This window comes from Henckelia pumila, chromosome 2 (genome assembly GCF_033568475.1).
Source record: "Henckelia pumila isolate YLH828 chromosome 2, ASM3356847v2, whole genome shotgun sequence".
Taxonomy (NCBI): domain Eukaryota; kingdom Viridiplantae; phylum Streptophyta; class Magnoliopsida; order Lamiales; family Gesneriaceae; genus Henckelia; species Henckelia pumila.
This window is the reverse complement of record NC_133121.1, coordinates 117,240,307-117,312,395: the sequence shown is the minus strand read 5'-3', so window position 1 is coordinate 117,312,395 and position 72,089 is coordinate 117,240,307. Positions and strand designations below refer to the sequence as shown.

The 72,089-nt window shown below is 35.2% G+C and overlaps 3 protein-coding genes, 2 long non-coding RNA genes and 1 other non-coding gene across 9 annotated transcripts in view; 2 read left to right on the top strand and 4 right to left on the bottom strand.

Moving 5' to 3' along the window:
- LOC140885321 (uncharacterized) overlaps positions 1 to 5,078 on the top strand; it is a 12,524-nt gene extending 7,446 nt beyond the window's left edge. For both annotated transcript variants that reach the window (XR_012150871.1, XR_012150870.1), the window contains exon 4: positions 4,811 to 5,078. This is a non-coding gene — a long non-coding RNA (uncharacterized lncRNA). The remainder of the gene's footprint in view (positions 1 to 4,810) is intronic.
- A 20,312-nt stretch (positions 5,079 to 25,390) lies between these two features.
- Positions 25,391 to 25,501, bottom strand: LOC140885796 (small nucleolar RNA R71). Its single transcript, XR_012151212.1, has one exon. It is a non-coding gene; the product is annotated as a small nucleolar RNA R71 (small nucleolar RNA).
- A 21,171-nt stretch (positions 25,502 to 46,672) lies between these two features.
- Positions 46,673 to 47,812, top strand: LOC140885262 (transcription factor MYB105-like). The gene is made up of 3 exons (XM_073292208.1): positions 46,673 to 46,907; positions 47,030 to 47,383; positions 47,541 to 47,812. Exons 1-3 carry the CDS (start codon positions 46,718 to 46,720, stop codon positions 47,738 to 47,740), a joined length of 744 nt encoding a protein of 247 aa, XP_073148309.1. The 5' UTR covers positions 46,673 to 46,717; the 3' UTR covers positions 47,741 to 47,812.
- Positions 47,813 to 49,972: 2,160 nt separating this feature from the next.
- LOC140883784 (cyclic dof factor 1-like) lies at positions 49,973 to 52,277 on the bottom strand. Its single transcript, XM_073290371.1, has 2 exons — positions 52,018 to 52,277; positions 49,973 to 51,467 (listed from the first exon to the last, which is right to left on the bottom strand). The coding sequence occupies exons 1-2, from the start codon at positions 52,144 to 52,146 to the stop codon at positions 50,346 to 50,348; spliced, it is 1,251 nt and encodes a 416-aa protein (XP_073146472.1). The 5' UTR covers positions 52,147 to 52,277; the 3' UTR covers positions 49,973 to 50,345.
- Positions 52,278 to 58,771: 6,494 nt separating this feature from the next.
- On the bottom strand, positions 58,772 to 63,996 carry LOC140882005 (uncharacterized). Of its 3 annotated transcripts, XR_012150117.1 has the most exons (4): positions 63,901 to 63,996; positions 63,668 to 63,814; positions 62,338 to 63,584; positions 58,772 to 59,333 (listed from the first exon to the last, which is right to left on the bottom strand). It is a non-coding gene; the product is annotated as an uncharacterized lncRNA (long non-coding RNA). The 3 variants fall into 3 exon arrangements; XR_012150115.1 differs by having other exon boundaries at positions 62,338 to 63,814; XR_012150116.1 differs by lacking the exon at positions 58,772 to 59,333 and adding an exon at positions 59,354 to 59,669 and having other exon boundaries at positions 62,338 to 63,814.
- A 120-nt stretch (positions 63,997 to 64,116) lies between these two features.
- On the bottom strand, positions 64,117 to 64,749 carry LOC140878235 (E3 ubiquitin-protein ligase MPSR1-like). The gene has a single exon (XM_073281840.1). It carries the CDS (start codon positions 64,747 to 64,749, stop codon positions 64,117 to 64,119), a length of 633 nt encoding a protein of 210 aa, XP_073137941.1.
- Positions 64,750 to 72,089: the final 7,340 nt, after the last annotated feature.

The window sequence follows — 72,089 nt, the reverse complement described above, 5'->3', positions numbered from 1 at the left end:
ATCAGTTGAGAGCTGAGATTTTGGCAGAGGCGCACACATCTCCGTACTCCATTCACCCCGGAAGTACGAAGATGTACAAAGACTTGCAGCTATTGTATTGGTGGCCCGGGATGAAGAGTGACATCGGGAGAGTGGTGTCAGAGTGCTTGACTTTTCAGCAAGTCAAGGCAGAGCATCAGCGTCCAGCAGGACTTCTTAGACCTCTTCCCATTCCGGAATGGAAATGGGAGAATATTACGATGGACTTTGTGGTTGGCTTACCGAGGAGTGCCAGAGGTTGTACAGCGATTTGGGTGATTGTGGATAGACTCACCAAGTCAGCTCATTTCTTGCCGGTGAGGACTACTTATACTTTGACACAGTATGCAGAGCTTTACATTAGAGAGATTGTTAGACTGCATGGCATACCAGTGTCTATTGTGTCAGACAGAGATTCGAGATTCACATCTGCGTTTTGGAAGAGTCTGCACACGGCTATGGGGACTAGGCTTCTGTTCAGTACAGCATTTCATCCCCAGACAGATGGCAGTCTGAGAGAGTGATCCAGGTTCTCGAGGATCTTCTGAGAGCTTGTGTCATTGATTTTCGGGGCTCTTGGGAGACTAGACTGCCATTAGTGGAGTTTACCTATAACAACAGTTTCCAGTCGTCTATAGGTATGACTCCTTATGCAGCATTGTATGGGAGGAGATGTAGATCTCTTGTGCATTGGGATGAGGTTGGTGAGCGGATTTTACTGGGTCCAGAGATTGTGCAGCAGACAGCTGATATTGTGACTCAGATTCGAGATAGGATGAGGACAGCTCAGAGTCGGCAGAAGAGTTATGCAGATGTCAGACGACGAGATTTGGAGTTCGCTGTAGGTGATCACGTATTCCTGAAGGTGTCACCTATGAAGGGAGTAGTGCGTTTTGGCCGGAGAGGCAAGCTTAATCCGAGGTATATAGGGCCATTCGAGATCTTGGAGAGAGTTGGCACGTTGGCCTACCGTTTAGCTCTACCACCAGGGTTAGCGGCAGTGCACAACGTTTTTCATGTATCCATGCTTCGGAGATATGTCTCCAACCCGTCGCATGTGTTGGATTTCGAGCCCTTACAGTTGCCACCAGATCTAGTGTATGAGGAGAGGCCAGTGCGGATCTTGGCAAGGGAGGAGCGGAGGCTTAGGACGCGGGTCATACCGATGGTAAGAGTCCAGTGGCTGAATCACTCGGAGGAGGAAGCTACTTGGGAGACCGAGGCAGACATGAGGACTCGCTACCCGGAGTTGTTCGGGTAAGTACATTAATTTCGAGGACGAAATTCAATTTAAGGGGGGAAGAATTGTAACACCCGGTATTTTAAATACGTAAATCCGCATGCATAATTAGGATATTTAAATAATTTAAATTTGTGATTTATGGGTTAAATAATTATGTGAATTATTTGTGCATGATTTAATTTATTTTCAAGCACTTAACCCATAATTAGTGATTTTTATGATTTATGACATTTTAATTATTTGATCGCGTAGACGGGACCGTGGACGGACGAGATGACAACTTTCTATCCACATTATTTTATGAGTCTTATTTGAGCCCAAAAATATTATTTTGAGATTTATTTCCTTAAAATTTTTAGTATTTAATTTTATATAATTTTAGGAGTCCATTTTTATCCAAATTTAGCCATTTTAATGACTTTTAATTATTTTTAAAATTCCCTTAATTTGTAATTTCGAGATTTTTATGTTTTAATTTAAGTTATTAGATTTTTTTTAAATTTTATTTAGAGTGTTTAAAACTTTTAATTATTCTAAAACCTATTTTAATTAAATTAAAAACCTAGACTAATTTAAAAACCTAATTCTACCCTACCCAACCCCACGCCAATCTCTATCACACCAGACGACATCTCACCCTCCTCCATCATCTTCTTCATCGATTCAAGACATCTCCAAGACTCCATAGCCATTTTTCTTCGAAGCTTCAAGTTTGCTCGTCGTCCCGTCGCCCCGTCGTCCCGAAGCCCGTCGTGCACGTTTTAGCTCTATCAAATCGGTGTTAAGGCATGATTTTCTTCTCTTTTCAATTCTATATCAGTGTATGTATGTGTGTGGGTGTGTATTATCGAGACCTATCATTTTTGACAGCAAGTTTCCAAACTCTTTCTCTTATGCACTCGGTTTTGGTTTTGTGATGTTCATGCTCACGTTTTTACTATCCATGGCTTGAAGGGGGCTGCTGGCTAGGTCCTACGGGGTCCCTAGAGTGTCTAGATGGGTCGGCTTTGGCTGGGTTGGGGCTAGGAGTCACGGTCGATCGAGTTTCAGAAGGGAAGCCATGGGTGCGCAGGTTAGGGTTGTCTTGGAAGAGGGTTCGGTGTTGGGGAAGGAGGTAGCATGGGGTTCGGGCCAGGGCATGGTTCGAACCGGCAGGACCCTGGGGAGGTCCTGCCGGCGGGGCTCCGGCCACGGTGGTCGGAGCTGGGCTGCAGCAGGCCGTGAAGGCCTGCTGCTCGTGCGGCCGCGGCAAGGGGGAAGGGGGAGTATTAGGGTTTCGGGTTTTTGGGTTGTTGGTGGATCCGGGTCGGATCATGTGGTCCGGGTCGGGTCTAAAATAATATGGGTTAAGTTAGTTGGGTCCGGGTCCGGGTTATTTTAATTGGGCTCAGGTATTTTTATTTTAAAGTTTTTAAGTTAATTAGGAGTTAAATGAGCTAATTAAATTCCCAAAAATTTAATTAGTACCATTTAATTTATTTGGGTTCCATTAAATTATTTTGGGTTAATTTAATTATTTTTGGGCTTTTATTAATTTTTATTTAAATTTTTAAGTTGGCCAGAAATTTTTATGGGCATCGGAGCCCATGAAAGTTATTGGGCCTGTTATTGGGCTTTTTGAGCCCATTGGGCCAGGGACAGTGTTATTGGGCCTAATTTAGTCTTAATGGGCTTTGGTTGATTTATTGGGCCTAGAAAAATTGTTAATGGGCTTAAGTACACTAATGGGCCAAGTCTTAAGTTAATGGGCTTGCATGTCTAGGGCCAGCAGTTGAATCAAACCATGAGAAATTGCATGTGTCCTGAGTTTATATTTAATTATTTTATGCATGAAAAGTTATTCAAATATTTATATGATATTAGAAAATAAATTAAATATAAATGAAGGACACACAATTTATTTAAGTACATGCATTCATGAAATCAATTTTTATGCTATGATTGAAGTTCTATGGTTGAGCAAATAAAATATTTTAGGTGGAAATTGAAGTAGTGTGGCCATTTATGTATGGGCAGTTCCTGCCATTTATGTATGGGTGGTTCGCCACCAGCCTCGTACGATGGTTTCTTAGACTGATCAGTCGCACTATAAGTATGGGTCACACTTACGGATAGGACCATTCGATGTTAAGAAAATAAGTGCTCAACAACTCAAGTATGTATGAAATTATGTATGTTACGTATAATTCAGTGATTTCTTTAAGCAACATTTATGTTATTATTTTTGAGGCATGCTCATGCATTTATAGGTTAAGTATTATGTATGAAAGTGTATTAAATTATTTTAAACCTTTGCTAGTATGCATGTTGGGCCTCTAGGCTCACTACACTGATATGGTGCAGGTGAGTACGTAGAGGAGCAGGTTACCCCTACCGGTGGTGAGGACGTATGAGCGGAGCTGCAGTGGCCCCGTGACCGTAGTCTGCATCGTGCTAGTGTTCTATGCATGAATATTTTAAACACTATTTTAATTGAAGATTTTATTCCAGTGTTGAGATTTAAGTATTATTTTCACGCAACTTTTTAGTGTATGCACTGTTGATTAAATTGTTTTGAATTATTTTAAGTATTGCATGATTCAGACGTTTTAGTAATTATTTTTATGTTGCATAATTATTTATTAAATTTTAAATCTCTTTTATGGTTGTACATATATGTATGGGCATATATTTATATATATATATATATATAAATATTTTACTTAGTATTTATTTTAAAATTAAAAGAAAAAGAAAATTTTTTAAATTTTCCGCATTTTTTTGAAATTTATAAGTCTAGGATGTTTCAGCTGCCTTAGTTTCATCATCGTCATTTTAGTTGCGGGAGTTGTGTTGGAACTAGTTAGTTGCATTAACTCTAGTATTTTGTTGGAGAAGAGATTCGAATCTGAAATCATGTGACTGTCTTTCCTCTGATTTGAATTGATCTCTCGTTTGCTGCCTTGGTTACTTCATCGTTGTTTTAGTTGCGGGAGTTGTGTTGCAACTAGTTGGTTATGTTAACTCTAGTATTTCGTTGGAGAAGAGATTCGAATCTGAAATTATGTGACTTTCTTTCATATGATTTGAATTGATCTCTCGTTTGTTGCCTTGGTTACTTCATCGTTGTTTTAGTTGCGGGAGTTGTGTTGGAACTCCTTGGTTGTGTTAACTCTAGTATTTCTTTGGAACTAATTGGTTGCTGTCTTGGTTTCTTCCTAGGTCGAGCACAGGCGCTAACATTTTTTTCCGATCAATTCAAATCATAGGAAAGAAAGTCGCATAATTTCAGATTCAAATATCTTCTCCAACGAAATACTAGAGTTAACGTAACCAACTAGTTGTTGCCTTGGTTACTTCATCGTTGTTTTAGTTGCGGGAGTTGTGTTGGAACTAGTTGGTTGTGTTAACTGTAGTATTTCTTTGGAACTAGTTGGTTGCTGTCTTGGTTTCTTCCTAGGTCGAGCCCAGACGCTAACATTTTTTTTTCTTCCCTTCCTTTTCATTTTCCTTTTCCTTTCTGTTTTCAGAGCTTCTCTATGCTTAAATGCTTATCTTGTAATTTTGAAGGTTTTATGGAAACTAAGCCGCAACAAAGTTGAAAAAGGGATTCGACATTTCAGATCTAATGTCAATGCAAAGCAATGCGAAGGGAGATGATTTTGCTTGATTGAATCATAAGTTGTATTTATTCCAATTGGATCAGTATCAAGTCATGCTTGATGCTTTAGACAGTAGATTATGTATTTTGTTTCTGGCCCTGATGCTTGCCATATCCCGTATTTTCAGTCTCTTATTCAGTTTAAAATTAGCTGGAATTGACAAGGAGTCTATGTATGAAAACCAAATATTTTGCATTGCATTAACATCTTTCATATATTGAAATGGTTAGATATTCTCCTACAATCATGTAAAAAATTTAGAATTTGTAAATAAATATCTTTTGCATTGAATAATGGCGTTCCAGTCATTGGTGAGCGGGAGAGGAATGAGGGAGAAGATAGCGGAAGCATGGGAAGTGCAGAAGTAGCGCAGGAGTAAAAATAAAAGAGCCTGCTATTGAGAAACTTAGTGTGTGGGATAAAAATGGAAGAGACTGTTGTTCAGTAGGTGGTTTTGGATTTGTTGCAATTGCAAGAATCTGTTTTTATAAAAATTAGTTAGTTGTTGCTCAATACAGTGTCTTAAGATTTGCAATGAGAGTTTTAGTTTAAAAAAATAATTTATTATATTTTTTAATAAAACAGTTGGACAATGAAACAGTGGAGAATTTCCAATTCTTGTTGTGAAAGTTTACTTTTCAGATTGATTTTCAGCCTATAAATATCCAATAAAATGAAAGAAAATGAGATACACAAAAAACTCCAAAAACTCTCCAATACGAGCAATTTAAGGCTATCGACTTTGAGTCTTTTACCCAAATTCGAGCAGCAGCAAAATAGTATTATAGGACTTTATTCTGCCCAAAGAAGTTGATCGAATGTGTAGTAGCCCGTGCCCTAATTGAGTAATTAAAGGATTAATTCTAATTAATTGAATTAGGTGTCGGACGGATCGAAAGCTCCGAACAGGATCGGAAGCTCCGATGAGCGATCGGAGGCACCGATGTTATTACGTCAGGCATGACGTGTGGTTGGATCGGAAGCTCCGATCACCCCTATCCGGAGTCAACAAGTGATATTTTGACACGTGGCAGATCAGGATCTTCGGAAGCTCCGATGGCAGGATCGGACGTTCCGATCGAGGTTCGGACGTTCCGATCATTGTCTATAAATAGAAAGCCGAGACTTCACTTTCATTTGCCAATTCCGAGTTCTCCTTTCCTTTCTAGTCCTTTTGGAGCTGTTCTAGTCTTCTTAGGCTTGGTCCGGAGGTCGGAGAGGCGTTCGGTAGTCGTAGCGGAGTTGTGCCCAAGTTCTGGAGGCATCGACATCAAAGGGCTAACGACGGACGAAGGTATAGCTTTTGCTTTCTATAAATATTTAGGAGTATGCAATAGCTTAGTTAAGGCTTTTAGAACACTTTGATGATAGTAGTATCATTTGGCAGTGTAGAGCAGACTATAGGCGTGGACCTAGAGTTGGTAGAGCTTGCACTGTATTGAGGTACGAAAGTACTATTCGAGATATCCTGACTGAGTATGCATGTATTATGTGACTGCATGATTTATATGCCATGATATTATGCTGCATTCATTTGCATCTTGCTGTATCTCCTTCGAGATGTCTGTTAGTAGGGTTGTACCCTATCCTGTTAGTGGAAGGACTTCCATCGATTTGGGTCCGGCGTATCCACGGTTATCTCGGTATGGGAGCCACCTCCTGAAGCGACGGCACAGCGTGCTACATACCAGGGCCCGGTCTGTCTCTGTTATCTGATCCTTGACCTCGAGTCTATAGGGAGTTCACTTTGCATGCATGTATACTCATACTCTCGCACTGAGCGTTTTATGCTCACGTCTCGTACTCTGTATTTTCTGGACACCCTATTCCATGGGGCAGGTTTGCGATTGGACGAGGAGGGTGGATCCAGGAGGGGCTAGTCAGTGGTTGGCCAGCTGGAGCTTCGTCTAGGTTTTATTACTGTTGTTTGGGTTTATACAGCTATTCGATTTGGTTGTATATTATTGGATAATTACAGATTCCTTTACTTGGGATTGTATAATGTTATTGGTTTCCGCAGTTTTATTCTGATATCTGTTTTATTAAGTTAATTGCATGCCTAAGTTCTGTTTAGTAGGTGATCCGGGTAAGGGCCACTACAGAATGGCTGAGAATCAACAGAAGAATTGTCCAGCCAAGAATGTAAGCGTACGTAATCAAAAAGGCAAGTGTATCTTGTTCCTCGTGGGACTTCGATGTGTAGCTATCCATTTGTTTTTCCTTTGATATATATATGATTACTGGAAAATTACATACAATGTTCACTTTGATGCATGTACATCTTGAAAAATGCAAAAATATTTTTTTTTTTTGTTTCTTTTGTACCAAACAAATTTATTTGGTTATTGTAAAATTTTTATGTAAAGAGGAATCAATATATATCCAAATACCATAATTGATTTCATTTTGATTCTTTATAAGATTTCACCAAAATCACTAGTGCACGCCGCAGCTGCTCATTCACGACCCCGCCACATTCGAAAGTTCTGTTCTTGGCGCTCAACCCACCTTCGTCCTCTATTTCACGATTTAAAAAGAATTTCTGCCAAGAAAGATACTTCACCTAAGATATCCTTCTTTGTAATTTCAGAAGTAATTTAGTTAAATGATGTCGTAATCAATTCGCAAAATTGTTTAATTAGCTTGGAACCACCTTGAAGAAATTTACTCATCACCGTTGAAAGTAAACCTTCATATTTTGACTACTGTTTTGGATATGCCTAGAATGTTAATTATTGGTCTTGCTTCATTGATCACTTTCTTTGAATTTAACATTGAAATATTTAGTGGACCTGGTATTAATTTGATTTTTGCTTCAGTTAGAAATTTTTGCAAATAGAGTATTGGAAAATTGTGAGTTATGACACTTTTTTTTAACATTTGACGCATGTTGTGAGTAAATTCTTAGAACATTGTTTTTTGGACAATTATATCTCTTTATTTACTTTGAATCATTTTTCTTTAATTATAGACTTGATGGGAGACAACATTGAAGAGGTTGAAATTGCAAATTCAGAATATGCGATTCCTGAAAATGTTGAGATATTATCTACCAACTCTATTGTAGATCAATTGGAGAGTAAACTACTCACTGGTCAAGTAGTCAAAAGCGTCAAAGATGCGTATTTACTCTATTGCAATTATGCGCATGCTAAAGAGTTCAGCGTTAAAAAAGGTGACGAGGGACATAATGATCATAATTGATCTCTTTCACTTTTTTTTCCTAATTTTGGCAGGGACATGATAATTATGCGCATGCTAAAGGGTTCAGCGTTAAAAAAGGTGACGAGGGACATAATGATCATAATTGATCTCTTTCACTTTTTTTTTCCTAATTTTGGCAGGGACGTGATGATCATAACCATAGGTAGCTCAGTATAAGAGTTGCATGTTGTCTCGACTTCTCAAGGTAGATCGTTTGCTTTTTTTTTTTTTTTTTTGAATCTGAAGTAATAAAGTTAAGGTGCTGCCTTAGTTTCATCATCGTCATTTTAGTTGCGGGAGTTGTGTTGGAACTAGTTAGTTGCATTAACTCTAGTATTTTGTTGGAGAAGAGATTCGAATCTGAAATCATGTGACTGTCTTTCCTATGATTTGAATTGATCTCTCGTTTGCTGCCTTGGTTACTTCATCGATGTTTTAGTTGCGGGAGTTGTGTTGCAACTAGTTGGTTATGTTAACTCTAGTATTTCGTTGGAGAAGAGATTCGAATCTGAAATTATGTGACTTTCTTTCATATGATTTGAATTGATCTCTCGTTTGTTGCCTTGGTTACTTCATCGTTGTTTTAGTTGCGGGAGTTGTGTTGGAACTAGTTGGTTGCTGTCTTGGTTTCTTCCTAGGTCGAGCCCAGGCGCTAACATTTTTTTTCCGATCAATTCAAATCATAAGAAAGAAAGTTGCATAATTTCATATTCGAATATCTTCTCCAACGAAATACTAGAGTTAACGTAACCAACTAGTTGTTTCCTTGGTTACTTCATCGTTGTTTTAGTTGCGGGAGTTGTGTTGGAACTAGTTGGTTGTGTTAACTGTAGTATTTCTTTGGAACTAGTTGGTTGCTGTCTTGGTTTCTTCCTAGGTCGAGCCCAGGCGCTAACATTTTTTTTTCTTCCCTTCCTTTTCATTTTCCTTTTCCTTTCTGTTTTCAGAGCTTCTCTATGCTTAAATGCTTATCTTGTAATTTTGAAGGTTTTATGGAAACTAAGCCGCAACAAAGTTGAAAAAGGGATTCGACATTTCAGATCTAATGTCAATGCAAAGCAATGCGAAGGGAGATGATTTTGCTTGATTGAATCATAAGTTGTATTTATTCCAATTGGATCAGTATCAAGTCATGCTTGATGCTTTAGACAGTAGATTATGTATTTTGTTTCTGGCCCTGATGCTTGCCATATCCCGTATTTTCAGTTTCTTATTCAGTTTAAAATTAGCTGGCATTGACAAGGAGTCTATGTATGAAAAACAAATATTTTGCATTGCATCTACATCTTTCATATATTGAAATGGTTAGATATTCTCCTACAATCATGTAAAAAGTTTAAATTTTGTAAGTAAATATCTTTGCATTGAATAATGGCGTTCCAGTCATTGGTGAGCGGGAGAGGAATGAGGGAGAAGATAGCGGAAGCATGGGAAGTGCAGAAGTAGCGCAGGAGTAAAAATAAAAGAGTCTGCTATTGAGAAACTTAGTGTGTGGGATAAAAATGGAAGAGACTGTTGTTCAGTAGGTGGTTGTGGATTTGTTGCAATTGCAAGAATCTGTTTTTATAAAAATTAGTTAGTTGTTGCTCAATACAGTGTCTTAAGATTTGCAATGAGAGTTTTAGTTTAAAAAGATAATTTATTATATTTTTTAATAAAACAGTTGAACAATGAAACAGTGGACAATTTCCAAAGTTGTGAAAGTTTACTTTTCATAAAATTTAGTGACAAATCTTCGAATAAATTCCAATACACATTTATGATCATCTAAAATCTTCGAATAAATGTCAAATTAATACACATTCACGATAGTCTAAAATATTCGAATAAATACCAAATCAATACAAATTTACGATCGTATAAAATCTTCGAACAAATAGCAAATCTACAACCTAGGAGAAAATACAATGAAGCCTTCAACTTCCTAAACATCGAGATTCAATCGTATCTCTTGAACCAAAAATGCATGAGTATGGTTCTCACTTTCCTCACATTGCACTCGAAACAAACAATTTCACTACTCCTCCTGCATCAACAATTAAAAAATATAAGGTACAAGTCGAATTAATATTTTTATCTTAAGAATTGCAAATAAGTCTACACAATACAATACAAACTTTGTATCATAATATACCGAACAAATCTTAATAATGTGCCTAACAAATTTTAATTAATGGTAACATTATCAATATATATTAAGACGAGAAAAAAAAAACACATGAAACTTTTTCATTTCTATGATTCAGAAAACATTGTCCATTAAAATGTTTGTTGCGGATTTGGTTCCTAGATATTCGTTTTCTTATTCGAAAGATTGACAAGCGAGGTTTCGATTAGCAAGACAAACCAATAAATAGATTCAAGCCCTCATATTACAGAACTTCCGAACAAACAATCATGACATGAGTTAAAAAGCCCTTACCTACATGATTTCATAAACTAAAAATCAAGAAATGTAACAAACCTTCAAGTTCACAAGGGTTGAAGTCTAAAACAGTGACAAGTTTCAAATTAATACGTTTGCTACGGATTTGGTTACCACATATTCATTTTCTTTTTCGAAATATTGACAAGCAAGATATCGATTAGCAAGGCATACTAATAATTTAGATTCATCGCCTCACATTATAGAACATCCGAGCAAACAATTAGGGCATCAGTTAAACTGTAAAATAAGAGGATAAAACAAGCCTTAAACACTAGCTTTTTGGAAAATTAACCAGAACTTCATAAAAAACAAGTGGAAAAACAATTGACGCCCACAAAAAAATCTTAATCTCTTCAATCTGCAAGTGAAGAATATCGTTCAAAAAAAAAAAATTTGCACCTCTTCGATGGAATGAGTTAAACTGTAAATAAGGGGATAAACAAGCCTTAAACACTAATTCATTCGGAAAATTACCGTTCAAATTAAAAATCAGTTGGCCCCCAAAAAATATCTGCATCAAAGAATACGGTAAAAAAAAAAGTCTGCACCTCTTCGATCTTTCAAACCAATACTATGTAAGAGGCTTTTTTGCACAACCTAAAAGAATATGGTTAGAAAAATACCGACTAATAATGGAGCCCTTGAATATCGATCTGTACCTCTTCGATTTGAGACACTAATCTTCCTCTTTAGATCTGCTATTTCTACTGCCTTCTTTTACAAAGTAGAGTGGATTGAATAAAAATCAAAAAAATCCGTGAACCCGTTTTTTTCATCGTCGTGATTTTTCTTCCAAAAAATTGAAAAAGAATGTTAGGTAAATTTGAGAGAATGAGAGATGAATCGATTAAAAGATTCTCAGATCTAACCAACGAATATACCATGGTTGAGAATGAGAGATGAATCGATTAAAAGATTCTCAGATCTAACCAACGAATATACCATGGTTAACCATGGTCAAGGTGAATGAGTTTTTTTAATTTAAAAAATCCCCGTTTGATTAAAAGTGAGCCAAAATTTGAGAATTTTTATTTTTTAAAAAAATTTAATATTCAACGCCACATGTCGTTTGATAACTAGCCCAGGACAGTACCCTAAGGCCACATCGACTCATCCGTGATAGCTAAGGAAAGCAAAGAAACCCCAATCAGTGCAGACTCACTTAATTTCTTCCATAATTAATTAATTACATCAAATGTTTACTGGTTCTTTAATCTTTAGCATCAGCAAAAAAAGTCTGTCACTCCACTAAATTATATCAACTCATTATTTTGTGCATATTGTCCCTTCACGTGCCCCCGTAATTTCCAGTTATCGACGATGGGATCGATGTTATAATTTGAATTGCAAGTTTTGTTATTCATGACTAGTAAACTAATACACATGTTGCGTATTTATACATTTTATTTCTCGTAAAGACATAAAACAAAAGCATTGGTAAAAAATAAAAATAAAATCTAAGCTAATTTAGAAAAATATATACCAAAATTATAAAAGGAAAACTGAAAAACAACCAAATTTGGTGATTAAAAAAAATTTTTAAAAAAAAAAGAAAGAAAGAAAGAGAATATGGCACTGCACACCTACCGTAACAAGTCTCACGCTGCTCAATACATAGGAATAGATATAAGATGGGAAAATTAGCGTTTTAGTTCTGTATGTTGCCTTCTTTTTGGTTTTGGTCTTGTATGTTGGCTTGTTTTGGAAAAGATTCTGTAACTCGGTTTTTGTTTTTGGATTTAGTCCTATATGTTGGCTTATTTTGGTTTTGGTCTCATAAGTTGGTTTGTTTTTTGGTTTTTGTCCTGTAAGTTATCATGTTTTGAAATTTAGAATTTGATATCTATTATTTTTATAAAAAAATATTTTTTATTCTTTCATATTTTATTTATTTATTGGTTTGAGATAATTACAACTAACTAATAAAAAAAATATTTTTTACGCTTAAATTTTATTTAATCTAAATAATTTAATAAAATCTAAAATATGTTAATTTAATGTATTAAATGTAACATACTTTTGTTCTTTTAAAAAGTAACAAACAAACATTCATTTGTATCGTTCTCACTGTAACTTCAATTTTTTTATTTATTTGGCACTAAGTGTCGCCCACTTAGCACCTATTAATGATCATATGGCATAAATAAGTTCCAACCTAAATTAACAAAATTAACTAAAAAACTAAAAATATATTTAAAACATACTTTCGTTATTTTAAAAAGTAACACACTAATATTTTTTTATCGTTTCAACTATGGTTGACTATTTTTGTTCCGCTTTTCTCGAAAGCAAAGCTTTTTAGGTATGTTTCACGTTTATCACGCTTAATCGTCGCTTAAGCGTGCTTTTTAGAACACTGCAAATAAACAAAATCTTGCTGCTCCCTCCAGTTTCGGCGACGGAGAAAAAATACAAAAAAAAAAACCAAGTTATTGTACCTTTTAGAAAATAATTATTATGCTAAAAAATAATTAGAAGGTCAACATCTAAATTTTAAACTTAATTAATTAATTTATAAAATCATAAAAAATATTTATTATAAAAACTTAAGTGGTGAAGTTGGAAAGTCAACATTTAAATTCTAAATTTAATTTATTATTTTAAAATAAAAAACATAGACGCTTATTCTAACTTAACCGGGCTTAATTTGGTCAAAATCATATCTTTTCAATGACCAAAATAAAAAACAATTCAACTATTAGAATCAAATTAAAAAAAATCCAAATTAATGTGTTTTTTTTTTCAAAACATGACTTTGTATAAGACCAAAACCAAAAAAATAAGCCAACTTATAGGACCAGAACCAAACAATCAACATATAGGACTAAATCCAAAGAAAAAACAGAATTACAGGATCTTTTCCAAAACAAGCCAATATACGGGACCAAAACCTAAAAGAAGATAAGATACAGGACTAAAACGCTAATTTTCCCGATATAAGATACAGTTTAATTTATATAATTAATGTCCTAAATTGAAAGCTTGGAAAAACTTGATCGTCTAAAATGAAAGGTAGTTAATGTATAAGAAAGTTAGCGTTCGGATCGGAGGTGTGCTCTTGCGATATTCTTCTCTCGATCAATCGAGCTCGGTTAAATACATGACTCCTAAGCAAATCTCTTTCAAAAATCACTATTTTTGTGTGCACGATATCACGACTAAAAAGTTATTTTCACAGCATGAATACAAACAGTCTAAATCAATATTATAAATCACATTTTATTATGTTTAATTTGTCTCAAATATGTGTTTGCATGTGTTATATTTGACAATATTTTTTCAACTCTTTTATTATTATCTCCCGTTGATAACCTCTTGAAAAACGTGTAATTTTTGTTTTAATGAATTAAAATTGGAAGTTTGTATACAATATCTATTTTTTCGATAAATATTTTCACTTTATGTGGAAAAACCGGTTTATGTAATCGGGATCGGAGAATATATATATATATATATGTAATCGGGATATGTGGGTAGATGCCACCCACAAGGTAGTGCTATGGGTGGCGTGGCGGATTTTGATTGGTTAAAATCAGTGGGGCCCACATGAAACCCACTGAAAATTTAGTACATTCTTCTCTCTCAACAATAAATGAAAACGTCTGCAGTTGGGTTTGATCTTGGTCCTTGTGACCAAAGACATTGAGAATATATTTTTATCTGAAAACTCATGAAAAACAATATAAAATTATATTTTCGAACAAAATTTTCTCATTTTGAGTCATTACATAACATAAGCTATACCAACTGGAACCGCTGGCTCATTGTAATACGTAACGACTAACGAGTGATTCCACGCTGTTACAGCACCATTTTGCCTATAATCTCATTTTTTTTCGCAAGGATGATCTCTTTTTTGATATTGAAAATAAAATACATGAAGATTAATTAAATTAATATATATGTAACCAAAAGCCATGCATGTACAGTCATTCTTGGTTTCTACTTTCTACGTACGTACGCACTGTTAAATAATTAATTTGAATGATTATTCAACCAACAGTTCGAAACATGATCTTATAATTTACAAATTTGATGGTATACTTTTATTTTTGAAATTGATTTGAAAGAAGAGTGAATTGTCCTAAAATCTCTAATATCCTTTCTAACTTTATTAGAATTCTCTAGGCAAAAGATTTTTTACTATAACTCCCTAGGACTACCAAACTTGAATATTTTAATATTTAATTCTTGTGCTGGATTTATGCTAATCTATGCTTGAAATCTATAGGTTCTATGCTTAGCTTGTAAAGGTTTTATGCTTGAATCTGGAGATTTTGTGCTCATTTACAGTATAAAGAATTATGCGAAAAAATGGGATTTTGTGCTCATTTGCAGTATAAAGAATTATGCGAAAAAATGGTATCAGAGCTTTAGGATAATTATTCAAACATAATATTATTCGTTAATTCATGATTTTTTTTTGTTGAGGAGAAGATTTTACAAAAAGATGACTTCAAACGAAGGTTTGAATCAAGAGGATTTTATTCATACGAAATCCTATAAACAAGTTAATCTATTCACAATAGATTACTTACAACAGGTTGCGACTAATGCTCTCAAATTTGAAGAGATAAAAAAAATGATTTCTAACTCTAAATTTTTAGAGATTACCCCAGATTCCTCTAAACTCTCCGGAGATCTTAGAGAAATTCAAAAGGCGGTACAATATTATAGCAATCAGTTGTATGAAATACCTCGGCAAATTGAAGAAATCCTTAAGAAACAAGAAGAAATTCTTGGAACTCTAAAGGATCTTCAAAATAAAATCCTAAACCTAGAACATACTTCTGGTTCTAGAAAAAAAAATACAGGAGGAAGGTTATTACTCTCGTTTGGTACCGAACCTTTGTTACATCAGAAAGGTAAAACCAAAATGGTTCAAAAACCTTTAACTAATGATGAAATGATGATTAATCTTATAAAAACAGTATCAGAGAAAAACACTATCTGATTACTAATTTAGAAAGATTAAATTTCGAGGATCTACAAGATCTTGCGGATTCTTTTGCGAATCTCAAAGTTGTAGATCTAAAAATGAATTCCCCTGAGGGTGAACAACCCATGGAAAATCCCCCAAGATATGTGGTAAAAATAGAAGAACCACATAGTGAGTTCCATGTGGGAGAAAATTCACATCCAGCAGGAACCAGATCAAGAAGGAGTAAAATACCACTACATCAAACTCCTTATGGAAAAACTGTTTTAGACCCGATACATCCTTATGGGGTTATGTTAAACCTTGATGTTTTGGACTTCAAAAACAGAGAAGATCTTATAGATGATTGGACGTCAGCTATGAGAATTGCAGCAGGGACATTAGATCTCAATAAAGAAGGATTCATTAAACTTCTAAAAATGAATCTAATGAGATCTGTCAAGATCGCATGGGAGATGACTATGCCAGATACGAAGGAATCAATCTTAGCAGGAGAATCCCTCAGCGAGATTGGAGAAAGAATGCCCACCCTATTTAAAGCACAATTCATAGGGGTAGACTATTTCAATAATCGAGATACAGAGAAAAAGAGAAGATATACTGAAGCTCTGTATAGCCTCGAGTTACATGATATATGTTTAGTTGATGAATACATTTTGTTATTCACTAAATACAGATGGAATTCGGGAGTCGAGGAAAATGTAGCTATTCAGCTATTTTTTGCAAAAATGCCAAGTCCGTGCAGAGAAATGCTGATTAAAGAATACATTCCAAATAATCTTGATACATTGGCAAGACGCGCGTCCTTTCTGAAAGGAAAATTGGCAGAATGGTGCCATATGACAGCATTACAAAAGAACTACAAGAAAATAAGGGGTATAGATAAGCGTACACCTTTGTGTTGTAGAGAAAATGATCTTCCAACGATCATTGGAAATAGAACACAGGGATTTAAAAGGAAAAAATTCAGAAATAATCCCTATAATAAAAGAATGAAGAGTTCTTGGAAACCAAGAACATTTTGGTCCAAACAAAAAGTCAGATCCTATAGATCAGGTAGAAGAAGTGGACCTACAAGAACGTCCCCAGCAACAGGCTCATCACAAAGCAGGGGAAAAACACCATGAAGAAGAACTTTCAGAAGAACTCATACAAGGGCAAGTGAAAGTTTCAAGAATTGCAACTGCTGGACATGTGGAGCAAAATGACATATATCTACAAATTGTCCAGAAAACGAGAAAAAAGGAGTCAAAATCTTTGAAGCAACACCAGATATGGATGATGCGGTTTTTTTTCAAGATCTAGTTTAAGTATATCAATTTGAGGATATCCACTCAGATGAAAGCATATACGAAGAAGAGATATTATTTAGTCAAGAAGTTTCTGAGGATGAATCAGAATCAGAATCAGAGTAAAGAGGAGGTGTTTCGACATGAAACACATGAAAGTTTGGCTGGGTTCTTTAGTCAAACCACGATATCTCATAATATGGTTCAAAGGATTATGAGAGAAAATCCAACACTACAGAAGTACAAAGGATTTTCGGCAGGACAAGTTGAAAGAGTTTTAGGAAACCTAGGGCTAAGACAAAGAAGACATAATTTGATTTATAAGGTATCCAAAAGGGAAATGGCGATTCCTACGGAATTAACCAGTAATCAAATTGAGATGCAGTTGATTCCTTTTGAAGAAATTCGAGAGGAATTACAGAAATTAAAAGCAGAAGTAGCAAAGACAATATTTTGGATTTATATTGGAGCAATCCAGATTATGATCAAAGCTACTTTTAAAGAAAGAATAGATTCACCCATAGATATCGTAGTATGCGATAAAAGAATGAGGAATATACAAGATGCGGTTCTAGGAACTATCTCAGGAAATTTATGCGCAGGAAAAATTGTGGGAGTTATTTATACAAAAATAGCCTACAATTTAGCTGATAGAGATTTTAGTCGAGCCTTGACGTTGCATCAAAACTTCAAGGAAAAAAGACTAATGAAGGAAGGTAATAGGCCATATTCTATTACATATCAAATTTCATATGCTCTTTCTAATACTCACCATTCTGAATTATTTATAAGAAATGAGTTCATTGAAATTCCAGAGATATTTGGGAAAGTTGCTCATGCAATATACCCGAAAAGAATCGAGTTTCCTTTAATTCAGTAAACAGACATTCAAATTCAAGACAAACCTATTCTATACAGAGACCTTAAAATAGAACCCCGAAGCTTATCTTTTCAAGGAGACCGAATGACACGTAGGAGATGGGACAAATCTCCTATTCAAGAAATTACACCAGAAAAAAGGAGTTTTCTATAATAGGAAAACTTAGATCTCCAGAAGGATGGAAAGAAGTGAAAATAGTATTCGAAATTACAAGTCATCGGAATCAGTTCCCTTGTAACTCGATTTACTATTTGGAACAACAAAAAAAAGGAACTTACCAAGGAGTGATAAATATTGGAGAATTGGAAGTTCAAATCTGTGGAATTCCAGGAAAAGAGATGGATCAGCTCATTCTTGGTTTAGAATTTCTGGAGGACCATAAACCATGGAAACACCTTGAAAATGGAATAGAGTTTATGGCAAAAGAGAAGACTTGGAGGATTCAATAAAAATCCTACGAGATGGAAAACCAAGAGAATTGGATAAGGGACAATCCCTTAAACAGATTCGAAAACTCTGTTTACAAACAGAGGAAGAAGCAACTATTGAAATTATTAAGTCATGAACATGATTTACTAGGACGCATCGAAGAAGTAGAAAGAAGTAATCATACTCTACCTTCTGAAGCCTTAGGAAAACTTGTAGTGACCCGCAATTAATCGAGGTAATTAAGAAATTAATTACTAAAATGTACCTAAATATTCCAAGGTAGATCGGACAATCCGAAGAGGAGTTCGGAGGATCCGAAGTGGATCGGAAGCTCCGATCGAGATCGCAAGCTCCGTCGGCGAGATCGGAAGCTCCGATCGGACTCAGTGTACACATCATCGCTTACGTCAGCAAGGTGACATCATGGCTGACGTAATATCGGGCGATCGGAAGCTCCGAAGAGGGGTTCGGAGGTTCTGATCATGATCGGAGGGTCCGAACCGGGTTCGGAGGCTCCGAACTGTGTCTATAAATAAGGGATCCAAAATTCATTTTTCTTCGCACCAATTCCTTTCTTCTCTCTGATTCCTAAGCCTTCTAACTCAGATCTAGGGAGATCTAGGCGTCCTATCGGTAATCCGGAAGTAGCTTAATGATCTAGGCGTCGTCGCAGAGCTATGGCCTAGTTTTGAGGCTATCGACAGCAAAAGGCTAACGACGGACGCAGGTATAGCTTTGGCATCCTAAAAATATTTAGGAGTACGCTTTAGCTTAGTTAAGGCTTTTAGAGCTTTATTGTTGATGCATGGATATTTGCATTGTAGTAGCAGTAGACTGGACTAGTAGGCTTGGAGTATATGCCAGTGGAGCTAGGTTTGTCCAGCAGTATTAGAGGTACGTAAGTACTGACCGAGATAGCCGGCATGATATATTTGCATGTATGTTGCATGAGCATGTGCTATATTTTATCATGTTTTATCGCCTTAGCACATGCATGATTTTACGTATGACTGCATCCGAAGAGATGTGAGTCATTGACAGTCTCCATAGGGAACTATGATCTCATTTTGGACTCGAGTCAGGTATGACAGTTTCCATATGGGGCTTGTATCCTGTTTTGGATTCGGGTCAGGATAGGGTTGGCTCAGCCCTGATATGGAGTATACGAGTACCCCGCGGAGTCGCTCTCTAGCCGATACTATATATTCTCGGCGCCATGAGCAAGTGTTTTCACTTGAGTTTTAAATCATCTGTGTGCGCATATTTGTATTTATATCATTGCTTCGTATTGAGCGTTCTAGCTCACGCCCCTGTGTTTGGGTATTCGTTATGTACCTTGTGGCGGGGCAGGTTTGAGGCTGGACGGTCCAGGCGGCTCTCAGTAGGATTGAGCTTGGGAGGGTGTGAGGTTGTAGAGGGTAGAGATTTATTTACCCTGAACCTTCGATTTGGTTGTATAACAGTACTTATACACTTGTGATATCGTCGATTGTATTCTGCCGATTGGATTTGTTGTATCTTAATTATCCGCACTTTACGCTTTAAGATTTTATTGCGTGCGCTTTTACTGTAACTCTGATTAGGTAGTGGATCCGGGTTGGGTCACTACATTTTTGGTATCAGAGCGCATTGCACTGGAAATATTGTAAAGCGGATTAAGTAATTATCTGTTCTTATGCAACAGATGGCAGATTACGATGAGAGCCACGATAGTGGAGGCGGCGGTCGTTGGGGCGATCCAGATGATCATAGACGTCGTCGTGGTCAGCCAGAGGAGTGCAAACGAGTGAGTATGCGCAGATTCAATGAGGTTAGCCCAAAGCCTTTGACTGGAGGTGAGACAGCTGAAGAGGCGGAGGATTGGCTTGAGAGGATGGAGCAGTGCTTCCAGGAGTTTCGTTGCACGGCTGAGGATAGGATGAAGATTCTTGACTTTATGCTTGAGGGCAGAGCGAGGAAGTGGTGGAGATCTACTTCCGCACCGTTCATAGCAGCTAGAGGTGCAGCTACTTGGGTTGAGTTTCGTACTACTTATCAGAGACTGTATTTTCCTCCAACTCTTCGTCAGGCAAAAGCCAGTGAGTTGTTGAGTTTGCGACAGGGGACGATGACGATCGAGGAGTACCAACAAAAGTTCTTTGATCTGCTACCTTTTGTCCTCATGTTGCTGATAGTTCTATGGCGAAGTTTGATAATTTCCTTCAAGGGTTGAACCCTGATATTCATCGGATGGTTGCTGTGGGTGGCGATGGGACTTACGAGGATTTGGTGGACCGTTGTCGCCAGGCCGAGGACAGTATTCGGAAGAACAGGGGACTTTACTCTTCTTCTTCCAGGTCAGCGAGTGCTAGTGCTTTGGGCCCTAGGGGGCAGTCCTTCAAGAAGCCAGGAGGTACTTCTTCTTCTTCCTCTGGATCTGGTGGAGTGCATAACTTTGGTGTTCAAAGGCCGAACCGTTGTCGTCAGTGCAAACGCAGACATCCGCCAGGGCAGTGCAGTCGATCGACCAGTGCATGTTTCCAGTTTGGCCAGGAGGGTCACATGAAGAGAGATTGTCCTATGCTGATTGGGCAGTGAGTGGTTCCGGAGGTTCTCAGGCATCTGTTCAGCCACCTCAGTACCAGCAGCCACCTTTCCAGCAGCAGTATTCGCAGCCGCGCCAGCAACCGCAGCAGTCTCAGAGACAACCTACTCAGACTCCTTCTCGGGGTCATTCTTCTTTGAGGCCACGTGCCAATGGTCAGGTCTTTGCGCTTAATCAGGAACAGGCAGAGGCTGACAGTGATCGGATGATTGCAGGTACCTGTAGTTTGTGTGGTTTTCCTGCATTTGTTTTGATTGATACCGGTGCATTGCATTCTTTTGTCTCAGCACGTTTTGCTAAGAAGTATAGATTGCCGTTTATTCCTTTAGACGTGTTGCTAGTGGTTTCTACTCCTATGGGGAGCGAGGTTTTAGCCAAGCGTCTAGTTGTGGGTTTTGTTTTGAATTTCGAGGGACATCAGCTTAGTGCTAACCTGATGATTCTAGCAATAGAGGATTTCGATTGCATCATTGGGATAGATGTCTTAACTACCTACCGAGCGATAGTGGATTGCTATCAGAGGTTTGTTCAGTTTCGTCCAGAGGATGATGAGTCATGGTATTTCTATGGTGAGGGAGCGCGACCCCCGATGCCAGTGGTTTCAGCTCTGAAGGCCCGGTGTGCTTTAGAGTCTGGCGGGGAAGGCTGCCTTATCTACGCCATTGACGCATCCTTAGGAGAGCCAGATATCTGAGAGATACCAGTGGTTTGTGACTTTCCAGATGTATTTCCGGAGGAGATTCCAGGTTTGCCACCAGTAAGGGAGATTGAGTTTGGCATTGAGTTAGTGCCAGGGACTGCACCGATTTCCAGAACTCCTTACCGATTGGCACCGTTAGAAATGAAAGAGCTGCAGAAGCAATTGCAAGATCTTCTTGATAAGGGTTATATTCGACCTAATGTTTCGCCATGGGGAGCCCCAGTACTATTTGTCAAGAAGAAGGATGGTTCGATGCGGTTGTGTATTGACTACCTTCAGTTGAATCAGGTGACAGTGAAGAATAAGTATCCTCTTCCGCGGATAGATGATCTTTTTGATCAGTTACAGGGTACTTCTGTCTATTCGAAGATTGATCTTCGGTCTGGGTATCATCAGTTGCGAGTTCGATAGGAGGATGTTCCTAAGACATCATTTTGTACGCGGTATGGACACTATGAGTTTCTAGTGATGCCGTTTGGTCTGATGAATGCTCCAGCTTTTTTTATGGATCTGATGAAAAGAGTTTTCCGCGACTTTCTGGATAAGTTCGTGGTGGTGTTCATCGATAACATTTTGGTGTATTCTCGCAGCATGGATGAGCATGCCTACCATCTCTATACTGTACTGCAGGTCTTGAGGGAGAGATAGTTGTACGCGAAGCTAAGTAAGTGTGACTTCTGTATTGACCGAGTTGTGTTCCTTGGTTATGTCATTTCTCAGGAGGGCGTATCTGTTGATCCTAGCAAGACAGATGCTATTTTGAATTGGTCACGTCCGACTACAGCTTCTGAGATTCGTAGTTTCCTTGGTTTAGCAGGATACTATCGTCATTTTGTGAAGAATTTCTCTCAGATAGCTAAGCCTTTGACTCAGTTGACGAAGAAAGACGTTTCTTTCGTTTGGTCTGATGCTTGTGAAGACAGTTTTCGTGAGTTGAGATGTCGTCTGACGACAGCTCCAGTTCTTGCTTTACCGTCTGGATCAGGTGGTTTTGTAGTCCTCACTGATGCTTCTCTCCAGGGTTTGGGGTGTATGTTGACTCAGAATGGCCACGTGATCGCTTATGCCTCCAGACAGCTGAAGACTCACGAGGAGAACTATCCCGTACATGATTTAGAGCTTGCAGCCATTGTCTTTGCTCTTAAGATATGGCATCACTATTTGTACGGAGAACGATTTGAGATCTTCACCGATCATAAGAGTTTGAATTATCTGTTCACTCAGGCTGAGTTGAACATGCGGCAGCGTCGTTGGATGAATCTGTTGAAGGATTACGATTGTGAGATCAAGTACCATCCAGGTTCTTCAAATCCTGTTGCTGATGCGCTTAGTCGCAAAGTCTATGAGAGTTCCCTTCGTACCAATTCGGTACGGAAGGCAGTGGAAGAGTGTTGTTCTTCAGGATTCACATTCCGTCATAAGAAAGAACAGCAAGGGATTCGTGTTTCTTCTTTGCTTGCAGAGCCATCATTGTATCGACGAATTCGGGAAGCTCAGAATTCTGATCTGATGACGCAAAAGTTAACCCGTTTGGCTGAGGGTGATAATACTTCTGGTTTCCATTTGCATGGAGACGGTATGTTGTGTCTTTCTGGTCGAGTTGTGGTACCCGAGGATTCTACTTTGAGGGATGAGATCTTATCGCAAGCTCACCGCAGTTGATTCTCTGTACATCCAGGTGATGAAACTTAAAATTTGTAATTATTTATATGTTAAAAAGTGTGTTTTAAAATTTAAGTTTAATTAAAATTATGAAGTTGTATTATTTTAGTGTTATGTGTTTATATTTAAATGTTTTACTAAAATGTTGTATTTTACGGTTTGCGCAGGTTTGGTAAAAATAAAATTACTCAAGCTACAGTGGTCATAATGGAGTAATCTCAAAACCTGTAGAATCACAAAAGAGGCATCTTCAACTTTGTAGAAGACAAGAAATTCCAAAAACTTCATTAAGATGATCAAAATAATAAAAAATCAAAATGGAGATAGATTTACTTTTACTATGACCAGCTTGGAGTAAAAATATCATAAGTATTTCATATTTTATCCAAAAGAGGTGAATGAGTTGTCCAAACACATCTACACAAAATATACTACGTGTTTTATGTTGAAAAGAAAGGCTGAATCGGTGGTCTAAGGTATCAAACATGCCAATTAAAGTTGGGTCATGGTATTGACATTCAAGGAGACAAGCACCCACCAACTTTACTATTTCACATTTAATGAGCCTTGGACTCTTGCTCTCATTTGGCCTATAAATAGATGTGTTGTATAAGCTTTGTAGTGTGCAAGAGTGTAGAGAATTCTTCATTTGTAAAATAAATATTGTGTGTGTGAGAATAAAAGTTTGAGTGTGCAAGTTTCTCAAGTTCAAGTATGAAATTTCTTTTATCTTTATTCTTGAGTTTCATGTTCATGGAAAGCTAAATCTTTTTATGTCAAGGTGAAAAGGTTTCATTGTTGGTCAAGTAAGATTGTCTATATTTTGTATATTCTTTTCTTTTCTATTTTTATTTTTACTAATTGATCTTTATTTGTAGGTATAATTTTGGATGATTTGTTGTTATCTATTTACATCAAATGCTTGGTACCTTGAATGTGGTTACCTTGATTTGTTGTCAAATATGATACAATAATTACTACAATAATTATACTATAAATATATGTATCTATTTATAATAAAGTCATATATATTATTTAGACGATAGCGTGACACTGTCGGTTGTTCTAAATAATATATTGTGATTTGAACTAACATTTACTTTCTCGCATCTAACTTTTACTTTATCGCAACTAACATTTACTTTTCCGCAACTAACAATTACTTTCTCGCATCTAACTTTTACTTTATCGCAACTAACATTTACTTTATCGCATCTAACATAAAGTCATATATTTTATTTAGACGATAGCGTGGCTCTGCCGGTTGTTCTAAATAAAATATTGTGATTTGATCTAACATTTACTTTTATGTCAATTTATATTTATGCATTTATATATATATTATGGGTACCATGTATTAATTATCGGTTGATATTAATATAGTGGGAACTATATTATATGATATACTTGTTTAAATATTTAATTGTTCTTTTTATGTTTATATTTATTCATCTATATATATATTATGGGTACCATGTATTAAATATCGGTTAATCTGATATTAATATAGTGAGAACTATATTATATGATATACTTGTTTAAATATTTCATTGTTCTTTTATGTTTATTTTTATTTTAGTTTCTTTTATTTATTTTTATTTAGCAATCTTAATTAAACCAACAATGAACCTTTGAAACCTTGACAATTTTATAATTTGTGTATTTGAAGTTTTATAATAATATTTTCATCTATAATATATTATTGCTAAAATTAAACTTACAACATCCTCTCCGTGGATCGATCTCGTACTCACGAGTATATTACTTGCAGACAACCTACACTTGGGTGAATTACAATTTAAGTTGTAGCAAGTTTTTGGCGCCGTTGCCGGGGAGGTATAAATTAAGTTTAATTTTGTTATTATGTAAATAGTATGTTGTTTTTAATTGTATGATTGTTTGGAGTCGTAAACAAAGTGGTAGACTTGTTCGAGTAACTGAAAATATTTTAAACATGGACGATAATTCTAATAATCAAGATGATAATAATAATAATAATCATCATCAAGAATATGAACAACCAAGAACACTTAGGCATCATATGAATCCAATAAGAACTAGTACACCATCTTGTTTAGTTTTTCCTCCTGATGCATCTAATTTCAATTTTAAGCCACAAGTCATTCAACTTTTACCAAATTTTCATGGCTTAGATTCTGAAAATCCATATTTGCATTTAAGAGAATTTGAGGAGGTTTGCAACACTTATAATGATCAAAATTGTAGCATGGATACTGTTCGATTAAAGCTTTTCCCTTTTTCCTTAAAAGATAAAGGTAAAACATGGTTGCAAAATTTGAGATCAAGTTCAATAAGATCATGGGAAGAAATGCAACAACAATTTCTAAAAAAGTTTTTTCCTTCCCATAGAACAAACTCTTTTAAAAGACAAATTACAACTTTTTCTCAAAAACAAGGGGAAACATTTTATCAATGTTGGGATAGATATAAAGAGTTACTTAATACATGCCCACATCATGGTTTTGAAATATGGAGAATAGTTTCTCACTTTTATGAAGGTTTAATACCTAAAGATAGGCAAATGATAGAATTCATGTGTAATGGAACTTTTGAAGATAAAAACCCAAATGAAGCTATGGAATATTTGGAGTCATTAGCAGAAAATGCTCAAAATTGGGATAATATAGGCTCAATTGAACCACCAAGTAAAACCAATAATTCAACAAATGGGGGTGGTATTTATCATCTTAAAGATGATGTAGATATTCAAGCTAAACTTGCATCTTTAGCAAGAAAAATCGAGTCATTAGAAATGAAAAAGAGTGATCAATTAAAAAGTGTTCAAGAAATTGTTTGTCATATATGTGACACACATGATCATCTTACAAAAAATTGTCCTACTTTGCCTTCATTTAAAGAATGTCTCCATGAACAAGCCAATTATGTTAACAATTTTAAAAAACCAACATTAGATCCTTTTTCACAAACATACAATCCTGGTTGGAGAAATCATCCCAATTTTAGTTGGAGGAACGATAATAATGCACAACCTTCACAACAACCTTTTCAAAATAACCAAAATCATCAAGGTTATGCTCCTTATATCCCACCTCCAAGAAAAAATTTTGAAGATGAAATTCATGCATACATTCAAAAGCAAGAGTCTATCAATATTCAAAACATTCAATCTATGAATGATTTGAAAGAAACTCTTGCAAAATTTGCATCTGCACTTAATATTCATGAAAAAGGAAAATTTCCATCTCAACCACAACCTAATCCTAAAAATCAAAATCAAGAAAAATTTGATCAAGTAAAATCTGTTATTACTCTTAGAAGTGGTAAAATAGTTAATGATCCATATAGTGATGAAAACAAAGATCAATTAAACTCAAAGAGTAAGGATTCAAATCCTGATACTTTTGAGAAAGATGATGCTTTGAGTCCTAAAAATAAGAAAATTGATGATAAAATAAATAAACATGTTCCTTTTCCTCATGCATTAGTAAATAATAAAAAACAAAAAAATGATTCTGATATTTATGAAGTTTTTAAACAAGTAAAAATAAATATTCCATTATTAGATGCTATTAAACAAGTTCCTTCTTATGCAAAGTTTTTAAAAGATTTATGTACTGTGAAAAGACAATTGCATGTAAAGAAGAAAGCATTCTTAACGGAGCAAGTAAGCTCTATTATTCAAAATAATTCTACCTTGAAATATAAAGATCCCGGTTGTCCAACAATTTCATGTATTATTGGAAAAAATAAAATTAAAAAAGCTTTGTTAGATTTGGGAGCAAGTGTGAATTTAATTCCTTATTCAGTTTATGAAAAGCTTAAGTTGGGAGATTTAAAACCTACATCTGTCACTCTTTTACTAGCCGATAGGTCAATCAAAATACCTAGAGGTATCGTAGAAGATGTGTTAGTTCAAGTCGATAAATTCATATATCCTGTGGATTTTATTGTCTTGGATACACAACCAATAGAAGTACATAACGAAATTCCAGTAATATTGGGACGTCCATTTCTAGCAACTTCAAATGCTTTAATTAATTGTCGAAATGGAATAATGAAATTGTCTTTTGGAAATATGACTTTAGAACTTAATGTGTTCAATTTATGTAAACAACCAAGTATTAATGAAGATGAAGATGATAATGCAATAGAATTGTGGAAGAAAATATACACCAAGAAAACTTAAATCAACAATCTGAAGTTTGTTTAGTGGAAAGTTTTGATTCAAAAAATGTTTTTAAATCAAAGTTATTTGAAGAAATTAATGAACTTGAAGAAGTAAAAGAAAATGATCATCCAAAACTTGAATTAAAACCCTTGCCAATAGAACTAAAATATGCTTTTCTTGGTGAAAATCAAACATATCCTATTGTAATATCTTCTACCCTCTTACCAAAACAAGAAGAAGATGTAATAACACTACTTAAAAAACACAAAAATGCAATTGGATGGACTTTGCAAGATATAAAAGGTATAAATCCTTTAATCTGTACACATAGAATTCACTTGGAAGAAAATGCTAAAGCATATCAACAACCACAAAGAAGATTAAATCCACACATGAAAGAAGTTGTTAAAAATGAAGTTTTAAAACTATTAGATGCCGGAATTATTTATCCAATCTCGGATAGTAAATGGGTAAGTCCAACACAAGTAGTACCAAAAAAATCAGGCATCACTGTTATAAAAAATGAAAAGGGAGAATTATTACAAGCTAGGATTCCATCTAGTTGGCGTATGTGCATTGATTATAGAAAATTAAATGATGCAACTAGAAAAGATCACTTTCCGTTACCATTTTTAGATCAAATTTTAGAAAAAGTGGCAGGTAATCCTTATTATTGTTTTCTTGATGGGTATTCAGGGTATTATCAAATACCAATATCATTAGAAGATCAAGAAAAAACTACTTTCACTTGTCCGTTCGGAACTTTTGCTTTTAAAAGAATGCCATTTGGTTTATGTAATGCCCCGGCTACTTTTCAAAGATGCATGCTAAGTATTTTTAGTGACATGATTGAAGAATTTGTGGAAGTTTTTATGGATGATATAACTGTTTTTGGAAACTCATTTGAAAACTGTCTTAAAAATTTGGAAGAAGTTTTAAAAAGATGTGAAGAAAAAAATCTTGTTTTAAATTGGGAAAAATGTCACTACATGGTTAAATCCGGAATTGTGTTAGGGCATGTCATATCTGAAAAAGGAATTGAAGTTGATAAAGCTAAGGTTGATGTTATTGCTAATTTACCATCACCAAACACGATCAAAGAAATTCGATCATTTTTGGGTCATGCGGGATTTTATAGAAGATTTATAAAAAATTTTAGCATAATATCGAAACCAATTTCAAATCTTTTAACAAAAGATGCACAATTTGAATGGACTCAAGAGTGTGAAACTGCTTTTAAAAAAATAATTAATCTTTTAACTACATCACCTATTTTACAACCTCCTGATTGGTCTTTACCATTTGAATTAATGTGTGATGCAAGTGATTATGCTGTAGGAGCCGTGTTAGGACAAAGAAAAGAAGGTAAACCTTATGTGATCTATTATGCAAGTAGAACATTAAATAGTGCTCAAATCAATTATTCAACAATTGAAAAAGAATTACTTTCAGTAGTGTTTGCATTAGATAAATTTCGATCCTATTTAATTGGTTCTACTACTATTGTTTACACTGATCATTCTGCCATAAAATATTTATCAAATAAACAAGATGCTAAGCCGAGATTAATAAGATGGATTTTGTTGTTACAAGAATTTGATCTTGTAATAAAAGATAAAAAAAAGGAAAAGAAAATGTAGTAGCCGATCATTTATCAAGAATAATTTCTGAATCATCTCAAAATGAAATACCAATAAATGAAAATTTTCCGGATGATCAACTATTTTATGCTACTACTATGCCTTGGTTTGCTAATATTGTAAATTTTCTTGTGACAAATAAAATGCCTTCTCATTGGAGTTCACAAGATAAAAATAAATTCTTGAAAGAGGTCAAAAAATTTTATTGGGATGATCCTTATTTGTTTAAGTATTGTCCTGATCAAATTTTTCGACGATGCATACCCGACAATGAGGTAAGTAGTGTCATTAAATTTTGTCATTCTGAGGCATGTGGAGGTCATTTTTCGTCAAAGAAAACAGCTGCAAAAATCTTTCAATGTGGATTTTATTGGCCTTCTTTATTCAAAGATACACATTCATTTTGCAAATCTTGTGAAAATTGTCAGAAAATGGGTTCAATTTCAAAACGAAACATGATGCCTTTAAATCCAATCATGACTATTGAAATATTTGACAGTTGGGGAATAGATTTTATGGGTCCATTTCCATTATCTTTTGGATTCACTTATATTTTAGTAGCTGTCGATTATGTTTCAAAATGGATTGAAGCAATTGCATGTAGAACTAATGATCATAAAGTTGTGATAAAATTTTTGAAAGAAAATATTTTTAGTCGATTTGGAATACCTAGAGCTATAATAAGTGATGGGGGAAGTCATTTTATAAATAAATCATTTTCTTCGTTGTTAAAAAAATATGGCATTACACATAAAGTCTCTACTCCATATCATCCTCAAACGAATGGTCAGGTTGAACTTGCAAATAAAGAAATAAAACAAATTTTGGAAAAAACAGTCAATCCAAATCGAAAAGATTGGTCTTTAAGATTAAGTGATGCATTATGGGCATATAGAACTGCATTTAAAACATCATTGGGGATGTCACCATATAGATTAGTTTTTGGAAAGCATTGTCATTTACCTGTTGAAATTGAACATAAAGCTTATTGGGCAATTAAAGCGTTTAATACTAATTTAGATAATGCATCTAAATCAAGAAAATTGCAATTAAATGAACTAGAAGAATTAAGAAATGATGCATATGAAAATGCAAAGATTTATAAAGATAAAACAAAAGCATTTCATAATAAAAATATTATGAGAAAATCTTTTGAAATCGGAAAAAAAGTTTTACTTTATAATTCTCGCTTGCATTTGTTTCCAGGAAAACTTAGATCGCGATGGTCTGGACCATTTATTGTTAAATTTGTCTATCCTCATGGTGCTGTTGATGTTGAAAATCCTAAAAATAATAATGTATTTAAAGTTAATGGGCAAAGACTTAAACCGTTTATAGAAAATGAAGTTCTTAATGAAGAGTTTATGCCTTTATATGATCCAACTTAATTGTTACTTATATTTTTATTTTATTTTTGCAGAAATTAGGACACTTCCCGGTTAAGTGGCGGATAACGGTACTCCGTGGCTCTTACAGTCGGTTAAATTGGTTTCCCACAATAACTGATCAAAAAAAAAAAATATATTTCTTTATTTTCAAAATGGAAGAAGCTATCAAAGAACATGGAAAATATATTTGTTCTTCTGTTTCTAAAAAAGTTCGAAGAACGATTTATGAATGCAGACGTGAAAGATTGAGAATGCTTATGCAAAAAGGAATTCCGGAGGATATTCGTCTTATAATTGAAGCCAAGGTTCGAATAGGTGGCGAAGTTCCAAAATTCTTATATGTTCGAAATATGTCCGGACTAGGAAAAAGCACCTATGCGAAGAAAAGGAGGGCAAAAGGGTTAGATGTTTGTCATAAATGTGCCAGATGGACTTGTAACAAACGATGCAGATCTTTGGGATGTGTTTCCACAAATAGAGAAGATAAAATTGATTTCATTAAGAATGGGCTGAGTAAAGAGTCATTGGATGATATCTCATTGACTCTTGAGACGCATTCTAGTGGAGATGTACAAGGTCAACTTCTCCGTTTATGGAAACTATTCCAAGCGCAGCGTCATGGTAATGGTCTTGGGAATCTGACTAAAAAAGACCCTATTTGCCAATTTATAAGAAAATTGGATGGGAAGCCAACCCTCAACTCATAAGAAGACGTTGAAGTCATCATTGATTCAACATGTTACGAAATGGTTTGTGTTTGTTCCTCATCTTCAATAAATTCCAGGTGATATCTCTTTCATCATGTACTCTTTATTTTTCTTGTAAAAAAAAAAAAAAAAATTAAAAACAATGTCATATTCAGGTTTGGGGGAGGGTTTATCTCTAAAATAAAAAATAAAAAATAAAAAATTTAAAAAATATATATATATTTCTATAATAATATTTATTTTTTTTTTCAATGGCAGAGTAAGGAGTCAAAAACTCCTGACACGCATTAGTTTTTATTTATCATTTTATCACAATAGATTAGATTTTAATATTCCGTATATATTTAAATTGCAAACTAATAAGAAAATGAAGTCTTTTTGTATAGATGCTTATTTATTATTCTTTTTATCAATTTAATAAAAAATATATAATTGATGGGATATAAGTTATAAATAATATATAATTGTGTGTTTTCAAATACATATTTTCTAAAACTTTTATGAGTATATAATTAAAGTGATATTGATTGAATAAATAATAACATGTATAATTGAGGGAATTAATTTGTAAAAGTGCAATAGTTACTCACATAAATTTTGTGAGTGAGGGGTAAGAATTGAGAAAACAACTTATAAGCTTTTATTGATTATTAAGAAATGGTTGATTACTAGATTAAACCCATTTTTAAAAAAAAGAAAAAAAAGAAAAATGAAAATTGGCTGCAAAGTTGTTTGAAGTTTGATTGTAAAGATGCAGAGTATTAATATCTCTACTATAATTATTAATGTAATAGATTTACCTCATAAAAAATAAAAATAAAAATAAACTTTGAAAAAAAAAAATGTTACATTTTCAAAGTTTATTGGAGGTATTTGATTATGTAAAAACAATTTTGCAGCCAAGCAAAAAAAAAACAAAAAACAAAAAAGCAAAAAAACAAAAAAAAAAAAAACAAAAAAAAAATGGGTTTATTCTTTGTAAATCATCCTATCTTATTTTCAATATTAGGTTATTTGATTGTCTGCTTTACTAGCCATTTTCAAAGAGTGTATAATTTCTTCCAACTCCATGAGTGAAAAACAGCTATATATAAAATACTTTAACCCGAGAGAATATGGAGTTGAGACTTTTACATTAATATTCCTGATGATATACATGTTATGAAAATGATTTCTATTATCCTTTTAATTATATTATTCTCAAAGTTTTTAGAAAATATTTATGTAAAAAAAAAAAAAATTATATATATTTAATATTTTGATATTGTGTGAAATATATATGTATAGCCCATCCAATTACATATTGATATATTGGTTGATAATGAGATTTATAAATAAACATATGATCTCCTCACAAGTGTGTTTTTAAAATTTCAAAGTTTGCAAATTTGAATATATATATTAAGAAATAAAAATCTAACTTGTGATTTTATGATATTTTATGATATTTTATGATATTTTATTACTAAGGGACTAGTAATTAGCCGGTTTGGGGGTGTGATGAAACTTAAAATTTGTAATTATTTATATGTTAAAAAGTGTGTTTTAAAATTTAAGTTTAATTAAAATTATGAAGTTGTATTATTTTAGTGTTATGTGTTTATATTTAAATGTTTTACTAAAATGTTGTATTTTACGGTTTGCGCAGGTTTGGTAAAAATAAAATTACTCAAGCTACAGTGGTCATAATGGAGTAATCTCAAAACCTGTAGAATCACAAAAGAGGCATCTTCAACTTTGTAGAAGACAAGAAATTCCAAAAACTTCATTAAGATGATCAAAATAATAAAAAATCAAAATGGAGATAGATTTACTTTTACTATGACCAGCTTGGAGTAAACATATCATAAGTATTTCATATTTTATCCAAAAGGGGTGAATGAGTTGTCCAAACACATCTACACAAAATATCCTACGTGTTTTATGTTGAAAAGAAAGGCTGAATCGGTGGTCTAAGGTATCAAACATGCCAATTAAAGTTGGGTCATGGTATTGACATTCAAGGAGACAAGCACCCACCAACTTTACTATTTCACATTTAATGAGCCTTGGACTCTTGCTCTCATTTGGCCTATAAATAGATGTGTTGTATAAGCTTTGTAGTGTGCAAGAGTGTAGAGAATTCTTCATTTGTAAAATAAATATTGTGTGTGTGAGAATAAAAGTTTGAGTGTGCAAGTTTCTCAAGTTCAAGTATGAAATTTCTTTTATCTTTATTCTTGAGTTTCATGTTCATGGAAAGCTAAATCTTTTTATGTCAAGGTGAAAAGGTTTCATTGTTGGTCAAGTAAGATTGTCTATATTTTGTATATTCTTTTCTTTTCTATTTTTATTTTTACTAATTGATCTTTATTTGTAGGTATAATTTTGGATGATTTGTTGTTATCTATTTACATCAAATGCTTGGTACCTTGAATGTGGTTACCTTGATTTGTTGTCAAATATGATACAATAATTACTACAATAATTATATACTATAAATATATGTATCTATTTATAATAAAGTCATATATATTATTTAGACGATAGCGTGACACTGTCGGTTGTTCTAAATAATATATTGTGATTTGAACTAACATTTACTTTCTCGCATCTAACTTTTACTTTATCGCAACTAAAATTTACTTTTCCGCAACTAACATTTACTTTCTCGCATCTAACTTTTACTTTATCGCAACTAACATTTACTTTATCGCATCTAACATAAAGTCATATATTTTATTTAGACGATAGCGTGGCTCTGCCGGTTGTTCTAAATAAAATATTGTGATTTGATCTAACATTTACTTTTATGTCAATTTATATTTATGCATTTATATATATATTATGGGTACCATGTATTAATTATCGGTTGATATTAATATAGTGGGAACTATATTATATGATATACTTGTTTAAATATTTAATTGTTCTTTTTATGTTTATATTTATTCATCTATATATATATTATGGGTACCATGTATTAAATATCGGTTAATCTGATATTAATATAGTGGGAACTATATTATATGATATACTTGTTTAAATATTTCATTGTTCTTTTATGTTTATTTTTATTTTAGTTTCTTTTATTTATTTTTATTTAGCAATCTTAATTAAACCAACAATGAACCTTTGAAACCTTGACAATTTTATAATTTGTGTATTTGAAGTTTTATAATAATATTTTTATCTATAATATATTATTGCTAAAATTAAACTTACAACATCCTCTCCGTGGATCGATCTCGTACTCACGAGTATATTACTTGCAGACAACCTACACTTGGGTGAATTACAATTTAAGTTGTAGCACCAGGCAGCATGAAGATGTATAAGGATCTTCGCACTCGATTTTGGTGGAAAGGGATGAAGCGCAGTGTCTATCATTTTGTGTCCCGATGTCTTGTGTGTCAGCAAGTCAAGGCAGAGTTTAGATGACCCGAAGGGTTACTTCACAGCTTAGAGATTCCTGAATGGAAGTGGGAGCATGTGACTATAGACTTTGTCACCCACTTGCCTATGTCTTCCAGGAATTGTGATGCTATTTGGGTTGTCGTGGATCGGTTGTTGAAGTCAGCGCATTTTCTTCCCTATAACCGCGATTACACCTTTGATAGGATGGCACAATTGTATGTACGGGAGATTGTTCGATTGCATGGGATTCCATTGAGCATTGTCAGCGATAGAGATCCGAGATTCACCTCAAAATTTTGGGGTAGTTTCCAGCGAGCCCTTGGTACTACTTTGAGCTTGAGTACGGCTTATCATCCAGAGACGGACGGACAGTCGAAGCGTACTATTTGCACTCGAGAGGATATGCTTCGCGCGGCGGTGATGGATTTTGGTCCAGCGTGGCATGATCATTTACCCTTGGTGGAGTTCGCCTACAACAATAGTTTCCATCGCAGCATTGGCATGACATCATTTGAGGCTCTTTATGGACATCGTTGTCGTACACCTTTGTTTTGGGACGAGGTTGACGAGCGTCAAGTTGAGGGTCCTCAGATGATTCAGCAAATGATTAGTGCAGTAGAGTTGATCCGACGCAGGATTAAGGCGGCCCAGTATCGACAGGATAGCTACGCAAACACTCACCGGAGGCCGTTACACTTCGAGGTGGGAGAGCATGTTTTCTTGCGTGTGTCACCTTTTCGGAAGGTGATGAGGTTTGGTCGCAAGGGTAAGCTGACACCTAGATTTATTGGTCCTTTCGAGATTCTCGAGAAGGTTGGGGATGTGGCTTATCGTCTGGCCTTGCCACCCGATCTTTCGGAGATCCACAATGTGTTCCACGTGTCCTTGTTGAGGCAGTATGTGGCGGACGAGTCGCATATTTTGCATCCGACCGAGGTAAAGGTAGATCGGGATCTATCGTATATGGAGAAACCCCTGCGGATTCTTGACAGAAAGGACAAGATACTTCGTAACAAGCGTATACCGTTGGTGATGGTACAGTGGCAACGCAGAGGGACAGAGGAAGCTACTTGGGAGTTGGAGAGCCGGATGTTAGCCGAGCACCCCGAGTTATTTTGAGATTTTGTATTTCATTATATCAAGCTGTACTTGTTCAGTTGTAATAAGATTATTTGGTTGACTATTCCTATTTTCCTCTACGACTTAAATTTCGAGGACGAAATTTCTTAAGTGGGGGAGAATGTAGTGACCCGCAATTAATCGAGGTAATTAAGGAATTAATTACTAAAATGTACCTAAATAGTCCACGGTAGATCGGACGGTCCGAAGAGGAGTTCGAAGGATCCGAAGTGGATCGGAAGCTCCGAAGTCAGGATCGGAAGCTCCGATCGAGATCGGAACTCCGTCGGCGAGATCGGAAGCTCCGATCGGACTCAGTGTACACATCATCGCTTACGTCAGCAAGGTGACGTCATGACTGACGTAATATCGGGCGATCGGAAGCTCCGAAGAGGGGTTCGGAGGTTCTGATCATGATCGGAGGGTCCGAACCGGGTTCAGAGGCTCCGAACTGTGTCTATAAATAGGGGATCCGAAATTCATTTTTTTTCGCACCAATTCCTCTCGTCTCTCTGATTTCTAAGCCTTCTAACTCAGATCTAGGGAGATCTAGGCGTCCTATCGGTAATCCGGAAGTGGCTTAGTGATCTAGGCATCGTCGCGGAGCTATGACCTAGTTTTGAGGCTATCGACTGCAAAGAGCTAACGACGGACGCAGGTATAGCTTTTGCATCCTAAAAATATTTAGGAGTACGCTTTAGCTTAGTTAAGGCTTTTAGAGCTTTATTGTTGATGCATGGATATTTGCATTGTAGTAGCAGTAGACTGGACTAGTAGGCTTGGAGTATAGGCCAGTGGAGCTAGGTTTGTCCAGCAGTGTTAGAGGTACGTAAGTACTGACCGAGATAGCCGTCATGATATATTTGCATGTATGTTGCATGAGCATGTGCTATATTTTTATCATGTTTTATCATCTTAGCACATGCATGATTTTACGTATGACTGCAGCCGGAGAGATGTGAGTCATTGACAGTCTCCATAGGGAACTATGATCTTATTTTGGACTCGAGTCAGGTATGACAGTTTTCATATGGGGCTTGTATCCAGTTTTGGATTCGGGTCAGGATGGGGTTGGCTCAGCCCTGATATGGAGTATATGAGTACCCCGCGGAGTCGCTCTCTAGCTGGTACTGTATATTCTCAGCGCCATGAGCAAGTGTTTTCACTTGAGTTTTAAATCATCTGTGTGCGCATATTTGTATTTATATCATTGCTTCGTATTGAGCGTTCTAGCTCACGCCCCTGTGTTTGGGTATTTATTGTGTACCTTTTGGCGGGGCAGGTTTGAGGCTAGACGGTCCAGGCGGCTCTCAGCAGGATTGAGCTTGGGAGGGTGTGAGGTTGTAGAGGGTATGGATTTATTTACCCTGAAACTTCGATTTGGTTGTATAACAGTACTTATACACTTGTGATATCGTCGATTGTATTCTTCCGATTGGATTTGTTGTATCTTAATTATCCGCACTTTACGCTTTAAGCTTTTATTGCGTGCGCTTTTACTGTAACTCTGATTAGGTAGTGGATCCGGGTTGGGCCATTACAAAACTAAAGGTGAAAAGTCTTAATCGGATTACTGAGTTGCAACACAGTCTATTAAAAATGGCAGGACCAATTAGTAATCCCTTTAAAAAATGACAACAAGTCCTTTCTCCATATACATTCTAATAGGAATGTTGTATGAACAATATAAGGCTAAATACTTTGCAGCTTATATTGACTCGGGAGCAGGAATTTGTACAGCAAAAAGAGGAGTCTTCCCTGAAGAATGTGAAGAAGAATTGCCAAAAATTGCTGGACGGGATTTCTCTAGAAGAATTTTAATTCTTTGCAAAGGAATAAAACAAGCAGAAATCCTCATGGGAGGAGCAGGTCAAACACCTTGGTACAAGGTAAAGACACCACCAATCTATTTTCATGATAAAGGAGCTGATATCTTATTAGGAAATAACTTCTTACAAATGTTTAAGAAGTACACACAAGACAATGAGTCAAGAAGACTTATGTTCACTGCAATGTGTGATCATAAAATTATCGTTCAAAGACTCAAAGTTGCTTTTTATCGACAATTGCCGATAATATTTCGCAGCCAGCGTGGTGATAAAGGACAACTTTTTCACCCAAAAATGAAAGATCCAAGAAGGTTTGGAGAAACCATGTTAAAAATAACAACAGAACAAGAACTCCAAACAGAGGATATGGAGCTTCTCAAGGTGACTCTAAATCACAAAGATATAGAGTTAGAAAATAAGGTATCCCTTGAAGATGTCAAAAAGAGGCTCAAAAAAAGTTACAACGAGCATCCTTTGGCATGGTGGGATAGAAATCAACTCAAATCTAGTCTTACTCTAAAGGAAGGCAAAGAGTATGAATTCGTCAGATATAAGTCTATCCCGATGAACATAACAGATCAAAGGGATATGAGAATAATTATCAAGGAACATTTGAACCTTGGTCTAATCAAAGAAGGAGTTTCACCATATAGCAGCCCAGGATTTCTGCTCAGAAATCATGGTGAAATAAAAAGAGGGAAAACCAGGTTAGTTATTAACTACCAAGATATTAATAAAATCCTGGAGTTTGATGGGTACTTCATACCGAGTAGAGAACACCTAATTAGCTGTGTACGAAATGCTAGAGTGTTCTCAAAATTTGATTGTAAGTCTGGATTTTACCAGATTCGAATGGAAGAAGGCAGTAAGAAATTTACAGCCTTATCTAATCCACAAGGACACTATATTTGGGAAGTTATGCCTATGGGATTGGCTAATGCACCCCAGATATTTCAAAAAAAGATGGATAACCTTTTTAAAGATTATTTTAACTTTATATTTGTTTATATTGATGATATTCTTATAGCATCAAAAAATATAGACGAACACGTTAAACACTTAGAGATTTTCTCTAAAATTTGTAAACAAGAAGGACTGGTCTTATCTGAAAAGAAAGCAGTCATAGCAACAAGGAAAATTGAATTTCTTGGTATTGAGATTGATGAAACTGGAATAATTCTACATCCCCATATTGTGGAAAAGGTAAAGAATTTTCCAGATAGACTCAAAGACATAAAACAACTCCAGAGTTTTCTTGGAGTAGTTAAGGGATGTTCATTAACAACCTAGCAAAGTACAGAAAGGTGTTCAGTCCTTTGTTAAAAAAGGATGCTAGGTTTATATGGACCGAAGACCATACTCAAGGGATAAACCAATTAAAGGAGATATGTAAGAATCTCCCAAAAATGGCTATACCCGAAGATGAAGATGATCTGGTTTTATTTACGGATGCTAGTGACGAATGGTGGGCAGCAGTCCTTACCAAGATCACTTCGGATGGAGAAATACCATGCAGATACTGTAGCGATCTTTTTTCAGAATCAGAGGTCATCAGATGGCATATCAACGAAAAAGAATTTTATGCAGTTAAAAGGGCTTTCGAAAAATGGCCATTATTTTTACTTGCTAAAAAATTCACGCTAAAGGTTGATAACACCCAGGTAAAAGCTTTCTTAAAAAATAAGATTGAATCTAAAACTGAGAAAGCTAGGTTATTAAGATGGCAAGCATTATGTCAAAATTATATTTTTGATATTGTTATTATTAAATCTCATGAAAATATTCTTGCAGATTTCTTAACAAGATATGGAAGGCAGTGATGTGGATTCCATCATGAAAATGCAGAGGCATCTCAAGGAACACCTTGGGTTGTTTCAAATCAAGTTCAACCAGTTAGCCATTAATGCTGAAATGGCCGGCAGGTTACAACAAGATGATCGGATCAAAGTATCTAATCGAATTACAGGGTGTATGCAAGTTCAAACACAACTATGGGCTGCTATTCAAGGGCCAATTGTGAAAGCCATAGAGAAACCATTGGTTTCTCATAAACAAGATATGCTAAAACCATTGGTTTTACAAAAATAAGAAATACAATCATCGGTTGGAAAACAAGATGTTGAGAAAGCTAAAACTCAAGAAATAAGTGTTAATCTATCATCAGCTTTTGATGATCTAGATGAAGCAACAATTGATGAGGATTCCTCATCAAGTCAACCCTCCGCCTCTGAGATAAAAGAGAAAGAGATCAATCTTAGGCCCAACACTGACAATAGCAAATCTAAGATCGATACTAATCCAGCTATTATTTCTCCATTTCAGGTTTATCAACAGAGGTGGGAGAAATTAAGTACAATAAGTGAAATTAACCCTAACACTTGCAGGGTTGATGTTGCAGGGATATATCCAAGGGTATGGCTAAAACACAATGTCAATCCTAAGGATATAAAGCTTTGGTATGAATTTGGAGCATTGGCCTCAGTTTATACAACGTCACCAAGCTTCCCGGAGATATCACAGTTACCCAAATGGATTCAGAAAGCAGTCCAAGAAACATGGGCAAATAACGACCATTTGTCCAGAGGAGATGTGCTTGAATTATATTTCTTTAGTGCAGCTCCAGAACCAACAGGGAAAGGATCACACGAACCCTTTCATTTCATCAAGCTAAGGAGACCTGACATGAATAATCAAAGATTCATTAAGGACCCTATTTCTGAGGAAATACCATTAGTGTCCACTTTTGGAGAAAATGAAATCTCAACCAGAAGGGCATGGGGTATTAGGGTCTGTCTCACCGAGATGGACAAGGTCAAGTTTTCGTTCAAATTTTATCAGAATTCTGTGAACGGATCATTCCTGTTAAATACAATGACAGGAAAAACTACGGCTTTTGCAGAATAACTCTTCGAAAAGAAGAGAAACTTTTTACGGAACAACAAGCTGCCGGGGAGTAAAGAGACTCGCCAAAAATTTTGTAACATGGCTCATATCAGAAGATGGTCAGAGAACATCTGCCCAGAGTGTCCCAACCAGAAGGAGCCAGAATTCGGAAAAAACTTCAGACCCCGAACGGATCGAAAAGATTTTTCCGAGACAAGCAAAGGTGGACAAGGACCACCGAAGATGCGTTTTCACAGGGGCCTACTTCAAAAGCAAAAGATGCCCCGACAACAATAAAGCAGGCATGTGAGGAGAATAAAGCCAAAAGAAAGTGGCAGGCATGTGATTCCTCCACTAGTAAAATATGTCATCAATAATGGCATAAAAAATACAAGACAGATGCCTCCTCCACTAGTAAAAGATGCCATCAATAATGACATAAAGAAATAGAAGATAGCTGTAAGATTCCCTGAAGTTTCTCGGTGAAACGAGTGGAACCTCAGCTATAAATACAAGCGTTCAAGGAAGCTAAAGATATCGATCATTCCCTTCAGTTTTCTTACAAATAAATTGTTGTAATATTTCTCTCTCTATTCTATTAATTTTTCTTTATGTATTACAAAAACAAGGCTATTATGAGTAGCTAAACAAGTTGTCTTCTCATCTTCAAAGGAGTTGATTTATGTAATAATATCATGTCTGAATAATTTTTTTAAAGCCTCTTGTTCTTTCATGCTCATATTTTATAATTAAATTTATATACCATACGCCTTAAGGTAGAAAACGAATTAAGGCTGTGCTGGGTGTCGTTGAAGGAGCTTGTGCTGAAACCATCTGTTGCGACTGCGTGGTTGGAGTGTGAGGAGCACTTCGTAAAACTCGGCAGGTATGACCCGACGACATTTTGGTCAAAGAGGTATTTAAATTTATTTCATCTTACGGAAGCATGTTGGACCCTAATTCGAAGTATATCGGCTGGAAACCTTGTGTAACTGATAGTCTTGCATGACTAGGACTGGTTCGATAGGTTAATAATGCCACGTACAAAAGATTAGTTGCTAAATAATATTTAATTCAAAAATGGGAGCCACTAGGGAGTTGAAATAAAGAAAATTGTGGTTAGGGAGTTAAGATAAAGTTTGAAGGGTTGGTAGGAATTTTTAAATCATTTACCCTTGAAAAAACCTAATATTATATATATATATAATATATATCCCTATATATATATATATTAAAAAAAGACAAAATCCATTAAATAAGCCATCGTATAAATTATAAATTCAATCAATATATACAAACCCCGAGATCTTACACTTTTTTGAATATACATATATAAATTTAGAACCATAAATAAATTAAATATATATATATATATAGAGTTTTGTTATGATGCCCAACAACTATGTCCAACTCTGTGCCCACCATATACAAGCCAACCCACTTATTGTACTGGTCAACTCACTTATTGTACATGGTGGGCACGAAGTTGGGCATAGTTGTTGGTCAGCATAACAAAACTCTATATATATATATATATATATATATATATATATATATATATATATATATATATATATCTTGTCATCTAGGGGTGTAGTCGAGTCGAGTCGAGTCGAGCCGAGTTGCACACTACTCGAGCTCGAGCTCGACTCATATTTAACTACTCAAGCTCGATCGAGTAGTAAATTTCGTGCTCGAGCTCGAGCTCGAGCTCGTATATAATTCGAGTACTCGAGCTCGAAAATTTTATATATATATATATATATATGAATACAAGATATATTAATAAATAAATAAATATAATATTATATTTATATATTATATATTTATATTATATTATATATATTCATGTGTTATCGATGTTATGGATTATGCCGGAGTGATCATGACGATAATATAATGCGGAATAAAATAATCAATAAGGACACCAAAGATTTACGTGGTTCACCCAATATAGGCTACGTCCACGGAGCTGCTGCAAATATTTATAACCGGAGAAATATTATAAATCTATACAAAACACTATATCTCTCACACGATCCCAACACCCGAGTATTACCGAAAAAAATATTTCTCTACTCAACAAGAGAACACTCAAAAAAACCCAAGAAAATTTTTTTCTTAACTCTCTTTTCTTTTGCTCTCTCGCTCTGGGATATATAAAACTGAAGAAATGGAGCTCTATTTATAGAGCTCCCGGTACGCGTGAATTTAATTCACGCGTCCTTACCAGCCATCTGCAGTCCACCATCTAACTATCATTAAATATGTTTCCCGACAAACCATTTAATGTTGACCTAACATTTCTTCCACTTGAAGACTTGATCTCAATCATGGCTTCACACAGTCAATACAGCAGCTCATGCCTTCTTTATTTACGCTTGTAGTCCAACTGAAGTCGAGCACAACTTCAGTTTGTCAGTGGTCACCACCTTCATAAAAATATCAGCAGAATTTTTACTTTCAGGAATCTTCTGAAGCTTCAAGACTCCATTCACCCGATCTCTAAGAATCCCGATTCCAAGGATTTGTTTTGCAGCACCCAAATCCTTCATAGCAAATTCTATCTTTAGTTTATCAATCTCCTTCAGACAAACTCCTGCTATCAACATATCATCTACATATACCAGTAGCATGATATAAGAACCATCAAGCTTCACATAACACCAGTGATCAGCATGATACCTCGGGAAACCATCATTATTCATTACACCATCAAACTTCTTGTACCACTGTCTTGGAGCTTGTTTGAGACCGTACAAGCTTTTCTGAAGTTTGCACATCATTTTCTTTTTCCCTCGTACTTCAAATCCCTGTGATTGATTCATTTCTTCATCTAGCTCACCATGAAGAAACACAGTCTTTACGTCTAACTGCTCCAGATGCAAATCTTCTTTTACTATCAATCCAAGTACAGTCCTGATAGTAGTTAACTTTACCACCAGAGAAAAAATATCAGTGTAATCAATGACTTCTTTTTCACCTTTTACAACAAGGATTTCTTTGTACCGCTTGCTACCATCGTGTTCTAACCGGTACTCCCACTTGCTATGTAAAACCTTTTTACCTTCAGGAAGTTCTGACAACTCCCACATGTGAATGGATGACAGTGAATCCATCACATCTTTCATGGCTAACTCCCACTATTGAAAGGTCTCATAAACATCTGATTTATTTTTCAAAAATTAAACCCAAAATTTCCTGCTCAAATCGTCAACAGTAGTGCCATAATATCTTGAGTGATCTCCAAGGAATTTCACAGGAGATGGTCCACATACATCAGTATGTACCAGCTCCAAATCCGCCGATTTTGGTTCTCTAACCTCTTTTGAAAAGCTCACCTTTTTCTGCTTTACAAAAAACACAGCTTCACACGGCTTGTGTTCAACGATCTTTAATACCGGTAGCTTTCCATTTGAAACAAGCATTTTCATTCCCTTCTCACTCGTATCTCCAAGCCTACTAAGCCATAGACTTGAATTAGCTCCAGCATCCACAACTGCTAATATGTCTCTGCAACTGGAAGTCATGTACAGGGTTCTAGTTTTTGTTCCTCGAGAAATAATCATGGCTCATTTGCTCACTTTCCAAGAGCCATCACCAAAGGTCACTTTATGACCTTCGTCATCAAGCTGTCCCACTGAGATCAGATTCCGCGTCAGTCTTGGTACATGTCTGACTTTATTGATTTTTCAGACAGATCCATTTGACATTTTCAACCGGACATCTCCCATACCAACAATCTCCAAAGGTTTTCCATCAGCCAGGAAAACTTTTCCGTAATCTCCCGCAATGTAATTATCGAATACATCACGATTACCAGTGGTATGAAATGAAGCTCCCGAATCCATAACCCAAGAGTCAATAGGGCTTTCCATGGATAACACTAAAGCATCGTGTACTTCCTCAGTCACAACATTTGCATTATTCTTGTGTGATCTGCAGTCCTTTTTCATGTGACCAGTTTCACCACAGCTCCAGCACTTTAATTTTTTTTCGAATGTATTTTTGTCTTTTCCACTCCTTGAGCCACAACATCGGTTAAAACCTTTTTCACTACTCCTGCCCCTACTTCTGTTTTCAAGATTTAGGGCAGATCTCGATGTTGTTGCTTCTCCCGAATCCCTCCTGCGAACTTCTTCACCAAGGATTCGATCTCTAACATCATTGAATTGTAACTTTCCTTTTCCAGCAGAATTGCTAACCGCTGCCCGCATCGGCTCCCAAGCATTTGGTAAAAACGTCAAAAGAATAAGTGCTCGAATTTCATCATCAAATTAATTTCAACCAATGTTAGCTGGGAAACAATCGTGTTGAATTCATTGATGTGTGCCGCCACCGAAGCACCTTCCTCCATCTTCAAGTTGAATAACTTTTTCATGAGGAATACTTTATTATTTGTTGATGGCTTCTCGTACATATCCGACAAAATGGACATCATCTCCTTCGTGGTTTTTGCCTCCGCCACGTTGTGTGCCACGTTCTTCGTTAGGGTCAATCGTATTACCCCTAACACTTGTCGGTCAAGAAGCTCTCACTCATCATCCTCCATCTTTTCTGGCTTCACCCCGGATAGAGGTTGATGTAGCTTTTTGCTATACAGATAATCTTTAATCTGTACCCGCCAGAACGTGAAATCTGTACCATCGAACTTATTGATTCCCGGTCCCGATCCGTCACTTTCGGCCATCGCTTCTACTGTCTTAATAAAATTTCAAAAAATCTTTTTTGGTGTGGAAGATCAGACAAAGCTGCAACCACAGAGCATACTCAGAATTTTAAGAAATTTTTCACCAAGGCTCCCGGACACCGTAACAGCTCTGATACCGGTTGTTATGGATTATGCCGGAGTGATCATGACGATAATATAATGCGGAATAAAATAATCAATAAGTACACCAAAGATTTACGTGGTTCACCCAATATAGGCTACGTCCACGGAGCTGCTGCAATTATTTATAACCGGTGAAATATTACAAGTGTATACAAAACACTATATCTCTCACACGATCCCAACACCCGAGTATTACCGAAAAAAATATTTCTCTAACTCACACAAGAGAACACTCAAGAAAACCCAAGAAACTCTTTTTTCTTAACTCTCTTTTGTTTTGCTCTCTTGCTCTGGGATATATAAAACTGAAGAAATGGAGCTCTATTTATAGAGCTCCCGGTACGCGTGAATTTAATTCACGCGTCCTCACCAGCCATCTGTAGTCCACCATCTAACTAGCATTAAATATGTTTCCCGACAAACCATTTAATGTTGACCTAACAATCGAGTAGCTCGCGAGCTACTCGAACACAGATATTTAAAGTTCGAGCTCGAGCTCGAACTCGGTCAAATCGAGCTCGAGTCGAGCTTTGACCGAACTACTCATGAGTTACTCACGAATAGCTCGGCTCGTTGTCATTTCACATCTGCTATCATATTTTTTCTTGAAACAATTATTTGATTGAAATAAAATAATTTTTTAGAACGCTATGGCAGTTTAGTTACCGAACTATGGTTTAACCCGAATGTGGTCACGTGTATATAATGTAAGTACTCGAGGATACATAAAGCGTATATATTATTATTATTATTAAACTCTAGGTATGTAGTACGTAGCCACTACATGTGAATACAAATGTAAGGTATATTTAGAATTAGAACATGATTGATGGGATTTGAGGACCACAAGTTAAAGCAAAGCATTTAAATTCATTGGAAATGTTTGATAAGATTGGTGTGTGTATAGAAACTTGATGTTACAAAGGATCAAACGATGTCACGTTGGAGTACTCTTTCGTGTCATTGTTATAGAGACAACCTAAAATCCTGAAAACCCTACAATTCTTCTGTCTCTTAGGAGGCATTTCATTATAAAAATTTTGGAATGGAATTGGACAAATTTTAATAAAAAGGTGACCCAACATGTATACTTTAAACGATCAGTTAATGTAATATTTGTGATGACCTAGATAATTATTTAACTATACCAACTGGTGATATGATTAAGAAATGATATTCTCACAAGTTGATGAATTATTCTAAGCTAGCAGTGAATATTATTTAATTTGGTCCCATGGTTGAATAAAAAAAAAACTTGTAACATATATAATATAATGTATAGCTTTCGGTTAAAAAACTTTCTGCCACAGCGGACAAAACCTTTTCGTCTGCGACATCTTTTACTTTCGTTCCATTTCGTCCTCTGATTATTTAGGTCGATGGATGACCTTGCAACAGTACAACTACTGGGACAATTTGTCAGAAAATAAATAATAATTAATACACGAGATCTGAAAAACTTTGGAAGAAAAGAGTGTACGTTATATATTTGCGGGACAGCCTCAAATTCTTCGCAGCAGACACGTACCTTCTTACTGTTTAACATTTTTTTTAAGGACGTTCCTTTAATGGAGGGAGTGAGATTTGCGGATTTAAGCGAATTTGAGTTCCCCGCAAAGGGTACGATGCTTTCTTCTTTCTCTAAGAGCGGGCCTGATTGGGGTTTTGGCAGTGATCAAGGGTTGGGAGAAAATATTGATCTTAATGCAACTTTGAATGAAGTAGAAGAAGAAGAAGAGTCTTGTTATTATAACATGCATGCAGATGCAGTAGTGATGAGAAATGGTACTAAAGATTACTCAAATAATAATAATCAATCAAAAGTAGTAATTTGCGGGAGAGGGCACTGGAGGCCTGCCGAAGACATGAAGCTCAAAGAAGTCGTAGCCCTTTACGGCCCTCAGAATTGGAACCTTATTGCACAAAAGTTAGAAGGTAGATCAGGTGAGAAATATATATATATATATATATATATATATATATATATATATATATATATATATATATATATGGGATTTAATTAATTCTTAAATAATATTTTGTAATGAATGAATTTGATCAAGTAGGTAAAAGCTGTCGGTTACGGTGGTTTAATCAGTTGGATCCAAGAATCAACAGAAGGGCCTTTACAGAAGAAGAGGAAGAAAGACTAATGGCTGCCCACAGATTGTACGGCAACAAATGGGCTATGATCGCGAGGCTGTTCCCCGGAAGGACAGACAATGCGGTGAAGAATCATTGGCATGTTATAATGGCCAGAAAATACAGGGAACAATCCACTACTACAAGGAGAAAAATGGGGCATCTTGTGTGCAAGACAAATACGGATCAAGAAGATCACTTTATTCTTCCTCTCGCCGCACAATTAGAGCTAAGGCCGCCGCCGCATTTTGGTGGCCCGATGTCAGCTGCTTCTACAGGTATCTGCATCCTCTCTTTTCTTAAATGGCCTTCAATTCGATGATCTTCTTCAGTATATATATATATATTCAAGTACACGTGCATGTCTCTTCTAATTTAATATATATATATATATATTATCGCTCACAAGTTATATTTAATTAATTAATCCCTCAGGCAACGATCCAAGCAACAAGGTGATCATGGCCGGGAGGAGGGAAGAAGAAAATGGATACATGAGCATGAATTGGTATCCCATGAGTACTACTTATAAATACTCCTCCATGATCACGTCTTCAAGTTATAATGCGGATGATCATGAAACTACTTCAGCTGCTGTACCATTTATAGATTTTCTTGGGGTTGGAGCCTTGTGATCTTATATATATTTAATATCCATGCATGGAGATGGAGTACTACTTAATTTATAAGATCTTCAGCTGGAAATTAATTTCCTCCTGGACCTAGCTAGCTAGTAATAATATTTGTGTACGTATGTTAAAACATATATATCTATTTGTCCAATGTAGTCATTTAGCTAGCTAAACTTCATTTTTTTTCTTGTCAAGAAATTTAACCATAAATTTCTGATCCTTTTTTGGAGATTCGAAATGAAAAACATGTTTTTTTTAATAATTATGATTCCATTTTCCGAGTCCAGAATATATACGAAGGCTGACTATAACACAACAAATGATACTTCCTATGTCTCGATTATGTTATCTTACTTTTACTCTTTTTTTTCACAGGAATCAAGACAAAATGTATTCAAAAAATGGTTGTATTATTTTTAAGATGTAGATAATAGGGATATATTAATAAATTAGTGTAAGAAAATATTACTAAATATGATATATACCTATATATCATTAGAGGGAAAAAACGTGATCTATATATTAGGACCAAGGAGTATCAATTGAATATATATTATTATTACATCGAAAATCGTTAACGTGAATATTTTTTTGTTTGATTTTCAAGATCAATATAATGTGGAAAGTGTATTCGAACGCAAACAGATTGAAAACGTGTGATATGGTCGGCTAATGGGCCCGTGCACCCAAGTAACATTGGGCCTATATTAGGCCCGATTGCAGAACAAATGCAGTCTCCCACATTTCAGTCCAAATCGTTTTTGGTTTGTATGTTTAGAGAGAGTGTCGATACCCGTAACATGAATAAATTCCATATGCTCCAAATTTCATGAATCTAGGTTGTGCCGGGTAGGATGAAAGGATTTGATTTGAAATGAAATGAAGTAAACATAATTATCATTGTATTCACGTAGATTAACAAACGATCGATTTCAATTAAACTTTGATATAATTTCATCTAAATAATCAAAGGAATTTAATTTCAAATCCTTTCATCTGAACGCAAAGTAAAAATAATAATTCAAATTGGTCCAATTACAATTTATTCCAGTTCTCTAAAAGTCCCAATTCCAGCTACACGCTTCTGTTTTGTTTTTTTTTAAAAAAAAATTAATGTATGAAGAAATCGATGCCTTTGTCGTATGAAAATGAAAGAGTACAATAAGAAAGGAAGAAAAAAGGGGAAAAATAGATCAACAAAAATAATGACGAAAAAAGAAGGTACAACCTCACATGCTTAGGGTCCCATCAACAACTCATTTTCTTAATAAAAATATGTGGCTATCCAATTTCGATAAATAACATCGAAATATCTCTCGTGTCTCAACCTGTCCATATGTTGAGAAACACACTTTTAATGCATTTTAATTCTTCAAATTTTTGACAGAAGAGGAAAACATTTTTCTCTGTGTGGATTAAATATGTAGACCCGATCCTATCACAATTTCTCCATCACAAATAGACCTTTTTCACGTTAATATATATCGCATGACCATTAATTAATCTCAGTTATACATAACATATGTTAAATATCAAACAATATATTATTTTAAATTCAATTTAAAAGTTACTCATTTCACTGGAACATTTTATGCCTTTTTCTCTCTATATAAGGTGAACTTCATCTTATTATATAATATATGCGTGAAATAACAATTTCATTATATATATCACATTTCACAAAATCTGAGAGACACACACTATCTAATAATTTTGAATAATATAAACAAAAAATATCCATATCTCATGGTGATGCAACTACGTCGTTTGAAATATTTGGGGTTTTTACCTTGTGATCATCCTCCACTTGACTCTTGATTTCTCATATTAATTGTCGTTAACATTTCTAATCTAATCTAATATGAGAAAAATGCAGGAAAGAAATAAAATTAAAATGATGATTTGCCTTGATTTCACAACTTTTCCTTGAAAAAGAAAGGGGTTTTGTACTTTTTTATTATTTTCAGCAAATTTCTTTTCACAAAATAGGGACCAAAAAAATAAAACTTTTCTTGGCCTCGCAACACGACGCCTTTTAGTCTTGATAATTCCATATTCAGTACCCATAGAGCTACATATCAGGGATCCAATATATATCAAAGATGTAAATCCTCTGAAATGTGTTTTGTTAATCGTATGTTCCCCAACATCTTGTCTGGGAAACCAAAGATGTACCATTAATAAAGATTGCAAGAATTTTAAATCATCATTCGGTCTATTCAACAAGAAGAACAAACGTCCAACATTATTTACATCTGAACAGATCGTGTACAAAATTTCCATGGCTTGGTAGAACTCTTACCTATTTCAATCTATATCACTATTATATATGTATAATTAATACAGACCAAAACACAAAATTGCGAAAAAAAAATAATTAACAGATTTACAGTAAGTGATCATATATCACTTGTACAGTCGGAACAAAATGTGCAAGAAGTTAACAGCTGAAGGAGTTCTTATGATCCCACAGTCGATTAATCTTCATCACTAAAGAGTCCATTCTTGTTAAAGTGTTGAAACCAACACATAATTGTGGCCCAAAAAGATGCAGATTTCCATTATCCTTCTGGTGTAGAACTTGTCACAAAATCCTGCATGACAAAATTTAGTCACATTTGGCGCTCTCCCGGAAGTTTATCGAGCGCGACAAGGCGGCCGGATTTGCTTGCAACACCAGGGTGGAATTGTTTATATTACGGTTACTATCCCCCTTTGACTGTAAGGACTTGAATAAACTCTCCCCGTTGGCTGAACCTGCTTTCCACTTCTTAATCCCCAATGTTGACCATATAGAGCTTTTGGCAGCTTCGTTTGGATCATCAATCCTCAGGGTTTTGGGAATCAGCACACGTGTATCTTTGGTTTTTTTCACCGAAAACTCCACGGTTTCCGAGTTTGATGGTTTAAGGACTGCCCCATCTCTTGAATGCTTCCCCAAAGTTGAAGTGTTCGGGCTTGGAGGGTAAACTAATGGCACATTCCAAGAACTAATTGGTAAGGTGCAGCCAAAATATGGTGGTGCTGGGTAAAAAGTGACCGGAAAACAAGGCGGGACGAATGGAGCCGGTGAGTTTTGAATCCACGGTGGAGAATTCAAAGGACAAGGCCAAGAGATCTGAGGAAAACATGATTCTTGAATGTCGGTATCACTTCCCTTCACCGTGGAATTAGAAGTCGTGCTAGAAGATCCACTCGACTGACCCAAAAACTCACTTCCACCACAATTTTGTGACATTTCCGCAGGATTAAGAGTCGAGGCGACGGATTCAGTAAGCGGTCTATCGGGTCCAAAGACAAGGATGCCATTTTGTTTCAAAGAAGGGAACTGTATCCCATTTTGGAGGGCATCCGAGACCATGATATGACAATAATTAGCAATAGAAGTATTTTTAGTTTTGCGCCTGCCTGAACCCACGGGCACGTTCCTCATCGTTCCTCCAGCAGTCCAATATCGCTGACATTTCTTACAAAAATGTCGAGGTTGGCCAACATTGTAATTGTTGTAGTAACAAAACTTCGTCTCCATGCTATTACACCGGGGGCACGGAATTATTTTATCGGGTTTACTCAGTGTCTTTTCTTCAGAGACATTGCTCTCACTTGGTTCATTTTTCTTGGGAGTTTTTGGGGACAACGAGTCTTTCTCTGTCTCCACAAAAGCTACTTTAGTTGGATAGTTTGAATCGCTTTCTTGTTTACTCCTGGCTTGTTCTCCTTCTGAGACATCCTATTCAAAGAAATGGCATCTGTGTGTAAGAGTCGTGGTTTACAAGTATATAACAACAGTTACAAGACCCAAGAAACAGTATGCTATCTATGTTTAAACTAAAATAGTACCAAGAAAGAAACGAGTACTTGAAGTATGATCGGGTTTAATAGAAGATTGAAGCCTATATATGACTCAGAAAATACAGGATCCAGAGGAAGAGTTAAAAAAAAAAACAGAGAACTGTAAGGAACACTAAATCTTAAACAAAGCGAAAGCAAAAAGTAGTTCTCTTCCCAAAAGATTGTTATTAAGTCAAGTGAAAAAGGAGACTCGGCAATCTTTACTAAAACACCACAAAAACATACTCAATACCCAAATTCAAATACTCTTTTCTTTTAATCACGAAACAGAAATCAAGCCACGATGATTTTCCGATAATCAAGAAAAGGGTTCGTCTTAAAGCAGCATAAACATCAAGATTTCGCCACAAACACCTAACACACCCACACACACACACGTATATGCATACAAATTCATGCAGCACACTTTTACGCAGTAAATCACATACTTCACTGTCTTGTGAAGTCGATGATGCCGAAAAGGCCTGCTTCTGGTCAGAAACAATCGTGTCAGGAGGCAAACAAATGGTCTTCCCAAAAAGCTTGATTTCAGGGTCTTTTTTCATCACTTTCAACATCACTTCACCCTCCTGTAAAAAGATTGTCAAAGCGTGCAAGGAAATCTCTTCCTTTTTTTTGGGTAATCCTCTCTCTAGAACTGGAGTTTTCTCTACAAGGTTTGGAGTTTTCAGGTCAATCTTTTTCTTGATTTTTGTAGTGTGTACAAGAATTGGGTGGGGTGGAGAGAGAAAGTTTGGTTGGGTGCCACGCCAGCATGGGAAATGAATTTGCAGCCACAGATTAGTTATGTGGACTGTGGGGGATCTTTCTATTGGATTTCAACTACCCTATTACATCATTTTCTGATTCTACTCCAGAAAAGCTACAACCCTTTACGCTTCAACTCCAACTCAGCTCTCACTTTCCCATTATATAATTAAAAAAATTTCCATTCAACACTAAAATAATTGGTCAAGTTCAACTTTACTTAATTTTTTTTAAAAAAAAAAAAATTTATTGTACATTTTTTTTCTTTAAAGGAATAAAACAAAACAAAACAAAACAAAAAACTAGAGACTGCTAGAATTAAATCTTAAATTATTTGGTCATGCTAGTCAGTAGTACTAGTACCCTTTGTGGGATCTATTCAATAAATTGCAGGGTCTCTTTGCAAGTTTACCAACAAGCCCTTGACGCTGACACTTATTTGCATTTTACCCTCTTTTTTTTTTAATTATTGTAAGCATATACATATGCCAATAATATTGTCTTACTGCTTCAAGATATTGTTTAAGGTGTTAAAAAAAAATTGATTCGAGTCCGTTTTTATTGATTCATTTAAAAATAATATAGATTGATCCACTGATACTTTTCTAAATTAATTAATAAAAAGCAAGATAAAAGTTATTATTTTTATTGACTTTAATTAGTTAAAAAAAAAAAAAGAAAAAGGTGTCGAAATGTGACAAAGAAATTGCACGTGGCGGATGGTCCACTGCACCTGCAAAAAGTGAGTGGAAAAAGGATATCTGTCATGATCGGACACGTGCCCCCACAACCCATAGGGATTGTGGTCCCACCCAGACTCACCACTTGTGGATGCAGTCAGTGGTTGGCTTTTATATTTGGACACGTGTCCAGTATCTGATTTTTAGAGATAAGAGCGGCCCCACCCAGTATCTTTTTCTCTTATCCTGTGACCTCTTTCCTTTTCTACCTTCATTATTCTCATTTTCGTCCTCTATGTTTTAGACATTTCACATTTTATATTTTTATTTTTTCTTTTAAAAGTATACTTTCACTTTATTTTTGTCCGTTTTGGAAAAATATGGTGGTGTTAAACAGATAATTGATGTTGAAATCCTGAATTGGATTTTGGCTTCGAGGCCTGCCAAGACGATAAATGTTTGGATTTAATCTCTTATTACATTGACTAATTTGACTTGAATCTCATAAATAATATATATGTTTTTTAGGTGAGTTAACACTGAAGTTGAGCTTGATTATTTGTAGTGACCCTTACCCGGATCACCTGCTAAACAGAACTTAGGCATATAATTAATTTAATTAAACAGATATCTGAGTAAACTGCGGAAACATTACAAATACTACAATCCCAAGGCAAGGAATCTGTAAAAAATCCAATTAGATTATACAACCATATCGAAAAGCTGTACCAATCCGATAACAACAGAAATAAAAACCTAAGCGAAGCTCCAGCTGACCAACCGCTGCCTAGCCCCTCCTGGAACCACCCGCCTCGTCCAATCGCAAACCTGCCTCATGAAATAGGGTATCCAAAAAATACAAAGTACGAGACGTGAGCATAAAACGCTCAATACGAGAGTATGAGTATACATGCATGCAAAGTGAACTCCCTATAACTCGAGGTCAAAGATCAGATAACAGAGACAGACCGAGCCCTGGTATGTAGCACGCTGTGCCGTCGCTGCAGGAGGTGGCTCCCATACCAATATACCAGTGGATATGCCGGACCCAAATCGATGGAAGTTCATCCACTAACAAGATAGGGTACAACCCTACTAATATACATCTCGAAGGAGATAGCTCAATATACAGATGAATGCAGCATAAATCAATGACATATAAATCATGCAGTCACATAATACATGCATACTCAGTCAGGATATCTCGAACAGTACTATCGTACCTAACACCGAAGTCTGAACTAAGCTGGAAGAAGACAACCCCTAGCTGCCTTAGGTTCAAGTCCCGACCCGACCTGGTCTCAAGACTGACCCGACCTGACCTCTCCCTTCAAGCCCGACCTGAACTGCTCCTGGTCAAGCCCGACCTGAACTGCTCCTGGTCAAGCCCCGAGCTACTCCTTCCCGAACTCCCGAGCTACTCTTCCCCGAGCTCCCGAGCTACTCCTTGGACCGAGTAGAACTAAGAAGTGAGATGAAATGGTGTAAAATGACCGAACCCTCGACTCCTATTTATAGAGGATGAGCCGGGACAGGTGTCAATCGAGTGCATGACATCTAGCAGGACACTAATCGTATTTTAGCTCCAGCCACGTGTCCATTCCCGACCTGAATACCATGTGTTCTTCCCATGACCGAACACCACCCTGGCCTTGCACATCACTTTCTTGAGCACCCTAAGCCCCGACCCGAGCCAAGCACTAACACATTCCCGAGCCCTAGCTCCAAGCCCGAGCTCTAGCTCAATGCCCGAGCTCTTGCTCAATGCCCGAGCTATTGTTGAACAACCATGACCGACCCGAGCTACTCATGTCATGTGTTCTTGACCTTAACTTGTGCTCTTGTTAATAAAATATAATTAACCAATTAATCTTGTAAATTGGAACTGGGCTACTACATTCTCCCCCACTTAAGATATTTCGTCCTCGAAATAAGATCTTAAGTACTGAATGTAATACAGAAATCAGAAACATTCTTTATTCTAATCAAACATTTACAACTGAATACAACTCGAAAATGAAATCAAAACAACTCAGGATATTCTGTGCGCATCCAGTCTTCGAGTTCCCAAGTAGCTTCCTCAGTGCCTCGACGCTGCCACTGAACTAAAACCAGAGGAATGACTTTGTTTCGCAAAACCTTATCCTTATGATCTAGGATACGAATAGGTTTCTCAACATAGGTCAAATCCTTGCTCACCTGAACCTCAGACCGCTGCAGAATATGAGACTCATCCGTCACATACCGTCGCAACAGAGATACGTGAAACACGTCGTGAATACTGAAAAGATGTGGTGGCAAAGCTAGTCGATAAGCCAAATCGCCAATGCTCTCCAAGATTTCAAACGGACCGATAAACCTAGGAGACAACTTGCCCTTAAGGCCAAATCTGAGAATTTTGCGAAAATATGACACTCTCAGAAACACTTTCTCCCCGACATCGAACTGCAAAGGCCTACGCTTGGTGTTAGCATAGCTGGCCTGACGATCATGTGCAGTCTTAATCCGTTTCTTGATCTGATCAACAACATCCGCTGCCTGTTGGACTAACTCTGGTCCCTCAGCCTGTCTCTCCCCCACTTCTTCCCAGAAGAGTGGAGTACGACAACGTCGCCCGTACAACGCCTCAAAAGGTGCTATACCAATACTAGTATGATTAGGGGTGTTTAAAATTCGGATAAAACCGAAAAAACCGGAAATTCAAACCGGAAAAACCTAACACCGAATCGAACCGAAAACCAAAATTTAAAATTCGGATATAAATGTTAAAACCGAAATTTATTTGGTTCGGTTTTGGATTATATATCTCAAAACCGAACCGACCGAAAAAATCAAAATTTTATTAAATAAATAATTTTATTTATATAATTTTTTATATTATATATTTTTTGATATGATACCTAGTAAATAAAGAATCATTTTTAATAATTTTTAGTTGATTGTTGTTTATTTAAGTCATTTAAACTTTGAATTTAAATATTTTACAAAAAAATCATTTAAAAGATAACATATTATATTTTAAAATATATTTATAATATTAATTAAAATAATTATATCAAAACCGAAATAACCGACCAAAATAACCGAACCGATTTAGTAAAAAACCAAACCGAACCGAAGGAAAACAGTTCGGATATCGGATTATATATTTATAAAATCGAAAACCGGAAAAACCGAAATAAAAAACCGAAAACCGGACCGAACCGACCGATGAACACCCCTAAGTATGATAGCTGTTGTTGTACGCGAACTCAATCAAAGGCAAAGGATCTTGCCAGGCTGAACCAAAGTCCATAGTGCACGCTCGAAGCATATCCTCCAAAGTACGGATAGTGCGCTCTGACTGACCATCTGTCTCCGGGTGATAAGCAGTACTCAAACTGAGAGTAGTACCCATCGCACTCTGAACACTCCCCCAGAACCTAGAAGTAAACCTGGGGTCTCGATCACTGACAATGCTCATAGGCACTTCATGAAGTCGAACGATCTCCTGAATGTACAACCGCGCCATACGATCCACAGAATATTCTCGGCTATAGGCAATGAAATGTGCTGATTTGTTGAGTCGATCTACCACCACCCAGATATCATCACAGTTCCTCGAGGTCATTGGCAAATGGGTCACAAAATCCATCGTGATCAACTCTCATTTCCACTCAGGAATAGGCAGACTGTGAAGCAAACCTCCAGGTCATCGGTGTTCTGCCTTGACCTGATGACAAACCAAGCATCTCGAAACATACTGATACACACTGCGTTTCATTTCTTTCCACCAAAAATGAGTACATAGATCCTTGTACATCTTGTTGCTCCCTGGATGAATACTCAACTTAGTGCGATGCGCCTGAGACAAAATATCATCTCGCAACTCTTCATCCTCCGGAATCACAAGCCTACCAGACAAACACAGAAAACCATCTGACTGATAGTGAAATCCAGACGTACTACCCTCGTTGGCTAGGCGAGCCAAACGTTGGGTCTTCGAATCAGACATCTGAGCATCTCGAATTCGCGAATACAAAGTTGGCTCAGATAAAATTGCAAATAGTCACTGGGCACCAAACATGCACCAGTTTAACTGACCCTTTCAAAACATACATGAACACCTAAGTGCCCAGCTTTCACTAACCAAGTGAATTCTCATACTGATGAATCCATGCTATAATTTAGCAGGCTCATGACATCTGTCAATAGAATCGAGTATCTTTTCAAGGTTATCAAACTGACACCAAACTATATTTTTAACGTAACTGTTGCAATGATCTCTAGACTGAGTAAATTTTCCATCCTTTCCTGAAGTACAAAAGACTTCCAGAATATCAATGGAAATATACTCTCTCATGTCTATCGTTGATCACAGTTCACGTCTCCTAGTATAAGTCATCACAGTGCCCTGATAAAATTCTTCTTTTTTTGACAATCCATCGATTGAATTCCAATTCTTACAGAAAAATTTACCTAAGTAAACTCATCACTTAGAATTTCCTGTTCATCTCGTAATCAAGATCCTGATAACTAAAATACCTCTGATAGAATCAGACAATACTGGTAAAACCTCCTGGTTCTCCCCCAGTATCACGTGCGAGAACTACCCGTCCAGAATATTCACGTGTCAAGGAATCCTTTCCAAGACTATTCTGTCCACGGAAACGAAAGTTTGTATCTCTGATGAAGTCAGATGATAATTCAAATCCCTTGGAACTAATCCAGTACCAAGTATAACTCCAGAAGACTCAAATAAATCCTAAATATTCTACTGATAATTATACCTATTGCTATGACTATACAAACAACGAGACTGAGGTAAGTCTTCCTATAATGCCAAACTGGAACAAAAGAATCCTTCCAGAGTACACCGGCATAAGATCGCACTTACTATACCATCTCGGAACCCGACAGTCAAGAGCACCCTGGCATAACTCATCCCTGAGTCTCTGATATTATGCAATCATTCCTTTCTGGACCAAAATCATTGGTCAAGGAAAATTCTCTGTAGAGGCACAACTCAAATCCCGAGTCTGCAAGCATCTGATAATTAAATCCTGTTGAATATCAATTCAACTAATCTCCTGGATTAAATCCCGATATCACAAATCAAGATCAAAAACTTATCTACTCAGAACAATTACTTGTCAAGGAAAAATCCATTCCAAGACTGTTCTGACAACGGAACATCTTTATCTCAAATAAATGATAACTAAACCTTGATACCACACCTGGTATCTGTTCTATCCAAAGTCATACCCTGTTGTGACTGTTGCCAAATTTCTAAACTGAGTAGCCTTCCCTATATAGTCTCTGGAGCACCAAGGCCTCCAAACAATCTCCGAAGTATAGAAACATCCAAAGGAATAACCGACTAAGGGTGGCGCCCCCTCATGTCTAGTAATGGTCACAATCCACAACTCTTGGTATTAGTTAATCTGTCATACTGATGAAAATCCATCATCACTAGGTAACAACCTAAAAGTATCAAAGCAGCCAATTGTTCTAAGAAAATACGTCTAAAACAAACATTCATGCGTCTTGATAAGTCACATCATCCCTGGCAAACACTTGGCTTAATAGAATATTCCAGGTAAAACATCTAGAACTATTCATTGAAAACATGCAAAATTCCCAAGTACTCATTTAAAATAATGATCAGTCTTTTATTCAAAATAACCAAGTTAATCTTAAAGATTACAACACTTGAACCACAAATCCAGGTTCTAATACAATCTTTATTACAATCCCATGTATTACATAACTTAATCAAAAGATTACACTGAAAGATGTACAATACAACAATAACTGAGTACATCAAATACTGAAATCTTTAATACATCTGATTACAACTGAAATATTGTTTACAACTAAATACAGTATTTAAATTCATGCGGAAGTCTTTCATTCCGTCTACTGATCTTGAACGTGAAGTTTCTCGTCTGCTACTCATGTCAGCAGAACTTCTACCTCACAAGATCTCAAAGAATAAAATCTTGCTAATCTACCGGATCCTTCCAATATTGTTGGGTTCCTTATCTGGTAGATGAGACAAGATTTTCCCGTCAATCTCTCCAACTACTAAAGAAGAGTCTTCCGGGGTGGCTTCCTTGGTCGACTCAGAATGGATGACTACATGTCTCACATTCCTTTCAACCTGGAGAAGCACCTGGCGTTGAAAACTGGATCTTCTCTACCAGCTCCATCCTGTTGGGATCCACATAATACGAACTTCTGCTGCCAACCTTGGCAATGACGATCTTGGAAAAGCCTAGACATCCTGCTATTCCAATTCCTGATACTGCTATCGTTATTGAATCCAACTTGTAATCCTACAAAGGATAACCCAAAATCAATACTATGTCCCAAAGAATCTTATTGCATGCTCTGATACCATAAATGTAGTGACCCTTACTCGAATCACCTACTAAACAGAACTTAGGCATGCAATTAACTTAATTAAACAGATATCAGAATAAACTGCGAAACATTACAAATACTACAATCCCAAGGCAAGGAATCTGTAAAAAAATCCAATTAGATTAAACAACCATATCGAAAAGTTGTATCAATCCGATAACAACAGAAATAAAAACCTAAGCGAAGCTCCAGCTGACCAACCGCTGCCTAGCCCCTCCTGGAACCACCCGCCTCGTCCAATCGCAAACCTGCCCCATGGAATAGGGTGTCCAGAAATACAAAGTATGAGACGTGAGCATAAAACGCTCAGTACGAGAGTATGAGTATACATGCATGCAAAGTGAACTCCCTATAACTCGAGGTCAAAGATCAGATAACAGAGACAGACCGGGCCCTGGTATGTAGCACGCTGTGCCGTCGCTGCAGGAGGTGGCTCTCATACCAATATACCAGTGGATATGCCGGACCCAAATCGATGAAAGTCCATCCACTAACAGGATAGGGTACAACCCTACTAATATACATCTCGAAGGATATAGCTCAATATGCAGATGAATGTAGCATAAATCAATGACATATAAATCATGCAGTCACATAATACATGCATACTCAGTCAGGATATCTCGAACAGTACTATCGTACCTAACACCGAAGTCTGAACTAAGCTGGAAGAAGACAACCCCTAGCTGCCTTAGGTTCAAGTCCCGACCCGACCTGGTCTCAAGACTGACCCGACCTGACCTCTCCCTTCAAGCCCGACCTGAACTGCTCCTGGTCAAGCCCCGAGCTACTCCTTCCCGAACTCACGAGCTCCCGAGCTACTCCTTGGTCCGAGTAGAACTAAGAAGTGAGATGAAATGGTGTAAAATGACCGAACCCTCGACTCCTATTTATAGAGGATGAGCCGGGACAGGTGTCAATCGAGTGCATGACACCTAGCAGGACACTAATCGTGTTTTAACTCCAGCCACGTGTCCATTCCCGACCTGAATACCATGTGTTCTTCCCATGACCGAACACCACCCTGGCCTTGCACATCACTTTTTTGAGCAGCCTAAGCCTTGACCCGAGCCAAGCACTAACACATTCCCGAGCCCTAGCTCCAAGCCCGAGCTCTAGCTCAATGCCCGAGCTCTTGCTCAATGCCCAAGCTATTGTTGAACAACCATGACCGACCCGAGCTACTCATGTCATGTGTTCTTGATCTTAACTTGTGCTCTTATTAATAAAATATAATTAACCAATTAATCTTGTAAATTGGAACTGGGCTACTACATTATTACTGTTTGAGTTTGATAAATCGTATTATGGTTCAGAAGTCAAAACTTGAATAAATTTTAAACATTTTTGGACATTTAGAAAATATAATAACAATTTGGATTCAATTTATATTTAGATTAAAACTATGTATGGAATATTATTGTAACGTGCGGTACGCATGATATATTATGAACTACATTTTAATTTGTTACATGCTATACACTAAAAATATAAGAAAAACACAAATTCAGGCGACGAAACTATGTCACTATTCCATGTACAGCACATGGTTGTAAGCCTCACATATTTTCATCTAGGTATAGGGCCAATACTATTTTCCACCTGATAGAGCATAATCTCACCCATTCAAACACGTTGTCATGATTATGGGAGCTAATCTGATTAATTGCCTAATTCTTTTCATGGTATTCACTTCATGTGCAGGCCATTTTCATAACATAACCTAATCTCAAGAATAAATTAATCCTACCAACGTCTTAATTTATTCTGCATTAATGAAGGTTGAATTCTCATTTTGAAGCAATGTGGACATCCCAATTACATGTCAATTGTTTTCTCATTAATTAGGTAATATTTTTCCATTCGTGGCCTACCAAAATAGAAGCACATACATGCATTATACAAAATTAATTAATTAGCACTACAAGCTCCTGGTTGTGCTTATATATATTTTCTTGATTTAAGCATAAGTTGACACGCCATCCAAGCTGATGACACAAAAAATTCAATATTTTGTCTTATAATGAGTTTTTAAACATTTATGTAAGGTGTAGCACAAAGATGAAAGTGGTGCACTTCTAGTGCTCTACATCTGATTTTTTTTTAAAAAAAAAGTATATAAAAGTAGACGACAAATATTTATTTATTTATTTATTTATTTTATTTTATTTACAGAAAGGCAAGGTAAATTGGTTAGGTATCCCTCCGCAAATGTTCCCTCTCCAGCTTTTGAAGCTAGTAAGATCGATAATATGCTAGTGTTTCAAGCATGCATCCAAAAGATCTATGCTCTCACTATGTACTGATATACATATATGAAGAGGGGTACATGTAACATATCCATTTTGATTGTTATGGAAAAATGGCTGCCAATGTCCATCTAATATTTCTGACTTTACTAGCTCTGTCTTCCCTTGTTTCCTCAAGTACTTTTCTATTTACTTGTGAACTCTCTGCTCAGTATTATGATATCTTTAAGCCCACTACTTCTTCTGTTATACTATTATAAACAGGTGCTAATTAATATTGGTCTATGCGAGAGACGAAAAATGTTACCCAACAAAAAATAAACAAGAAATTCAGTAGAACACTTGAAATGCCATCAGTCATCTGATTTCAGTTGTCATTGATTTGTTTACATGTTAAACATAAATTTTGCTCAGGGCTGCTATGTTTCTGATATATTTTTTACAGGGGCTCTACTTCATTCAAGTGAAAAAGAAGCTATTATGTCACCAGAGTTTACATTGCAGGTATATTATATATCACTCAACATCAAAATATTAACCAGAAAACGTTGGGGTTTTTCAGTGGTTCATATAGATCAAGCACTCAACTTGATGTAAACAGGCAAACCAAGGAGGATATATGAAAGAAAGCACAAAAGAAACTGCAGGTGATGAGTTGAGTAAGTACCGTAGAATGGATTTTGAGTTCACCAGTAACGACTATCCAGGATTGGGAGCAAACGATCATCATACACCACATCCACAGCTTGAAGACTAAGCACCGCACAACACCCTCTCGAAGCAGAATCATTTAGTAACAGCTCCTTGTGTTGTGTATACTACGTGAGCTTAAGTACTATTACCTATCCATGGATACTCGTCTGTACATTTCAAGAGCAATCAAGTCGTGCACCACATAGCTAATCACCCATGTATATCCCAGTTGGAACAAGATCTTTTTATCAATGGTTGTTCTCAAAAGCACATGTTAGTATGCATATCAAACACTGAAAAGCACGACCATCAATTTTCTTGCACACACATTCCGTTGCTTGTTGTCCCAGCATATAAGCCGTATATATGCACAGAAAACATAGATGTTTTAGCACAGGGAAACTCTAGGCATGCTAACATCTTTACTTGCTTTTGAAGCCTAATTCCTTTGGCTTCGCTTTCAGATCCTTGGACATCATTTATCAGTGCAATAGAACAAATGAATGCATCTCATCTATCATGCTTTCAGCACCAATGGTTCCAAGTTCAATATAATGCAGATATAAACGTCTGTCTAACAGAATAAACTGAGAAAAGACGTGTTGAGTGTTTCGAGTAACATTTTGTTATTAAAAAAATACAAGTCTATTTAGATCTTAGCTATAAAGGCATTCTTTTGATCTTTAGGATCTGAAAAAAATGACAAAAATATAAAATTTAGCACAAGAATTTGCAGAGCATTAATTGACTGTAACATTATGTCAGCAAGATAGCAAAGAACACCAACACTGGATGAATTTCTAGATATAACAAAGAAAATAATTATAGATAAACAAACTGTGAAAGAACGGAAATTCTTATTTGGTTCTCTCTTTCGATCTCCAAAGGAAACATTGGGTAAAGCAATATCACTACATCAAGATCATCGCTATCAATGTTAATTCAGTGATTTAGCGAAGTTGCAGTCATTACTCATATGGTGGGGAATTTCTAACTCATTTGGGTATCTAACACACCTGCCATGGTTCAATGTGGGTGATTTATGCGCGCTCAAATGGGGCAAAAAAAAAAAAACTTTTTTGAGGAAGAACACAAATACAATTGAATTCTTACTTTGTTCAGAGATGAGAAAAGGAAGATTTTGAGGCAGAATCTGAAGTCAAATCGATACATATTGATTGGTTCTCGACATCTTTTGATAGGGACCTTCAGAGACCAGACCTATACATCAAAACCTCCCCTTGTGATATTATAGCTGATATTTGAATGCAGATGAGGAGGGTCATTGGGTTTCATGGACTCACTTTATACCACCTGAAAGTCATTTGCAGAAAAATATCATCACCTGGTGTTGGAGTCCTTGAACTTCTAGAAAGTTTTTTAGAAATTCCTTTAAAAAGATTGTATTTTTAGCAGAAATATAGGATGGGAAGCAGCCAAGAGTCGCAAATCTGCAAACATTATAACTAGAAGGTAAGCAAGTCTATATTGAAGTACCTATCTTGAAATTCAAGCACAAGAGATTTAAGGGCCATACATGTGAACCTTGTTTATTTCGATTGTGAATGCGACGGGGTGAAATGAACGGTGCAAGAAATATAGAATCCTTCAACATTACAACCATCATGATATGCTGGATAAGAAATTTTTTGAGCACCAAATCAAATTTATTCATTGTAAAAGGAAGTTTGGTTCTATACAAGAGAAGGAAAGACGAAAATAAAAGAAAACGAAAATTAAATCACAAAATATATTATCTCAAATCCTCCACTTCTTGATGGATAGATGAGGAATCACTAGATCCTCTATCTTCCCCACTTCTCCTATCACTGCTGAAAATAAATTGCATCCAAATATCTCTTCTCCTTTCACCATCATTCTCCTCACTACTTTTTCCCTTGGAATCATCATCTTCATCCACAGGCATTCTGTACCTACAGACAGGGCAAGACCCGTGAATCTTCAACCATTTTTCTAAGCAACCTCCATGGAAAATATGGTTGCAGGGCATTTCTTTGGCCTTGTCACCAACCGGCCACTCCTCCAAGCAAATCGCACACTCTTCACCTTCTTTTTCTATCTCCACACTTTTCAAGGCTTCAATGGATTCCTTCGAGGCAGGGGGCTGCCCTGTTTTGGTCGAGAAGATATCCCTAAGCCAAGAATCTAATCCAACAGAGGAATCGGTAGTACTACCGTCGCCATTGGTTCTTTGTATAACAACCATGCCTTGTGTAAAGGGGTTGATGAGTATTAATCTGCCAAGATTGTGGCTTGTGGAATCTTGGGTTATGTTTAAGCCTAGGATGAAGGGCGACAAGGAGGAAAACTCCATGTTTCTGGGAAGAAAGGGCGACGGATCGGAAGACCCAGTTTCAGAAGCCATTTTCGTTCGTCAAAGATCTAGAAGAAGTCGGGATTATGCAGAGTATATGTGCAACACAACTGAAAGAGTTGGGATTTTAAGCTGAAGAGGAAGTTTGCAGAAAGATCTAGAATTTGCACACCTATGTTTCCGTATCCAACTCGAGAGTTGACTGGGATTTGGGATTTTGTACATGATGGATGGATCACGATAATTCACGTACGTATCCCTCGATTTTTTTTTTCCCTCTCTCACTTAATTATACTTACCATAACTTAATAAGTAATTGTATTCTGAGCGATAATTTTGAAAAGACTTATCACGTCAGATTGATTTATCTTCTCCTGTTGCCCAAAGTCATTTTTGTATTGAGAGATATTTTCTTTCATTTTTTGTAATATCTCTATGACATGTGGTTTTCCAGTTTCAGGATTATTTCTGAGCAATTTTTTCCAGAATTTTGATAAACTTTTCCTCCATAAGCAAGAGATTCCATGATCATTATATTCGAATTCTGGTTGCCATTTCCAAATCCATGGGATGCCGAATTCAATAAAGAAATTGCAGGATAAATTATTGCTGACCCAATTTGTAGTCATGTTCTGTATAACCTTTGGAGAGAATCTGATCCAATCTTCAAAGTAATTTTTGAAGTCTTCAGGAAGGATTTTTTATGAAGGGCCAAAGAATTGCCACCAGTTTATTAACCAGTTAGGAATATTATCATGTGAATTATTTTCACATATTTTCAAGAACCAAGAATGTTTTCTTTTTTAATTTTCATATAATAGTTGTATAAAAACTCTGTATATAATCCCAATAATTATATTTAAAAGCAATTTGCTTTTGAATAGAATAGAATTCGTTTTCTGCTAATGGAGAAATTCCCCATTCTTCAATAGAAATAATTTTCTTAATAATAAATTTGAAAAAGTTATAACTTTCCGTTTGCTGAGTATTACTCTGAAAATGGGTAATTTTCACCGTTTTGGTAGAGATTAAGAGGTTTTCATAATATCCTCTTGGCTTGTAAGCACCATGAACATATGATGTATGTGATAGATATCTATCCATGATAATCCAAGGAGTATTTTTTCATTGCTCATCTTTTTCTTCTATGAGAAGAATAATTTTTCTATTTTTATTCTCAGTATATAATACTGAATCATTTTCATTTTCTTTTGCAATGTTTGCATAAGATTCTTCAGAATCATGAATTACGTTATTCTTGCCTTTTTGTTTCAAGAATTCTTGAAACTCATCATATAAAGGATCATTTTTTTTTGGATAGTATTAATATCAGAAGAACTAGAAATATGTTGGCCTATGAGGCGTTAATTTTCAAATTGGGCTATCAGCCTTGGAGCACTGCCAATATAATTTGGGGGTTTTCCTCTTCCTCCTCTTCCTCTATAAGAGGAAAATTCACCTCAACCCCTATTCATTCCTGCCATTATTAGATAAATATTCACGGGTTAAGAAATCAGGAAGATAATTTTCTTCTCCTTTTTTATAAATAATTTCAAAATCAAAAGGAGCTAAATTAGCTTGCCATCTGTCAAACATTTGTTTAGAAACATCATGTTTAAAATCTTTATTAAACATATATTTTGCAGATTTGCAATATGTTTTAATAATAAATTTCTGATTGTAAAGATCATCCTAAAATTTCAGAATACATTTAACAATAAAAAGAATTTCTTATGCAACTGTAGAATAATTTTTCTGAGAAGAATTCCACTTTCCTGAATTGAATCTAACAAGATAATCTTCTTTACTTTGGGGTTTTAATTGTTTTAAAATACCTCCAAAGCCTATATCCGAAGCATCTCTTTCAACAAATTTTTCCCAACTAGGATTAGAAATCATTAAGCAAGGAATATGTTTAATTTTTTCTTTAATTCTCTTGACAGAATTGGTATGTTGATTAGTCCAAGGGGAAGGATTCTTCTTAAGTCTATCATATAAAATAGCAGTATCATTAGCTAAATTCTTAATATAAGCAGATATATAATTTAAACTACCTAAAAATATTTGTAATTGAGTCTTATCAATAATAATATCTGGAAATTTATTACCAAATTCTATACTTCTTTGAATAGGGATAATATGACCTTTGTCAATATTATGACCTAAAAATTTAATATTGGTTTGAAATAAAATCATTTTGGGTTTAGAAATAACTAATCCATTTTGAATAATAAGAGTTTTAAATATATTTAAATGTTTAAAATGAGTCTCAATATTTTTTGAGAATATAAGAATATCATCTATGTAAACAATAATAAAGTCACTATAAGGGGTAAAAATATCATTCATAATCTGCTGAAATTCTGAAGGAGCATTCTTCAGACCAAAAGGCATAACATTCCATTCATAATGTCATATTGGAACATTAAAAGCAGTTTTATATCTATCATCCTTATCAATTTGGATCTGCCAAAATCCTGACTTTAAATCAAATTTAGAGAATATTAAAGAATGTAATAATCTATCAAGAAGATCTTTTTTATTAGGAATAGGATGCCTAATCCATTTTAAAACTTTATTTAAAAGTTTATAATTTATTACTAGACGAGGAACACCTCTTTCAATCTCAGAATGTTTATTGACATAAAAAGCAGTACAAGACCAAGGAGATTGGGAAGGAGTTATAAACTTTTTATCTAAAAGAGATTGAATCTCTTTCTTACATAATTCTAAATATTCAAAATTCATCTGACAAGGTCTTGCCTTGGTAGGAATATTTTTTTCATTAAAACTGTCTTCATAAGGAAGAGAAACAATATGTTTCTTACGATTTCAAAAAGCATTGGGAAAATCATTTCAAATTTCTAAAGAGAATTGGTTATGAAGCAATTTGATTTTATCCTATAGTTTAGGATTTTTCAAAGTATCATCAATAGTTAAAGAATCTATTTTTTCTTTTAAAGAATTAATATGAAATATTTTTTTGTCAATATGATCTTGAATAGAATTCAAAATTTTTAAATAAGGTTTAGTTATAAACTGAAAGTGAATATTCTTACCATCATAAGTACCAATTATACCTATAGGATTTATAGAAATAATAGGATAAATTTTATAAAGAAAAGGCAATCCAAGAATGATTTGAGTGGAAAGGTTTTTTATCAAGAAAAAACTTGTTTTAATACAAGTCTTATTTTTACAAATATAAGCTTCTGGTAACTTATAATTTACCTGTAATTTTTCACCTCCTGCATGAGATAAAGAGTGAGAAGTTTTATGAAAATATTTTGAAGGTATTATACCTTCTTGAATAACGTTTAAATCTGCTCCACTATCAATTAAAGCAATAAATATATTTTTATAATTATTATCAATTAATAAAGTTATTTTAGTATACAATTTTTGAGATTTTATTTTACTAAGAACAGATAAATGTTGTTCTTGGTCTGAAACATTGTTAGAACTATTTTCTAACCCAAACATTTCTAAATCAGAAATCCTTCTATTAAAACGAATATTCTCATGTTGTAAAATAACAACTTGCTGTTTAAGTTGATCAATTTCAGTCTTTAAATTATCTAAAGTCACAGGAGTATTAACACTGTGTTTTTCTTTTAAAAGCTTTTTTATTTCTTTTAAAGAATAAGTCTGATCATTTTTCAAAAGATCAGTATAACTAGTAGAAGCTTTATTATCAATATGATCAATGATAGAGGTACGAAGATTAGGATCTTTAATTAATTTTAAAAATTCAATAATTTTATCATCAGATAAAACATTAATACTTAAATCATCAAATTGAGATTTTAACTTATAAAATTCATCATTATCACTAATATAATTGCAATAATTAGAAGGCTGACCTTGGATGCAATTATCACAATCTTCTGAAGAGTTTAAAGAATCATTATCAAGATTAATAATATCATCAGTATCTTGACTGGAATCAGAAGTATAAGAATCTTCAGAGTAATTTTTCATGACAATTTCGTATAAAGTATTTTTAATATCATCAGAGATATCAAGAGATTTAATTTTCTCTTTAGCCCAACATTGATTAGCATAATGTCCATGTCTACCACATTTATGACAGGTAATTAAAGACTTTTTATCCTTATCTTTTTTCCAAAATTGTTACTTCTTCGCATCTTTCTGAGTATTACGAAATTCTTTTCTCTTTTGTTTTTTCAATATTTGTCTCTCAGACAAATGTCTCTTCCTATGAGGTTTATCTAAAGATTTTTGAATCTTCTTCTTGGGTATATCAATCCCAAATTGATCACAAAAATGACGAAGCTGTTTTCTTTCAAAAATATTTTGTCTTTTTAACTGATTATTTAATTTTAAATCATTACATAAAGATAAACCTTCCTGAGTACAAGTACTTATTAAGTTACCGTAAGTATAATTATCATACTGAATAGAGATATTATCTTTACGAAGAACTTTTCTAACTCTTTCAGCAAAGAGATTAGGAAGACCATCAATAAATGTGGCTTTTCATTGATTGTTATTACAATTTTGTCTTTTTAACTGATTATTTAATTTTAAATCATTACATAAAGATAAACCTTCCTGAATACAAGTACTTATTAAGTTACCGTAAGTATAATTATCATACTGAATAGAGATATTATCTTTACGAAAAACTTTTCTAACTCTTTCAGCAAAGAGATGAGGAAGACCATCAATAAATTTGGTTTTCCATTGATTGTTATTACAATCCGGTAATTCATAAATTCTAGAAAGAAAAGTATCTTTATACCATCTGAAATCAGTAAGAGTCTTACATTTCATATTACTCAAAAGAGTTCTAATATTTTCACTATTATCAGTAAAACGACCAGTAAAATTTTCAATAATAGTCATTATAAGACTATAAACAACATTTTCAGTCTGTTTATTATTCTCTATTTTAATAGAATTATAAATATAATTTTTTTGTTGTTGAGATAAATAATTATCCCACCAACCTTTAAGTTGGTCTGTAAAACCGGAAATAAGCATTTTTGCTATATTTTTATCAGTATTACCAGTACTTTTACACACAGTACTATACATAAGCATTCTATGAGCGAGATTATAAATCTGCTTATCAGTTAAACCATCAGCATTCCATTCATAAATACTTTTCCCATTATAACTATTTGATATAATGTACTCTTGTTCTTCATTAAGAACATCTAAAGGAGTAGGACGAGAATAGTAATAACGATTTTGAGTTGGCCTATCAGCCCATTTCATCTTTTGAATTTCATCTGTATCATCATCATCAGTATTATTATTACTAAATGATGCATTGTCATTAATAACAGAAATATTCATACTTTTAAGTTTTTCTGATAAAATTTTTTCAAATTCAGAAACAAAAGATTTAAATTTAAAATCTTGAATCTCTGGAGGAGATTGAATAGAAGAAGAAGCAATAGAAACTATATTTCTATCTTTCTTATCTTCAATGTGTATATTAGGTTTGATCTGTTGTATAGCCAATAAAAAACTATCGATATTCTTTTTTTAAAGAAGCCAATTCTTCTCCTAAAAGAATAAAATAAAGATTAGTATAATTTTGCTTTTCAAAAAGTTGATTAATATGATTAATAGTAACAGGTAACATATTATCCTCAAATTTTTTTGAGAAAGCATTAAAATTTAAAACCTTTTCATTCTTTTCTATTTGAAAAGAATTCTGTAGAGGATACACATATCTCTGAATATTTCCAGAAGAAAGTTTATAATTTCTTTCTATAACAGAAATATAATCAACAAGAAAGGTTTTTATAAACCAAGGAACAAAATAAATCATTTTATTCTTTTTTGTACATTCTTTATAAAAAGTAGTAATGATATAATCAAATTCTTTTTTGAAAAAACTCTTAAAATACCATTTTCTAAAAGATTCCCATTTATGATCATAGAATTCTTTATTAATCTGAGCTCTTGCTCTATATCCTTTACTGAAATCTATTTTGGTTGTACTATCCATCTAAACAAAATTCATTTATGAGATAGTATCTGATTCTGTAATGTTCTGGACATTTCCATGAACAATATTATTTCTGTTTATAATAACCTCTTCAATATTATTATCTTTAGAGGAATCAGATCTAAGTTCTTCTCGAATTTGAGAAGTAGAAGCTCTAGAATATTGAGGAATATCAATTATATAATCTAAAGGAGAAATATAAGATCTAACAGATTGAGATCTAGTAATAGGCAAATAATTTTTATTTTAAAATTGTATATTAACAGATCCTTCATTAGTCTGTATTACATGCTGTAAATCCATATTTAAAATAGGATTTCTAGGAATAGAATTTTCAAAAGTCCAATTTGATGGAAAATCTATTTCTTCCCATTTAATAGATCTACGGGTAGTTATTTTAGATTTATTGAAATTAGTCTCAATAAAAACAGTTTCATTTTTTTTTTGTCAATTCTTTTACACATTGGATTTAATGTATAAAGAGGTTTATAATATATACGATAACATATACATATGACTTCTGTTCCAACAGAATAATTATAACCATGAGTCTTAACATTTAATGTCAAAGAATCTAAAATATTTATGTCAGTTAATGATAAAGAAAGATTGGGATAAACATCAAAGTAAACTGAACCATGAGCCAGACTGGATTCAATTATTCCAATTAAAGATTGTTTCCAATTTAAATTTCTACCATCTCTTAAAGCTGCAATAAAGCTTTCAGGTAAACCTTCTAAAGTAAGTGGTCTAAAAGCAATTTGAACTAGACCTATATGAAGAAATTTATATTCTTTGGAAAGATTAATATATCCTTTTCATTTAACAAATGAATAACCATCTTTTCATTATTAAGAGGAATTGAAGACTCAGTAGTCTTAACAATTTGTTTAAGACCAATTTTTTCAAAGGTTCCTAATTGATAGATCATTTTAGGTTCTATCTTAGGAATAGTTCATTTATTTAATAAATCAAGATTATTAGGAATATCATATTCTTGAGTAATATTAATTGTTTTGAACAGTATTCTTCAAACGAAAAATATTTATCTGAATAAAACATGCTAAATCATAAATATCACTACTCCATGGCTCTGATACCATTCTAGATCTTAATATCATGGGAATCATAGGAAGGTTCGATCTAACTGGGAAATTTATTAGTTAAATCAATTTTTACAAAAAAAATATAAGGAGTTTACCGAGACTAATTAAGTAGATCAAGATTCAAAACAAATACCCACAATGTAGTGACCCTGCATGGAATCACCTACTAACTGGCAACTAATAGCATGCATTAAACTTAATACAGCAATATACTTAACAGAGTAAAAACGTGCGGAAACTTAACCATAAATTACATATCAGCTTAGTAATATAATTCAGGCTTAAATCTGTAATGATAC

Excerpts from the sequence above, each read along its gene's own strand:
- LOC140885262 (XM_073292208.1), top strand. The coding sequence starts at position 46,718 with ATGCATGCAGATGCAGTAGTGATGAGAAATGGTACTAAAGATTACTCA. Across the intron at positions 46,908-47,029 it reads AAAGTTAGAAGGTAGATCAG|GTAAAAGCTGTCGGTTACGG; the intron begins GTGAGAAATATA and ends TTGATCAAGTAG. Across the intron at positions 47,384-47,540 it reads GATGTCAGCTGCTTCTACAG|GCAACGATCCAAGCAACAAG; the intron begins GTATCTGCATCC and ends TTAATCCCTCAG.
- LOC140883784 (XM_073290371.1), bottom strand. The coding sequence starts at position 52,146 with ATGTTGAAAGTGATGAAAAAAGACCCTGAAATCAAGCTTTTTGGGAAG. Across the intron at positions 51,468-52,017 it reads CGACTTCACAAGACAGTGAA|GATGTCTCAGAAGGAGAACA; the intron begins GTATGTGATTTA and ends TTCTTTGAATAG.
- LOC140878235 (XM_073281840.1), bottom strand. The coding sequence starts at position 64,749 with ATGGCTTCTGAAACTGGGTCTTCCGATCCGTCGCCCTTTCTTCCCAGA.